Source organism: Phoca vitulina, unplaced genomic scaffold (genome assembly GCF_004348235.1).
Source record: "Phoca vitulina isolate PV1807 unplaced genomic scaffold, GSC_HSeal_1.0 scaffold69, whole genome shotgun sequence".
Lineage (NCBI taxonomy): Eukaryota > Metazoa > Chordata > Mammalia > Carnivora > Phocidae > Phoca > Phoca vitulina.
In genome coordinates, this window is record NW_022589772.1 from 5,252,303 (window position 1) to 5,323,902 (window position 71,600).

General features: G+C 44.0%; 2 protein-coding genes and 1 pseudogene across 4 annotated transcripts; 1 reads left to right on the plus strand and 2 right to left on the minus strand.

Moving 5' to 3' along the window:
• The first annotated feature begins 7,374 nt into the window (after positions 1-7,374).
• KCNE5 (potassium voltage-gated channel subfamily E regulatory subunit 5) lies at positions 7,375-7,788 on the plus strand. The gene has a single exon (XM_032392739.1). The coding sequence runs from the start codon at positions 7,375-7,377 to the stop codon at positions 7,786-7,788; it is 414 nt and encodes a 137-aa protein (XP_032248630.1).
• A 4,458-nt stretch (positions 7,789-12,246) lies between these two features.
• On the minus strand, positions 12,247-14,153 carry LOC116624665 (annotated as a pseudogene).
• A 39,687-nt stretch (positions 14,154-53,840) lies between these two features.
• NXT2 (nuclear transport factor 2 like export factor 2) lies at positions 53,841-60,054 on the minus strand. Of its 3 annotated transcripts, none has more exons than XM_032392752.1 (4): positions 59,703-60,054; positions 58,614-58,700; positions 56,864-57,008; positions 53,841-55,981 (listed from the first exon to the last, which is right to left on the minus strand). In XM_032392752.1, exons 1-4 carry the CDS (start codon positions 59,715-59,717, stop codon positions 55,800-55,802), a joined length of 429 nt encoding a protein of 142 aa, XP_032248643.1. In that variant the 5' UTR covers positions 59,718-60,054; the 3' UTR covers positions 53,841-55,799. The 3 variants fall into 3 exon arrangements, with proteins under 3 accessions (XP_032248643.1, XP_032248642.1, XP_032248644.1); XM_032392751.1 differs by lacking the exon at positions 59,703-60,054 and adding an exon at positions 59,432-59,508; XM_032392753.1 differs by lacking the exon at positions 59,703-60,054 and adding an exon at positions 59,288-59,345.
• Positions 60,055-71,600: the final 11,546 nt, after the last annotated feature.

The window sequence follows — 71,600 nt, forward strand, 5'->3', positions numbered from 1 at the left end:
TTGGCTGTACATTTAGTACTCAGCAAAACAGTGGGAAGGCTTTAAGTAATAAGCCACAAATAGGCCAGACCCTTTCAGAAGTATAAGGGTAAATGCATTTCACGGGTACAAGGCAAGGCTAAAAGTAACCACAAACCATTGAAATCCTCATACATGGTTGGTGGGAGTATGAAAAGATACAACCACTTTGGGAAACAGTTGGGCTGTGTCTTCTAAAACTATCTTCCCTGTGACCCAGCAGTATTTACCTAGGTATTTACCCAAGAAAAAGGAAAGCATATGTCCACGAAAGGATTTGTATGAAAACATTCATAGCAGCTGTCCTTTTATTTTATTTTTTTTAAGATTTCATTCCTAAGCAATCTCCACACCCAGCATGGGTGCTCAAACTCACAACCCCAAGATCAAGAGTCTCATGCTCTACTGACTGAATGGATAATCAAACTGCACTATGATCACATACAATGGAGTACTCCTCAGCAATCAGAAGGAGCAAACCACCGATGTACGCAATGACATGGATGATTCTCAAAAACATCAGGCCGAGTAGAAGAAGTCTTATTCAAAAGAATTCATGTATATGTTTGCATTTATATGAAGTTCTGTAACAGGCAAAACTAACCAATGATGGGGGGAAAAATCAGAAGAGTGGCTGCCTCTGGGGTGAAGGGAAGGGAACGTCTGGGAAGGGACAAGAGGAAGCTTTCTTGAGTGGTGAGAAGGTTCTATATCTTAGCGGGTGGTTAAGTTACATGGTTACATTTGTCAAAACTCAGCAAATGTCCAGTTATTGTTTGTGCAGGTCATCTTATGCGTATTTTACCTCAAAAAGAAAACAGTCATAAGCAAATACTGAATCCAAGATAAGGCTAGGCATGTGGAAAGGGCTTAGGAGTGAAGTGCGCTGATGAATGCAACTTCGAAAAGAAAAAAGACAATGGCTAAACAGACAGAAGGAGAGCTGGCTAGGTGACGGATAAAGCTCATGTGGGAAAACATTAGTGGTGGAATCTAGCTAGGAAGTTACAAGGTTCCCACTGTAAAATTCTTCCAGCTTTGTTGTGCGTCTGAAATTTTGCACGGTGAAGTTTTTCTTGGTGGACAAAAACATAACCACCAAGTTTGGCATCCTGCATGGAGTGAACATTTATTTACCTGACCGAGAGAGAATGAGAGAGCACAGGCAGGGGAAGCGGCAGGCAGAGGGAGAGGGAGAAGCAGGCTCCCCGCTGAGCGGGAGCCCGATGCGGGGCTTGATCCCAGGACCCCAGGATCATGACCCGAGCTGAAGACAGACGCTTAACCGACTGAGCCACCCAGGCACCCGACTTTTTTTTTTTTTTTTTCGAACGTAAAAAGGCTTCACTGGAGGAAGGCAGACCTCAAACCTAGGTAAATATTTCCTGAGCACCTACGATATGCCAGGCATTGTGCCACGCTAGTCGAGGGATACAAGGAGGAAGAATGTAGCGCCTGCCTTCGAAAGGACTGCAGGGACCATCTGACAAGCCCACATGTCCCTGTTATCCTACCCTGTGGGGATGCTAAGGAGAGTGAAATTTCATCTGGTGGGGAAATGTCTTAATTGTTCTCACCACAAGAAAGAAGTGGTAAGTATGTCATGTGGTTGAGGTGCTAGCTCACGCTAAAGCAGGAATCAATTGCTACATATAAATGTATCAAACCCACGCATTGTATACCTGAAGCTGACATAATGTTGTAAGTCAATTGTGTGGCAATAAAAAATAATAATTACAAAAGGAAAAGTGCCTGGTATTGAAGACATGTGCGTACTTACTGCTGCAAATATGATTGGAAGGCATTTTCAAACCAGAGCAGAGAGTCTCGAAGGTGATAATTTGGCGATCCAATGGGGGCCCATTCAAGAATTTTAAGCCAACGAATGACATCCTTGGAAAATCGCTGGGAGAAAGGGGGCAGCTGCAACAGATATCATTGCTTTAGAGGGGTTGGCAGGCAAAGGAGCTTTTCATGTACCTGTAATGAGCAGAGAGAACAGATGGAAGCGCCCATGGGGAGGAGGGAAGGGCAGAATGACCCAGGGCGCGAGGCGATGAGATCCTCCTCCTTCCCATCTTCTGGGAAAGAGGAAGCTGCTTAGTCTGTGCCCTTCTCTTACTTCTTTGTTCCATGAGATTGTGGCTCTGTGAGGCTAAACTGGTCTGTTCTGATTGGTAGTCTATTCTGAGTGGTCAGTGTCTAAACCCTATTGCTGTTAAATATTTGTGACATCACCCCTACCGGCCTCAGAGGGTTGCTGTAAGGTTAATGAATATAATGTATGGAATCCGCCCAGCACATGTTAAGCATTCAATCCATGAGGCTCAGAGAACCGCATCTGATGCTCCGGTTTGGGGCTTGGATAGAGAGTGACCTCAGCACAAGCCCACCAAGATGCCCCAAAGTCTCTAAAGTAGGCCCCATTCCAACCCACAAATACTGTGACCTTTATCAACCCCCCGCCCACAACCACCACCACCAAAGACCACACATATTCCTATGGAACAACTGAGAAGCCCCAGTTGGACCCAGGAAATTTCTCATCTGTTCTCTTCCCCCTTTTGAGAATGGACCTGCCGTGGGGGAGCAGGTAGGGGTAGGGCAGGTTGCCACAAGAGTGAGTTCAGACCGCCGGCGATCTTCCTTCTTCAAACAAGGTTTTGGACTCTAGTGCTTTAAAGCGTGGGTCCAGGGTCCGCATTCTCTCCAAAACAGAGCTCTGGCAAGACTTCACGCCCACTACGCATTTCACTCCAGATCCTTCCGCTCCCTGCTTTTTTGCAGCTCCCCAAGTGGCTGTGAGAGTCATGAAGCCACAGACAATTCACTAATGTGACTCGTTCACCCACGTGTCTGTAGGACCTAGCACAGCGCCCTGCCCAGCGGAACATGCGATAAATATTTGTCGAATGGCTGAACGAATGAATGATTCTTTCTCAGTCTGTACTTGGTGTTTCACGAAGCCTTCTTTCTTCCCCTTCCTCGGAGCCCATTGTGGGTCTGCCAGCCTTCTGGACTCCAACAGTGCTTACCATCTGTGCCCGTCCTTTGGCCATGAGCCAAAACCAACTCCGGTTCAATTCAACCAACTTCCATTTCCTAGAGCCCATGGCGCCTCAATTGTACTTTTAAAACAAACTTGGCATGGAACAGAACCTTTTCCAAGACTTTTTGAAAGTCCAAATACATGCTTATAAATTACTTCCCTTTGTTGACACACTTGATTACCATCCAGGAAATAAGTGAGTTCTAGATGACGATGGATAAACAGATGATTATTTGGCAGGTATGGGGACAGGTTTGGAGGGGTGGTGGAAGGGTGGGGAGGAATGAGACCCGATCCTTGTCTGATGGATTTGCAGTTTCATTAAGTGTGGTGGGGAAACGGGGTTGGCATCTCAGCCATTCAGGGCTGGCCTGGGACTGGGATTTGAAGGGATGCCCAGCAGCCCCTTGAGTGAAAAGAAAGCCAGAATCCCCCCACACACACCTGTTGTTTTTTGCTGAGGGTTGGGCCTTTTTAAATTTTATGACTAGTCTCCATTCCTGATTCCACCCCCTTCTCCACATCTCCCGCCCCCCATGCCGGTCTTCTGTAAAGGAGTGATGCGCTCTCTCTCTGGCAATTATTTCATTTAATGGAATTAGAATTAGCTTTGTATGTATTCATTGAAATATTATTTTGAATAGCAAAACCCTGCAAATAACCAGAAATCTTACAAGAGCTAACTTAAATATATAATGGTAGATCTATAGTCTAAAATACTGTGCAGACAATAAAATGATTTTTAAATTTTTTTTGAAGATTTTATTTATTTATTTGACCAAGACCCGTCGTGGGGCTCGATCTCAGACCCTGGGATCATGACCTGAGCCGAAGGCAGATGCTTAACCCACTGAGCCACCCAGGCACCCCATAAAATGATGTTATTAAAATGTAATTGACATAGGAAAAATTCACAAGATGTCAAGTGAAGAGATAGGTTGCAAAACAATGATGTGGGGGGAGGGGGTGAGTATGTGCGCCTGCATGCAGCGGGTGTGCATGCTATTGGCAATGTTTTTTCTTGGCATTTCCCCATTTTCCCAATTTTCTGTATTGAATGCTGGAGTGAGAGGTAAGGCACCACCAGGAGGGTTGCATTGTAAAGACTCTGAGAGCACAAACAGGGCTATCAAGCAAGGCTTCCTCCAATCAGCGCATTTTGAGGAAGGTGAAAGGCACAGTATATTGGAGAAGAACTCCAGGAAAAAGCTGTTTTTCAAATTCAAGGGGAGGAGATGGTGTCCACTGATGGTGAGGACCTCGGGTCCACCCAAGAAAACTGGTCTTCATTAAAGAGGCAACAGGCAGTGACTCTGGGTTTCTGAACAGGGGTGAATTGGCGGAAGTGGTGTTGGAAGAGAGTGACAGACGGTCTCCGACTTAGGGTGGCTTGACTAGCAATTCTTTGACATGGTGATAGTGCAAAAGCGATGCACATTCTTAGAAACTGTACTTCAAATTGTTTTGAATTTGGATCTTTTCCCGGGCTGGCTGTATGTGCTCTGATTTGCTCTCATAAATAACCAGTACACTCACAGCCATTCGGTTTTCAGTACAGTATTCAATAAGTTACATGGGACATTCGACACTTCATTATCAAATAGGCTTTGTCTTAGATGATTCTGCCCAACTGGAGGCTAACGGAGGAGTTTTGAGCACGTCTAAAAGAGGCTAGGCTAAGCTGGGTTGCAGGTTAGGTGTAGTAAGTCCATTTTCGATTTAATATATTTTCAACTTACGATGGGTTTATTGGGACATAACCCCATTGTTAAGTCAAGGAAGATCTGTATTCTAGCCAGAGCAGAGTGGATTGGGTTATAGGCAGGGAGATCTGCCAGGAGACTCTGCAGTTTGCATATTTGACCTGAGGTAATGAGAGCTTGGATTAAGCTTGTGGCAGCAAAACCAGAAAGGAAGGAGCGGGTGGATCTGAGAAAGAACCAGAGCTAGAGAATCAAATTTGGCTAAATATACACCAGGTGGTCCATGAAACCATGTAAGGAGACACTTTCCAAGGAAATGGACGTTAAGAGAGAAAAGCTGAGGACTGAGTCTTCAGGGATTCCAACAGTTAACGGGAGGAGGAAAGAAGAGGAGCCAGCAAAGGAGACAGAGGATGATGGGTCAGAGAGATAAGAAGAGAAACTTGAGAATGCAATGCCATGAGGGCCAAGGGTAGGACAGTTACAGGAAGGAGTGGGTGGTTGATGATATCAAATTCATCCTCGAAGTCAGAGATGCAAACTGAGCAGAGACCCTTGAATTTGGTCGGGAGGTCGCTGGTGAACTTAGCAGTTTGGCAAAATGTGCTGGATTCTAGAAGGCTCCAGGGAAGGGAGAGGTGGAGAAATGGAGGCAGCTCGTGGATACCGTCCATGTGACAAGAGTAATGTGTTAGGACTGAGAAGAACACGCTCAAACTTTATCATTCTAGTCCCGCTACTTAACTACTTGAACTTGTTTCCTCTTCTGAAAATGGGAATAATCCTTTTAGTTCATAAAGCTGTTGAAAGCACAACGGAAGTTTAAATGATGACTTTTATGCGACAGCGAAGGGGCTTCTTCCTCGCCCCCACACCCCCAAGCCCTAGAGATTTCTGGGCATGATACAACAGATAACAGAAGTGTTTTAGCCTTTCAGTCCTGTCCCTAGGTTGATACTGTTTTGAGAATTTTCTAGCTGTGTCCCCTGGCATTCATGCCAAGTCACTTTAACAGTTCTTTCTGAGCCCCTCTGAGGTGAGGACGTTGAGGAAAGGTGGTTGGGGAGGAGTCAGTGGTCAGGGCCAGGTGGAATGCCTCTGAGATCTGTGTAGAAGCTGTTAAGGCTCTCTTTGAGACCCTGGATATAGAGCCCCGGGGTGCCAACCTCACCCCAACACGCAGAAGGCTGCATTCCCTGAAGGGCGCCTGGGGCAGAGGTACCCAAAACCCCTCCTTTATTAACCCATGGCACCTGCAGCCTGAATGGCCTCTGGACCAAAGGGTCTCGAACAGGCAGCTTGATTCTCAAAGCGGGCATAAAGGCATAGCCTTTTTTTCATTCCTTCTATTCTCACTCGGCAACCAGACCTGATCAGCACGACCTCCTGTTTTTTTTCTACTCACCGTCTACAAATCAATCCTTTGAGCGCGTTTCCTTGGTGAGGCCCAGGCTGTTTGTAGTTTAACATACTGTGGTCTGATCTTTGTCTCAGTGCCTTGTTTTCCCTTAAAAGAAGATACCCTGTGGGGAAAAAAATGGCTGCCCCCCAACAAGCCGGCAGGGCCTAGACCTGTTACCAAGCCCTGGAGGGGCTCGGGGCTCTGTGCCGGAGGGCCTAACCGGATGTGGAGGTGGCAGGTGCGCGTATTCTCTAGAAGACGCACTTTTCAGATCCTGAGACATCTAGAGACTGTCGTCCAAGGGCCTTTTTAATGTCCGTGTTCCTTTTAATGGAAGAGCTTGGCTTCATTTCTGGGAAGATGGCTTGCCGGCGGGAAACAGGGTCACATCGTGGAAGGTATAGTCACGTGCTAAGATGTGTAGGCCTCTCTAAAAAATGGGATAGGAGGACAGGGCAGGGGTACTTCCAAGGAGGCCGGGGTATTGTCAGCCACCCTTCTGGGAGACCAGGGAGTCGTACTCTGCTTCAGTCACCCAATTTGTCCTGAGCATCTTCTGAATGAGATGCTCTCCTCCTCGGCGCGGGGGAAGGAAAAAGGGCTGCAAAGATAGGCGGGGGTCCTTGGCTATGGGAGCAGTTGCCATCGGACGTGGACGAGCGGCCTCGGCTGCCCCCGTTATGGTCAGGCAGCGCTGACGGAATCCCGGGGGGCAGGGCTTGCCTTGGGGGCCCAGATGCTGTGTCTGGGCCAAAGCCGGGCCTGCAGGGCAGGTGGCCAGAACTTGGAAGGAATTCTCTTCCGCAGCCCAGGGTCCAGGCTTGGCCCCAGCGAGCTGCCCTGCCAGCCTCCGCTGCCTGGGGCCTCGCGCATTCCGCGCCCCCGCCCCTCCGCGGGCCTCGCCCCCCTCCCTTGTCCCCTTCTCCTCCCCCCACCAGCTGTCCCCTTTCCCCAGAGCGCCGAGACAGCCGCCCGAGCCTGGCAAGAGGCGGCCTCGGGCCCGAGGGGGCGTGGTGGGGAAGGGGAGGAGGGCGGGGGTGAGGGGATAAGGAGGCCCGCGCGGCCCGCGCCCCCAGCCACTGCCCGCCCCGGGAGCCGGGTGCCGCCGCCGCCGCCGCCGCCGCCGCCGCTCGCCCGCTTCCCCTCGCCCCGGGGGAAAGGTCAGCAGCGTCCTGGAGCCGCCGTGCCACTCCCCGACAGCCATGAACTGCAGCGAGAGCCAGCGGCTGCGCACCCTCCTCAGCCGCCTGCTGCTCGAGCTGCACCACCGGGGCAACGCCAGCGGCCTGGGCGCCGGCCCCGGCCCGAGCATGGGCATGGGGGTCGTGCCCGACCCGTTCGTGGGCCGCGAGGCGACCAGCGCCAAGGGCGACGACGCCTATCTCTACATCCTGCTCATCATGATCTTCTACGCCTGCCTGGCCGGAGGCCTCATCCTGGCCTACACCCGCTCCCGCAAGCTCGTCGAGGCCAAGGACGAGCCGGCCCAGGCCTGCGCGGCGCACGAGTGGGCCGCCGCCGACGCCGAGACTGCCGCCGGCTCGCCGGCCCAGGGCCGCCGCCAGCTCGCCCCCGGGGCGCCGCCCGCCCCTGCCCAGGGCACCGAGGGGGTCTAGAACCGCCGCCCCGCTGGCCCCCGCGCGCGCCCGTGCGTGCCCTCCACGGCTCCCGCGTCCCTGGGCGCGGCGCCCGCCTGCTCCTTTCCTTCCCTTCCAGGCGCCGCCTCACCTGAGGCCCAGACAAGGAGAGGCCCGCCGACCTTGTCTGGCAGGCCCTGGAAGAAGCACCACCCTACCCACCCCTGGCCGGCTTCTCCCTCCTCTCCACTCCTCTCCGCTCCCCCCGACCCCCACCCCGTGCCTCCATCCCCCACCCCGCACACCCAACTGCACTAAACTGCCTCTGCTCTCTTGTCTTCAAACAGCCCTGACACCACCCTCCAGCCCCCCCGGGAACTGAATCCACCACGTCCAACACTCGGCATTGAAGTGAAGCAGCAAAGTCTATCAGAACTCTGGGCCGTCTAATGGGCAACTGCTCCAAGGGCAGCCAGGGACTGCTCGCTCTGCGGAGCCCGCGGGCTTGCTGTCACTGCCAGGCGGCCGCAGCAGCTCCAGCTTCCTGTTGCCTTAGGGGCCGAGACAAAGAAAATCAAGAGACCTCAGACACCTTTCCCCTCCCTCCCTCCCTCTTGCAGCAAGGCTAGCGGGACACTAGGACCCGTCTGTGGGCTAGAACGACTGAACCGGGACCGAAGGGGGAGGGAAGCTCCAAGGGCAGGGGGAAGACCTATGACCCCAACTGTATGGCTTTCTTGCATCCAGTTGTCATCCCAAAGGTAACTTGCCCGATTTTTAGCAGCTTTGCCGTCTTCTGGTGTGGGTAACCATTGCTGGGTGTATCATCTCAGTACCTCCAAATGTCGCCCCTCCCTGCGTGTGGATTCAGTTGTTACAGCGCTGTCTGCTTCATGTACGGTGTAGGGAACACGAGGCTCAGATGTTCCCCTCCTCTGTAACCTGGGGGAATGTCAGAGGCAGGTAATAAAGGTTGTTTAAGCAATAGCCTAAGACTCTTCTCTCAGAGATGCCAGCCTTGAGACCCAGTACTATGTAGAAAAGGAATCCTTGTTGCTTTGGGAAATGATGTTTAGATTTGAGGGTTGGGTTGTTGCGGTATTTATATCGGTATGTTCAATTCCAACACAGTAGAGGTGATTGTGGGGGAAGAAAAGGTTGATATGGCTAAATGGGTCGTTTTCCCAAGGGTTTCAAAAGTTGGAACTACTTTATTACTTTTTTTCCCCCTTTAATTCTGAAGCACCTTGAAATATCACAATGCTGAGTGAGGATTTCCCACTGAAGCAGTTTTTCGGGATACACCTTAAAAAAACCTCTCATACCTCATGGAGGGGGGTGGGAGGATGGGCTAGCCTGGTGATGGGTATTAAAGAGGGCACGTTCTGCATGGAGCACTGGGTGTTATATGCAAACAATGAATCATGGAACACTACATCAAAAACTAATGATGTGATGTATGGTGATTAACATAACATAATAATAATAAAAAAAGAATAAATGCCAGCCAGCATTTATATAGTAAAAAAACAAAACAAAACAAAACAAAACAAAAACCTCTCATACCCATCACTGTCAGCTATTATCAAAGTTAATTTTTAGAAGCCACCTTTGTAAGTCTCAAACGTGTGGCTTACTAAAAGAGAAAAGCCATCAAATAGCGTAAATCACAAGCTGGAGGGACGATGCTTCAACTGAGCAATCTTAACCAATGATGGGTAAAGCTACAGGTGCATGTTTTTTCATTTATTCTCCCTTGTCTCAAGAAGGTCATCAGAACTTGCTTGCTTCGGGCTTAAAAGCTTAGATCTGATGGGGGCTGTTTGGGCTTCATCAAACACACAGAAAAACCACCTCTTAGCATTAAGCCAACTTGCTTAAATACAGCTGATTTCTGTGACAGCAAGGCAAACATTATGGGGCACTTCCATGAGCTGATAACACGTAAACCTCATTCAAGGTGTTCGTTTTGACCTTGTAGCCCATCTGTTATTTTACTGGAGCTGTTAATAAGTTAAATGAACTTACTTTCATTCCCAGGATCCACTCCTTGAAGTTCGACTGGCCTTGCCCCATTGGCTGATCTCCAGTCTTAGTTTCAGCCTTAAGGCCGTGCAGGTGGGGGTCAGGGATTGGGCAGCAGTCCAAGACAATGACAGGAAGAGAGGGGTGCTGTGAGAGCCACCTCAGGGCCAGGTGGGGAGGCCTGAATGGGATGTGGGGGGAGGGCACAGATACCCAGCCATGCCAGGGGCATGTGGGCGGGAACAGTCCCCAGCCCTGTATGTCAAGTACAACAATGTCCCCCATTTATCTGGCATGAATGGGAACACAACGTTGTTCTGATAATGAACATAATCACTGGTTAGGTGTTGACAAATTGGTACCATTTTTTCATAGACTTTAAAAGAGCATACTGCCAAAATATATATATAGATACATATATAGATATAGATATAGATAGATAGATATAGATATAGAGCTGCTCCCAGTCAATGCCCCTAATTAACATTAATGTGCCAGCTGAGGGAAAACCAATCCCACCACAAAACTACTTCTGCTTTCAAAAACATTTTAACTTTTTAATGATGATTAGGGTACCTATGAAGAACATGTAGCAAGAGGGGCCACAGAACTCTACCAGTGAGAAAAGTGACCTGGCCGGGGGAGAGCGATTTGCTTTACTATCCAGTCGCTTTTCCCAAATACATTCAGGTTGCAACTCTGTCCCAGATAATGAAGTTTCCCAGAAGCCGGGACACTCGAATCTTTCCCAGCCAGTGGGGGTGTCAACACCATTGAAGTGGTCATATTGTGATCAGCAAAAGACAGAAGAAAGGAAAACCGGGGGCTTGGCAGTTTTGATAATGTATTCCTGAATAGCACGGGCTGACTGTCCAAATTGGGGAACCGTTAGCCTTCTCCTGAACGTGATTCTAATAAATTGGAGGGATTTCTTTTTTTTTTTTTTTTCCCAACCCATCCGGCCGTCTATTTCTCCCTTCTGTGTAAGCAGATCCTGTTTTAGGTCAGGTCAGATCTTCGCTCCATAATAATAATAATAATGAAGAAAGAGACCCATGCTTCCTTAACTGTAACTCGAGGCTTTCAACAGAGCGCAACTAGGAGATACTTGGAGCTCCAATGTCTGGAAGCGCTCATCGACAGCGCAAAAATAAACGGAAACTTTTCTTCCACTACAGACATAATTCTGTGTTGTCGATTCACTTTTCTAGAGGGCTATAAATGGGGTCTTTCATTTGTTTATAGTTACCACCTTCTCCTTTTCAATTTGCCATCTCTTTTAGAAACCAAAGATCTGCACATGATTTGTATCAACAAAGAGAAAAGGGACTGGGCTGCTTTCCAAAGGATCTTGCCCGACGGCTAAAGCAAATGCGATGGAGAGCACAGGACCAGAATCGGGAGAGCTGGGGTCCAGCCCTGGCTTTGCCAATTAGCCGGCTTTGTTTCTCAGAACGAGCTGTCTAACCTCCCGGGGGCCTGTCTCCACAGCTGTGGGGATTTGAGGATCAAGTAAGATAATGCATGGGAAAAAGCTCGAGGTACAGCAGCTATAAGAAGCATAAGGTGTTAAGTTTATATTTCCCTTTTTCCCTTCTTGGGGGAGTGCCTTTGGAGTGTTGTGTGGTGGAAGGCGGGCGGGGAGAGAGAAAATTCTCCACGCAGTAAAGTCTGCTCTTACTGCTCAGAGAAGAGGATTGTAGGGACTTGGCCACTAGCTCCCAGATTTCTGAGCCCATCTCCCCCATTCTCAGAATCTTGGATGACTAGGAGTCTGTGCGTAACTGTCTCACCATCCTACTCATCCCCTCTACCCATAGCCCCACAGTAACCTGTTTAAAAAAATACGACAATAATACCGTATTTTCAGGGTTCCACCAGGACTGGAGTCTAGACTTTGAAGACACAGGTCAGGGATTGAGGGGGGGCAGAAGAGAAGAGAATGAAGGGGAGGAATCACAGGCTTCATGAGGGAGGTAGGAGGAAGAACAATCTAGAATGTTCTGTGAAGGTAAGGGAGCGTGACTGAGGACCACCGAGGGTGAATGGATCACGTGGGTCGATGGCCAACCCCAGGTGAATTTGAATCACCTATCAAAATGGCTTCCAGGAGGGACGCCTGGGTGGCTCAGTCGGTTAAACGTCTGCCTTCGGCTCAGGTCATGATCCCAGGGTCCTGGGATCGAGTCCCACCCACATCGGGCTCCTTGCTTGGCGGGGAGCCTGCTTCTCCCTCTGCCTGCCACTCCCGCTGCTTGTACTCTCACTCTCTCTCTCTCCCTCTAGCAAATAAATAAAAAAAAAATCTTAAAAAAAAAAAAAAAGGCTTCCGGGAGGAGAAGCCGGATGAGAAGTCCCTTTTTTTCACTTAACACAACCTACAGTTGGTCCAGGAAGACCAATGATGTGATTAAAGCAACTCTTCGTTCTGTGCTGGATCTCAGGGCATAGGACATGTGGAGTACTGAGCTCTCAGAGAGGACAGCCTCTGTCTTTTGGCAATCTGTTCCTGGCCTTTGTCTTTGGCCCCTTTCTCTTGGCCAGAAGCTCGGCATATTCTGCAGCCTCTTCCTTATTTGTCTTAGTACACTGTTTCTTCACAGTAATACGCCCATGTTTGTGTTGCAGGACGCACGGGGGTACCAAGACACTGAATTTTGCACACTTTGGTCCTACTCGACCCCACCGGTCCCTCATTAGCTGTGTTCTGAGCGAGGGCAGGGTCTTGGGAAAAGCTGCGGCCTGGGCCTCTTCCTCTGAAGAGAATGCACTCAGCGCAAACAGGGGGATACCTCAGATACATTTTTTTTTAATTGTGGTAAAACATACAGAAGGTAAAATTTCCCTCAGCCATTTCCCAAAGCGTACAATTCAGTAGCATTAAGTATATTCGTGTTCTTGGGCAATGGTGCTTTTTTAAGTCAGAGAAAAAGGCACGCACCTAAATGACTTTACATAGAAGGGGTAGGGCGTACTCCTTGTTTCCTGTGACACGCCCTGTGGGGCTGTTCACGGTTTATAATAGATCACTCAGGACAATGTAAAGGTGAAACCCAAGGACAGAATCTCTACTTGTGGATTTCGGTGAAATCTGGAAAGAGTGATATCTCGAAAGTTTTGTCCTCCGAACCCTGAGGAGGACTCGGGTGGCCGCGAATGACTGGCTTGCAGTATGAATTCACTGAATTCCCACATACCTGACCCCCAAGATGTCCAGTCCTGAAAACGCGTCAGGTCCCTGAAGAAACAGGGGCCTCCCCTTGGCTCTTTGAGGATCTCAGGATGACCTAGCAGGGGTTGCATCTCCAGCAGGCCTGGAAGAGAAAGAGTGGAGACAAGGGGGCACATTAATTTCATTCCTCTTCTCACGGGACCACTCCTCTGGGGGCACGGCGGTCAGGACCAGCCCTTGGCGGAACTATGGGATTGGTATTGATCTCATGTGTTCTCTTTCTGTTCCAAGCTTCACCATCACTCCCAGTCCCAGTCTTCCAGAACGATTCCTTCCCTGCTGCCAGGGGCTAATAGCCTTACTCATTTACGTCTCATCTGCTGTTCATCCCCGTGATGACCCAAGGAATCATCTTTTTTGATGTCTGATCTTATTGAGTTGTTACTCTTGGAAAACTCTCCATTTTGACTGGACTCAGGCGCCGAGGGAGAAGCTCTCAGAGAGGACAGCCTCCATCTCTTGGCAATCTGTTCCTGGTGTTTTTCTTTGGCTTCTTTCATTCTCTTGGCCAAAAGCTTAGTATAGTCTGTGGCCTCTTCCTTATTTTGCTTGGCATGCTGTTTCTTCCGAGTAAACTGACGTTTGTGTTATAGGACATGTGGAAGACCAAAGTGCTGAGTCTTGGGCACTTTGGTCCCAGGTTGCTTACCTTCTTCGTTCAGGCGCTTTCTCACAACATACTGGTGGACATCATCTTCTTTATATTGAAGAGTTTGTGGGTTCTGCGAGATTTGGGGGCCCCCTGGCAACGAGGCACAGTAGTATCAGTGAGTCCAGGAATATCCTTCTCCTCCTCCTTTTATTTTTATAATAACCAAGTTGAGAGCACTGAGATTGGCACCCACAATGCAACCCCACACGGATTTGTGCCTTCTTCCTCCAGTCCTCCTTGGTTTGTGACGGGAATGCCCCTTACCCAGGAGCAGGTGGACACGGCCAGGGGCTAAGACCTCCTGCTTCATGGGGAAGCCTTGTTTGTCATTGCCACTGCTGATTAGGACTCTATAACCCTCCCATTTTCCACCTAGAGCGTCAGCAGCAACTTCTGCGGCCATGCGCTTCTCATCAAAGTTATGAAGTGTGCGTTCATCGTCCGCTGAATGAGTTTTCGGCAGCCGGTGGCTAGGAAAGGGATGTTCAGTTTCATCTTGAGACAGCCGACCGCCTCCAAGTTGCCACAACAAAAGAGAGCAATGCATCTTTAATAGTGGCTTTCAGACACCTGTGAGGGTGGGAGGTGTGAAGGGGGGCTTGTCCTAGGCTCCCAAACCTGAGATGGGTAAGGCTGCTCTGGTGGTACCAACCATTGTGGTAAGCTCAAGAACAGCACTTGGGCTTTTTTTTATTTGTCCCCACTACTTCTAGGGGTGTTCAGAAGATTCAACCCTCAGCCATCTAGGAGGGCACCTGCATTTCCATGTGAGTCTCCTGGGTGGAGGGTGGAATGGGGGTGGGGATGGGAGTAACTGGGACAAGCATAAGGGGAGAGAAGCCAAGGACTCTGTCTGTTGGAAGGTTAACTTAGCAAACAGGACGCTGGAGAGGAATGGTTGAGGTGAGTGAGGGAAGAAATACTAGGACGGAGTCCACAAGGACCTGGAAGGATGGAATTCCTATCATGTCCCAAGTAACTGGCACCATCCCTCAGAGGTTCGGGCTTTCCCTCTAGCAAGTCCAAGGACAGGTCAGTTCAAGAGCCCCACCTCTTCATGGTCTCCATCATCAGCTAAAGCAGAACAACCTAGTGCATGTGGCATGGGCTCTAAAGCCAGACTGCCTGGGTAATTCGAGGACCATTGCTTAACCTTCTCCAAGCCCCCTTTCCCTATCTGTAAAATGGATGTAAGAAATTGCACCTACCTCCCAGCGTTGTGGTGAAGACTGAGCAACTTAGCATAGTGCCTGGCTCATGGTCAAGGTTCAGTAATGGTCGTTTCCAATCTTTCCCCAATCCACTGCAGCCGGGAGCAGCCGGGAGCCGGGAGCAGCCCGGGAGCAATGAGACGGCTTTGTCATGGTCACAAATGACCTGCGTGTTGCCAATCTAATGCTCAATTCTCAGTCCTCATCTCTATGACTGCTCAGCCACATTTAACGCTCCTTTCTTGAAACTTTCTTTTGACTTCCACAACGCCTCAATCTCCTGGTTTTGTCTCCTTTGCCAGTCCTTTCTCTTCTTAGTCTCCTTTGCTGGTTCCTCCTGCTGTTGAATTGCCCAGGGCTCCATCGTGGCACATCTTCTCTCCTCCATCTATTCTCTCTCCCTTTGTGATGTTGACTAGTCCCAACATGCAAAATATCTTCTCTATACATAAATACCATCTTAACAGTGATCCCCAAATTTATATTTTATAAATCCCCAAAACCCCTACTCTGAGCTCCAGACCTGCCTCCTGCATATCTGACTGCCTACTTAACATCTCTACTTGGGTATCGAAACCTGTCTGAAAGTTAACATGTCCAAAGCAGAACTTTTGAGTCTTTTCCCCCTAAATTTGCTCTTCTACTTGAGAAAGAAAAAGCAGCCCTTGCCATCAGGGAACCAGTCTGACAATTACATCTAGGCATTATTGTCGGTTAGAAGCTGGCCTGGTGTTCACAGGTTGGTCACGTTACTCTCGTGTTGCACGTAATCCATCTCACAGAACACCAACATCGGATTAGTTTAATGACAAGACGTGTCTCTATGATCATGACGAAGTGAGACAAAACAAGACCACTATGTAACGTTATCTAAGTACAGACAAAAACAAGGTCATTGTGAAACTCACAAATACCATTCTCCTTTCCCAGCTAACTGCTACTTCTCTCCCTCCTTATAGCTTTAGTCTTCCTTCATTCTAGATAAGAGTTGATAAGATACCCAATCATGGAATTAGCCTCCCCTCCTAATAGCATCCAATCCAGAGCAAATGATCACTTCCTTGGCCTCTCCCCCAAATCACCTAAGAGAAGCCCTAATCCATTAATAAATGCTTTCTAACACCTCTTATTGAGACACCCATGGTTCCCCGTGGTATGACTTCTCCCTTGTTGCCATGAGTCTTAAACCCAATTTGTTCAACCACAGGTTTGTTCCTGGTGGTCTTTGGTAGGAGGGCATTGCCATATTAATCTTCCCTACTTCTTCTTCTCCTTCTCCTTCTCCTTCTTGTAAATGGTACTACCATTATTTATCCAGCTGCTTAGGCCAAAGCAGGAGTCACACTGATTCTCCATTTCCCCTTACCCTTCCACATTCAATTTAGGAGCCAAGTCCTTTCAACTGTACTTCCAAAAGGAATTCTGCATATAACCGTTTCTCATGATCTCCACTTCTACCACCCTAGTCTATTACCTCCATCATTTCTTACCTGATTTAATATAACACTTTCTAACTGTTCTTCTTGCCTTTGCCCTTCACCTCTTGCAGTTAGTTCTTCACACAATAGCCAGAGCAGTGTTAAAGTATAAAGCAGATCGTGTCCCATCTCTACCTAAGGCCCTCCATTGAATTACCCACACAATTAGAATACAATCCCAACTCCTCCCCATGGTCAACAAGACCTCTCTAAACCTCATCTCCTGGATACCCTTCCCTCTTGCTCACTAAACTCAAGTTATGCTAATCTTTTTGCTGTTCCTTGAACACATCAAGCTCACTCCTGCCTCAGAGCCTTTGCATGTGCTGTTTCTCTGCCTGGAGTATTCTTCCTCTATATCTTCTCATGGCTGTTTTCCTTCTCATCATTCAAGTCTCAGCTTAAATGCCACTTCCCCAGAGGCCCTCCTTGACCATCCTATCTACAGTTGCTCCTTTCTCCCAGCTCCCACCCTATTCTCTATCCCATTACCTTGTTTATTTTAATTTCACAGTATGAAGCACTGTACCATGTTTGTTTACTTACTGGTTTATTACCAGTCTCTCCCATTTAGGCTGTAAGTTCCATGAAGGCAGGGATTTTCTTCAGGCCAATTAAAAAATTTTAAATGTATTTTGATAATTTTGGAGGAGAATAACGAATGTTAAAAAGTGCACACATTTAAAATATACAATGTGAGGGGCGCCTGGGTGCCTCAGTCGGTTGAGCATCTGACTTTTGATTTTGGCTCAGGTTATGATTTTGGGGTCGTGAGATCAAGCCCTGCATCGGGCTCTGCACTGGGCATGGAGCCTGCTTGGTATTCTCTCTCTCCCTCTCCCTCTGACCCCCTTCCCTCCTCATGTACGCTCTCTCCAAAAAAAAATGTTTAAAATATATAATGTGATTGATTTTGACATATGTATACACCTGTGAAATCATCACCAAAATCAAGTTAATGAACAGGATATTTCCATCACCACCAAAAATTTTCCCTTGATCCTTTGTGCCTTCTTCCTGCTGGTCCAGACAACCAGTGATTTGCTTTTTGTCACTATTGCTTAATTTGCATTTTCTAGAATTTTATATAAATGTAATCATGCAGTATGCACTTCCTTTACTAAGCATACTGATTTTGACACTCATGTTGTTGCATGTATTAATAGTTTGTTTCTTCTTATTACTCAGTAATTGTGGGATGTATCAAAATTTTCTTATCTATTCACCTGCTGAAGGATATTGGGTTGTTTCCAGTTTTTTTGCAATGATGAACTAAGCTTCTATGAACATTTGTGGGCAAGTCTTTGTGTGGATATATATTGAATGCAGGGATTTTGTGGGTCTGGCCCTTTACAGCATCTCCCATGCCAGGCACTTGCTTAATATTTATACAGTATGTGGTAGTTAAATATCTTTTGAATGAGTAAGTGAGCCTTCCTTTTTAGCTCAGGTCCGTGGGCATTTCCACTATGCCTGCGCCCACCCAAGAATCCTTCACCTCCCGAACTTTTGTCCTATTCCTGCCTTTCCAATCTGCAGCCCTGGGTGACCCCTTGAAGGTGACTGTTTCCACGGTTGGCTTTTGGAGAAACCCTACTCATTGGGTTCACTGCCAATGCATGCTCTCTACCCTAAGCTGGCCCCTCTGGCTGTTCAACAATCCATTCATTCCTCGCTTGCTGACTCCCTATCACATTCCCTACAGCAGCTGCTCCAAACTTCCTGCCCTCTCCTCAAGCCCCCAGCCCTATCCCTCCCCCTCATTCTCAGGAGATGACTTCACCTCCTTCATTACTGAAAAGATTGAGGCCAAATGACAGAAGCTTCTTCAGCTTCCATCCGACCCATCTGCACACAGCCATCTCAAACTCTTCCGACGCTCAGGAAGACGTGCTCCTTCACCTTGCCAAGGTTAAGCTTTCTGCTGGTGTGCTTGATCCTAGCCCCAATTATAATGATCTTAATAATAACAACAGCCAAAGAAAATGTATTTAGCTCTCGATATGGACCACACACTGGGCTAAGCACTAAGAAAACAACTCTAATATTTATTGAAAAACTATGTCTTTAACATGTACCATTTTTTCCCCTAAGCTTAAAAACCCATTAATTCTTTTTTACAAAAGTATTGCAAACACTAAGCACTTGGCATATGTTACCTAATCCAATCCTCACAGCCAGATTGTAGCATAGTACTATTAAAAAACAACAACAACAAAAAAAAAACAGAGAAGGAGACTGGTGATCAGACAAGTTAACTACCTTCCTTTGAGTCATATAGCTAGTAAGTGGGGGAGCTAGGACTTGAACTAAGATCTAAATTCAGAACTCTTTCTTGCCTTCTTTCTTCCCCCTCTCCCTCTTGCTCTCCCTCTTGCTTTCTTTTTCCTTGAGGTTCAGAGGGTTCTCTTAATCTTACTCCTTAGTCCATGGCCTATTCACACCCTTGACCACAATATAAAGCAACTATAAGAAAAAGTGAAGTAAAGGGGAAGAGAGGCACACTAGGAAAAGACATGAAGGGTCTTTCCAGACTAAGGAGTTTGAACTTCATTCTGTGGGCGGGGATCCCTAAACTTTAAGTAAGCACTCTGTGGGGTGCTTGTTAGTAGAGTATGTCCCTAGGTCCCACCCTCAGACCTACTGGATCAGTGCCTTTGGGGGTATGCAAAAGTGGAAACATCAAAGATCACTTAGGAGTCTCTGATGGTATTCCAGTGGCCCGGACTATGGTGGTAAGCTATGGAAGTGGAGAGACACAGATAGTTTTTATTATTATTATTGTGGTAAAATACACATAAAATAAAATCTACCATTTCAACTGTTTTAAAGTGCGCCATTCAGCGGCGCCTGTGTGGCTCAGTCGGTTAAGCATCCGACTCTTGATTTCAGCTCAGGTCATGATCTCAGGGTCATGGGATCAAGCCCCAGCCAGGCTCTGAGCTGAGCATGGAGCCTGCTTGGGATTCTCTCTCTCTCTCTCTCCTTCTCCCTCTGCCCCTCCCCCCAGTGCGTGCTTGTGCTCTAAATAAATAAATAAATAAATAAATAAATAAAATAAAGTGTGCAGTTCAATGGCATTTACTCTATTCACATGCTGCTCAACCACGATCCATTTCAGAACATTTACATAGCCCAGATTATAGAATCTGAAAAGGTAGGACGGGGGTTGCTGTGTAACCAATGGGGTATCCATGGTGAGTGAAAGGGAGGGTTTGGATGGCATACTGATACTGATCAGGGTAGTGGCGATCTCCAACAGAGATGAGTAAATAACAAGTGGGATCTTGCATGGGTAGAAATGAAGGAGACATGAAGGCAATTATGGACATGGTGAGTTTCTTAGTGACCTTCAGGGCAGAAATATGATGCAACCAGTTGGAGTGGATCTGACGTGCAGGTGGAAGTTAGGGCTGGGGCGGGGGGGTGGACAACGTAACAGCAAACATTTGCATGAGGCTCACTGCTTGTCAGACACCGGACTAGTGCACTATGTACATGATCCCCAGGAGTCCTCATGTTACAGATGAGCAAACAGAGGTACAGTGTAACTCGCCAAAGTTACTAGCATGTGACAGAGAGGAGATTAGAACTCAGGCAGACCAACTTTAAGGTCAGTGCTCATCGCCATTATGCTGTGCTGCCCCTCCCAGAGGCCATTTCATCGGCAGAGGGATAATACTTGAATCCAGGAGGGTAGGGGCAAGGCCCAGGACAGAGTCTTAAGGAAAATCTACATCTATGGGGGAGGGGAAGGGCATAAGAGGAGTCCACTGGATAAGACAGAGGAGAAGAGATCAGGAGGAACCAGGAAAACGGGGAAATTGCAGAGGCCAGAGGAGAGGAGAGTTTCAAGAAGGATGGAGTGCCAGATACTGCAAATGTGTTATAACTGAAGGGTTGAGAAGAGGCCACTGGATTTGCTGGTGATTGTCACTGGTCACCTTCCAGATGGCTGGTTAGTGGGGAATAGGAAAGGGTTAGGGAGTGATTTGGTGGTAGGAATGGAAGGCAGCTAGTGTGGGCTGTTCCTGAGAGTCTTGGAAACGAATTGAAGGGGAAAGATAATTGATAAAGTTTTGGAAGGAGTCAGCGCAGCCCCTTGGATCATACAGACAGATCAGACTCCTGTCCTGCCACTTACGTGCTGAGTGACCTTGGGTAAGTGATTTAGCTTCTGGGAGCCTCAGTTTGCTCATGGCAATAATAGGGCCTACCTGTTATAACCAGGTTAGCAAGTGAGAAGATGCATGTACAATGTTCATTGATGAGCTCTTGTTATTAGTTGCTCAATAAATGCCAATGATTCTATTTCAGCGATCTTGAGTATCCAGGAAATTCTGGAAGCCAGCCTCTTCAGGGTCTTTGAGATCAGTGATGACCAGACAAGAATTGCCAACTGCTGTCAGTAGGAAGACCCTTTTGGGAGTCACCTCAGACCGGAGTCAAGTCGTGGGGGTTAAACTCAAATCCCAACAGCTTAAGCTAGATGACTCTTCAACCCATTACCTCCCATACAGTGAAATGGGTATAGCTTGTGTTCACTCTGTGAGTGACTAGGTAGAGAGCCAGAACTTTGAAGGGGGAATGACTTATCACAGACCATTCTCTGGCCTGGTTTTTCTAAGCACCTAACGGAGCAAATAAAGCTGAAAGCATCTTGGCATTAGGTGTTTAGGGAGATTTGCCCACTTGCAAGATGGGGAATTCTCTCTCTCTCTCTCCCTCCCTCCCTCTCTCTTTCAAGCTTCCATAAACTCCACACAAATATTATGTCTTCTTAAAAGTGAGAATACGATGCAATGCATGCAATGCCCAAATCCTCAATGTTACTGATTTTTTTTCTTTCAGTATTCTGAGTGTGTTTAAGGATCTTGCAAGAACCCAGAGGTCAGAAGCATCTGTTGTTCGGGTTGTTATCTCTAAGAGCTGTAGAAAAAAAAAAATCTGAAATCTGCATTGACTTCACATCATTCCTTGAAGGTTGCTTTCATGTAAAAAACTTTCTCTCCTGCCATCTTCCTCTCCTCAAACTTTGATGCCTCGTGACCCAAAGACAGACTTGTGCTTATCGGAGATCTCCTAGATGAGGATCAACAGGAGTCCATCGTGCTTATCGGAGATCTCCTAGATGAGGATCAACAGGAGTCCATCAGAGACAGGCCTTCCCCAGGGAAAATTCTGCCAGCACTCAAGGCATACAGTGGCATTCATGAAGCCCAGCTGCTGGGGCTCGCACGTAACTTCTGTGCCCACCTTACAGAGCCACTGAGAACATGTGCTGTCTGAGCAACATGTAGGCTTCTAGGAGTTTCTCCAAAAAAGCAACCGACATGTAAAGGGGATGTTACACTTCTCCTCTGCATTTCCCTCTCTACCCAACCCCCATTTTTTTTTTTATCTCCCTTGTGTTTGTTCTTCTGCTCCATTCCCTTGAGTCGTTGGAGTGACCACCCACGGTTACAACCTTTCCTGCTCTCTCATCTAGGTCAGTGTCGGAACTGATTGCCAGTTGGAAAGCCTTTCTCCCATGGCTGAAGTTGCTGCCTGTGCACATCCGGTGACACTGACTAGAGCTTTCCAAAGTGGGAGACTGGTTTCAGCAGAGAACTGGAATCTGAGCAAAATGCCTGGAAGGGGAGATGGCGGCGGGGGGGGGGGGGGGCAAGTGTTTTCTGTAGGAGATTCAGGGAAGCCTGGCACTGAGCCCTATCAGCTGATCAGAAGGGACCCCTGGCTTCGGTGAAACAAGCCCGCTCTTATCCATCTATAGAAAAGCAGCATTTCTCCTCCAAACCCAGACCCAATGCAAATACACTGACAGAGCCTATTTCTCATCATGTTCACTCCTTCAGGGAGCAGAAAGGCCCCTCTGCTGGCTGCTGGAGCCCTGTCTTCCATATGCACTGGTCCTCCTTTGGGAGAGAAGAAAGATGTTTCAGAGAGGTAGAGCCCCAGTCTCTGAACGGAATGTGAGTTCTGCCTTTGGCGCCTCTCTGAGCGATTGGGCATGGTCCTGTGACCCAAAGGCCTCCCGGCCCCTTCAGCCTGTGACTCTGGGTCACACTTAGAGTTATGCGCAAGGTTTGTACACGTCCCCATCCCTTAGCGGCTCCAGGTAGGAATTTGGCCCCCCTCCGAGAGCCCCCCACTTGTTTCTGAGAATCCCCCAAAGTGATGCCTTCCATGCCCCTGTAAACCACTCTGCCAGCTCTACTCACTGCTCTGCTCTCTCCTTTCTACTCCAGATCCCATTGTCCACTTGTGCTATTGCTGCTGAGGGTGGCCATCGGGACCATGCTGATGTCCTAGGGACCTGTGTTCGTCTGAGAGCCACTGGAGAGCGGAGCTATGGGCCGAGGCTGGACAAACCATCCTTTCATTCTCTTCCACGCTGGGTTTAGTTGGGGCCCAAAGCTAGGCCCGCTTATGCCTCGACTCTCATAAAGTCACCAGCGAATTGATCCATCAGCCGCTGAACCTCAGCGCTCATCAAGTAGCTTACAACGTCTGTGGCTTTCTGTCTGCTTTTTTCCACCAGAGGGGCTTCAACCCAGCCCAGTGGGCCAGAAGGGGACCAGGAGCCGGGCCAGTCTCCCAAGTCGGTCTCTTCTCTGCTCAGCTAAAACCCCATTTGCCCCCCCCCCCCCGCAAACAGCCTTATCTCCTCTACTGCAAGCAATCTTTTTTTCCTCTTACCTTCAGGGCAGGTTATTAGCAGCTTGGCACCGTATACAGGCATCTCAGACATTTCCACTCTAAGGCAGAGTCTTTGCTTTTACAGCTGCATAATTCGAAGAAGCAACTTGGAGGAGGACCTGGAGTCTGAGACAGGCGTTTGTGTTTGCTTCTATTTCTTAAGAAGGGAGAGGCTCGAGTCCATAGACAGGGAGCAGGTGAAGATGCAGGAGAGTGAAGGGGATAACAGCTGGAGCCAGGTCCGGGCATGAACGGCAAAGGTTGGGACCCCCTTCCCTTCCCTTGGGGACAGGAGGAGAGAGGGAGCACTAGATGGGGACCCACCTAGTTAGGGGATTTGGGAGGGGCGGGGCAGGAAGTTGAGCATTCCCACCTGATAATTTCTGTTCTGTCTGTGAAATGAGAGAGTGGGAAGGCGAGGGATGGCGACCAGAGGTTTGATAAAAGTGAAGAATGTCTGAAATTGTTGTTGTGGGGGAGGTTTGAACGGACTAATTAGGAAACCAAAAGGATCATGGGGCAGCAGTAAGGCGCAGTTGAGATCGGTAGTCATGACTGTGGAGTATGGAACCACCTGCCGAGCTGTGCATGTCTCCAGCAGGGCTTGGCAACAGGCATGGAGAAAGAAGTTCTCCCTTCTCTTAAGTGGAAATAACTAGTCCTGCCCTTTCTCGGTAATGGAAAAGGCCCTGGGCTAGGACTGAGGAGACCCGGGTTCAAATCCAGTGTTTCGTCATTATCTGTGTGACCGTGAGACCATCAATGTGCCCTTTTTACATCTCCCGTCTGATCTACCTCAAAGGGCTGTGAGGTGAAAGAAAGACCATGGGGAATGCGACAAAAGCCACACACAGAGCAGGAAAATGGCAAAACCCAAGAAAATGGAAAACACTTCCACCGTAAACGCTTTGAAAGCTACCTTGTGGGAGAGCTAAAATTAAGAGAAAACATTTGCAAGACGTATTACAAAGAGCACTCGCGGATCAAAAAAAAAAAAAAAGTAGAAAAAATGGGCAAGAAGAATGAGTAAGCAATGAACGGAACTGCAAAGAGCCATAAACACAGAAAAGATGTTCAGCCTCGCTAATACAGAAATTCAAATGGAAACAAACAATAATTGCGTATTTTTTTCACCTCTCAGATTTATGACAATTAAAACAATTAAGTGATAATGAGTGTCGGTCAAGGTGTGGGGACGCACACATTCTCATACACTGTTGGTGGGAGTGCAAACTGGCACAATATTTTTAACCAAGGAATTCCATTTCTAGCAAATGATGCGACAGGTGTACTCATACAGGTGCACGGATATATGCGTAACAATAGCCACCGCGTCAAAAAGCAAGTCACCAAAACCCTGTGCACAACTCAAATGTCCTTCAAAAGAAAATTAATTATTATATAAACATATGATGGAAGGGCGCCTGGGTGGTTCTGTCGGTTAAGCGTCTGACTCTTGATTTCGGCTCAGGTCATGATCTGGGGGTCCTAGGATTGAGCCCCACGTTGGGCCCCGTGCTGGGTGTGGAGTCTGCTAGGGATTCTCTCTCTCCCTCTGCCCCTCCCCCCACCTCCCTGCTCTCGCACGCACGTGCACATGCACTCTCTCTCTAAAAAAAAAAGGATTTTATATTAACTTTAACTTCAAAGAAAGTTTGACATTTGTACTCTTCCCAAAACACTTCAGTATGCATATTATTTACCAGATTTCAATATTTCTTTACAGTGTTTTTTCCTTTCTGTGATAAAATGTATACGCAATGAATTGCACAAATCTTAAGTGCACGATTCAACAGGTTATGACAAATGGATACACCTGTGTCACCCGAGTGTCTAGCGAGACACTGAACGTTATCATCACCCTAGAAAGTTCCCTTATGCCTATTCCAGTCAATCACCATCCCACCCCCCTTTTGTCGCTTTGAAAATATATAAATAAACTTTGACTTTTAGAATATTTTAAAATTTCCAGAAAAATTGCAAAGATAGTACAGGGTTTTTGTGTACCTGCACACCTAGTTTCCCCTGCTGATAACTTCCTATATCACGATGGTATATTTGTCCCAACTAATGAATCGACATTGACACGTTATTATTAACTGGGGTCCACATTGTATTCAGATTTCACTAGTTCTTCCACTAGTTTTTCTGTTCCAAGATGTCATCCAGGAAACCGCATTATACTTAGTTATCATATCTCTTTTGGCTCCTCCGGGCTGTGATAGTTTCTCAGGTTTTCCCGGTTTTTGATGGCTTTGACAGTTTTGAGGAGTACCCGTCAGGTATTTTATACAATGTCCTTCAATTTAGGTGTGACTGGTGTGTTTCTCATGGTTAGACTGTGGTCCTGTAACTTTTCCATATTTATAATAATCGTGTTTGGGGCGCCTGGGTGGCTCAGTCATTAAGTGTCTGCCTTCAGCTCAGGTCATGATCCCAGGGTCCTGGGATTGAGCCCCTCATCGGGCTCCCTGCTCAGTGGGAAGCCTGCTTCTCCCTCTCCCACTCGCCTTGCTTGTGTTCCCTCTCTCGCTGTGTCTCTCTCTGTCAAATAAATAAAATCTTTAAAAAAATAATAATAATCGTGCTTAACTTTCGTAGTCGTACTTAACGATACAGATTTCAAGGCAGAGTGGTGGGTGCTGATGAGGAGGAGAGAGGTGGCTGATGGTAAGTTATTAAAAAGAAGCACTTTGAGCAACTTGGAGAAAAGAAAATGAGAATGTGGAGAGCTATGGTTGCACAGAGTGGTCCAGGCTGACCATGGGTGGGCCCGTCCGTAACCTGCCTGAGAAGCGGCGGAGGACATGTGAGGGGAGAGATTCCCCAAAGGGGGCCAAGATCTTTCCATAACAAATGTCGCCTAAATCAAGAAGCTTTCCTAATCTTGAAGGATTGACTATTCAGCACCCCATCAAGTGAGAATTCCTCACCACCTTCTGGGCAGAGAGTGACTTCAAGCTGGCTAGTGAAACCAGTTCTGGGAATGCTGGGTCTATTTTAGGAACATTTGGACATATTCTGCAGCATCATATTTAGACTCTGGCAAAACACGCGAAGGTTCAAAGAAATAATCCTTGGCTTCCTCCTTACGCCCCACATTTTCGTCTCCAGAATAGTACGTTCTGAGCAGAGACAGAGAGTGCGCGGGCTGGCTGGTTAACCATTATAACACTTGGCCATCCGTGGGGGGTCGACCTGGATTTGAAAGAGCAAGTGCCCATTATGCGGGGTTAATGGGGGCAGAGAGGGATCAAGTCAGTGAAATGTGAGAGAATCAATATGTGGAATGCTTGAGGATAGCACATTCACACATTTCACAGAGGAAGGAGGCTAGGGTTACACCCAGCAACTGCAGATGCTGGATGAAACAACAACAACAACAACAACAACAACACAACCTTAAACATTTGCTATTTGCGGGCTGCCTCCAGCACCCCGAAAGGCCTCGCAAGCAGGGCTCGGTGTCCTTTCTCGTTTCTCTCTGGGTATCTGTCTGCGACTTAAGACTCCCCCCCTCTAAAACCCCTCCACTTCCCTCTGATCTGCCAAGTGACTTGGAAGATGGGGGGCTTGGGTGGGTCAGGGGTGCGTGTTTCACTCTCCCAAGTGAAGGTGTGCCCCACGGGAATGTGTGTGGGGTGCCCACAGCAGGCTGGTGGAAAATGAGCAAACAGCTGGAGACACTCCAAGGCAAGATAGAATTTTAGTTCCGGCACTGGTGGGGGCAGGAAGGTGAGATGGGGGGGGCGGGTTGGAGATGGTGGAAGGAGATGGAATCTAGGAGCCTCTGCGGCTGTTAAGGCTCAGCACCTGGTCTAAGGCTCTGCACACAACTGACACATTAATTAATGTTCTAATAATAACTAAGATATATTGAGAACTTAAATTTTCCCAGGCCCTATACACTTCGTATACACCATCATCTTAAGTCTCTCTTTTTTCTCTTTCTTTCTCTGCTTCTTCAGTACCCTGGGGAAGGGGTAATAATCTTGTCCCCGGTTTACAAATAATAAGACACTGAACCCCAGAGTGGTCAAGTAGCTTGCCCAAGGTCACAATTAGCAAGTGGCAGGGTTGGGATCAGAATGCGGGGCCTGCCTGCTCAACTTCTTCCCTTGGGCCAAACGCCTCGACCTGGATGGGCAGGGTGGCCTGGATAAGGGGGCTCAGTTCCTAGCTGATGTCTCCAGCTGCACGCTTTTCCTTCCCAGAGTCGGGCCTCCAGCCCTCCCCGGGAGTAGTCCTCGGGTCTCTAGCCCCCTGGCCTGTCCATCCACAGGGTGTGGTGAGAGGAGCCTTCCACCGACTCCCCTTCAAAGGCATAGACGCAGACCACAAGCTGGTGGTTGCCAGAGGACAGGGCGGTGGGGGCGGCGGATGGGTGAAATAGACGAAGGGGATTAAGAGGCACAAACTCCCAGTTATAAAATAAGCCACAGGGCTTTACTGTTAAGCATAGAGAATATAGGGAAGATAATTGCAATAACTTTGTATAGTGACGATGGTCTTGGTGATCATTTGGAAATATATAAAAATATCGGATCGCTACGTTGTGCTCCTGAAACTAACATAATAGTGTGTGTCAATTGTAATTCAATTTAAAAAAGGGCGGGGCGCAGCGGGCGCCGGAATGGGACGCGCCGGCTTATCGGGTCCCGCTCGCGTCCTGTTCTCTGTGATCCACCACGCTTCCTCACCTCCTCCTCCAGATTCTCACCCTCTTGTGACAAGAGGTACTTGCTGCGTCTGAGCTTAATGGCTCAGGGGGTGGGGGGCCCTTGCCTAGGCAGAAGCAGGATGGGGTGCAGACCGAGCCTCCGCCGGGGTGTCTCCCGGCAAGCCGGCTCCTGCACCGGCGGCATCCCCCCGCCTGCCTTGTTTGCTTTGCTTTCTGCAGCCCCTGCTCCCATCTGCATGTATTCAGAGGCTTGCTCTCCTCGCCTTAGGTATGGCTTCTGAAAATTTCTCCGCGAGCTCCTGTTTCTTCCCACGTTAGCTGAGCCCCCGTCACTCGAGGCCGCGGCAGGCAGCTGGCCGCAGGCGCAGGGATTAGCAGCTCCCCGGCTGCGCTGAGCTCCAGCGGCCGCTCTCCGCGCCGCGCAGCCGCATCCTCCTCTCCCACGCAGTGCTTGCCTTCTCCTCTCTTCTCTTCCCTTCCCTTCTCTTCTCTTCTCTTCTCTCTCTTCTCTTCTCTTCTCTTCTCCTCTCCTCTCCTCTCCTCTCCTCTCCTCTCCTCTCCTCTCCTCTCCTCTCCTCTTCTCTTCTCTTCTCTTCTCTTCTCTTCTCTCCTCTCCTCTTCTCTCCTCTCCCTTCCCCTCCCCTCTCCCACGCAGTGCTTGCCTTCTCCTCCTCTCCTCTCCTCTTCTCTTCTTTCTCTTCTCTTCTCTTCTTTCTCCTCTCCTCTCTTCTTCCCTTCTCTTCTCTTCTCTCCCCTCCCACGCAGTGCTTGCCTTCTTTCTCTTCTCTTCTCTTCTCTTCCATTCTCTTCTCTTCTCTTCTCTTCTCTTCTCTTCTCTTCTCTTCTCTTCTCTTCCCTTCCCTTCCCCCCTTCCCTTCCCCCTTCCCTTTCCCCCTTCCCTTTCCCTTCCTTTCCCTTTCCCCTTTTCTTTTCCCTTCCCTTCCCTTTCTTTCGTCCCAACCCTTCTTTCTTTCTGGCTGGCTTCTGTCCTGCTTTCTCTTCCTTTTTCACCTTCCTCAATTGCTTTTTGCTCTGTGCTTTTTTTTTTTTTAGATCACATGCTTCTTATCAATCAATTCAAAGATCTATTTGGAAAAAAGCTTCTCCTTCCTGTGTAATTTTTGGAGTACAACCAGTGTTAATAGTTTGTTGTCCATTCACACTTTTCTCCATGAGTATACTAACATGTGTGCTCTCTCTCTCTTTCTCACACACACACACAAATTTAGTTAAAGTTTTTTTTTTTTTTTTAAAGATTTTATTTGGCAGAGAGAGACAGCGAGAGAGGGAACACGAGCAGGGGGAGTGGGAGAGGGAGAAGCAGGCTTCCCACGGAGCAGGGAGCCCGAAGCAGGGCTCAATCCCAGGACCCTGGGATCATGACCTGAGCCGAAGGCAGACGCTCAACGACTCAGCCACCCAGGCACCCCTTAGTCTAAGTTTTGATGCGGGCTTTCTTCAGATTTGAGGACGTCACCTAAACTGCAGATTGTTCTTGGTTATTTGCAAACTTCTGGCTTGCCACATATCCCTTTCATAAATATATCAGGATAGCCACGGTATCGCAATCTTGTGACAGACGTGAAGCATTTTGGTTTGAGACACAAAGGCACATATTTGCTGTATAAATATTCCATTATAGCTTGTTATGCAAACACATTTCATGAACTGCATTGAGTAGAATTCAGAGGAAGATTTGGGACTAGTATCTGTAATGAGTGTGGACGGATCCTCCCTGAGTTCTACCCAATACAGGTATATATGCATATGGTATATGGCCCCCTCCCCCACCTAATTTAGAATAAAAATACCATCATACTATGCACAGTAATCTACCTCGTAAAAAAACACAGTACATCATGAACAACTTCCCTGGCCAACAGATCCAGAGCTATAATTTATGCTTTATTCCAGAATCTCAGTATTCCAGCCTTGGCCGTCCCGTAACTTACTCAACTTTTACCCTTCTGATGGACCTTTAGATTGTTTTCCTCTATTTATTTCGCCACTGCCAACAGTAGTGAACATCCCCTGGCAGAAGTCTCTGCTCACTAGTAAAAATAACATCTTAGGATACATTTCTAGAAGAGAACTTGCCAGATCAAAGGTTTGTACTTATATTTTTGGTAGTTACTACCAGACGACCTTCCAAAATGGTTGTAGCCACTCAGTCTTCTACTTAGAGGTGGGTGTAAAAGAACTGCTGTTTCCCCAGATTCTTGCCAGGACTGAATATTATCAATATATGTTAAATGGTGCCAGTCTGAAGGGTAAAAAAAAAAGGTCCTGTCCCATCACTTCGAATATTTTATATATCCTTGACAACCTATGAGGATGGAAATGTCTCAGATGCTTATTATCTGTATTTTCACTCTTCTATGATTTGCCTCATCGCGACTTTTGCCATAGTCTTTGGGTTGGTGTCTTTTTCATAGAAAATTTTATGAATTCTCTCCAGTATGGGGCTACTCATGGGTTTTACTTAATTGTAACTATTTTCTCTCAGTGGGATCTTTACGGAGTCTTTTGCTCCACAGAAAGTTTTAAATTGCCTTGTCCTTTATGTCAGCCTTGTTAAGTTTCAAATTATGATTTGTCATTTTATGGCTTCTGAGTTTCTTAGCTTGCTGACAAAGGCCTCTCCCACTCTGGTTCTAGAAATAATTCGTTTTCTTTGTTTTCTAAGGTTTTTTTTTTTTCCGTATGAAAATGTAAATCTTTAATCCATCTGGAATTTATGGTATGTGTGGCAACAAGGTAATGGTCTAACAATTTGTTCCCAGTTATCTAGCCAAAAGGACATTCTTTCTCCGTGAAAAACAACGTCTGCTTTATCTTATACGGAGTTCTAGCCTTGCAGGCCTGAGGCAACTCAGGGACAGCCCCACGCAGGGGGAGTTCCACACAAGGACCACAACAGACACAACATTTCTCATTTATCTTCACTCTTTTGTTTCAGCCCTGGGAGAGACGGGAGGCGGCTCTCAAGCAGGCCTGGAGCATCATAGACCTGATGTACTTCGCTTAACAGTATTCCTCATAGTATGCATTGGATTTTGCTAAACAGTCTGTCAGATCGAGGTGGTTTGTTTCTAAGTTTCTTTTTCAAAGGTTTTATTATTATCCATGCCCGCAGGGTTGTATCACATACTTCTTAGTTCCCGTTTGATAGTTAGATAACATTCATCTCCTTTAATTTGTGGATGCAATGAATTATGTGGATAGATGGCTTAATTTAACCGTGTTTGCATTCCGCGAATATACCCTGCTTCATCAGAATTATGTTTTTAATACTATGCTGGAAGCTATTTGCTGATATTTTATGAAAACATTTTTGCATCTATATTCATAAGTAAAAGCGGTCTATAGTTTTTTTTCTTTGTTGCATTCTTTCATCACATTTGTAAAAGCTTATGTGTAGAATATATTCGGGTTGCTTTATAGAAGTCTAGGACAGTTTGAGTGACACAAATTCTTCTGTTTTGTGTTTTTTTTTTTTGAAGGATAAATAAACTCAGCAATTTCCTATGTTTTTTTTTTCCTGTGGTTACTGGTCTGTTCATGTTTCCTACCACGACTTGTGTTCACTATGATATTCTATGTCCCGCTAGAAATGTGTTCGTTTTCTTTACATTTTCAACATTGTTGACAACGTTGCTTATAATTTTGTCTTATAGTTACTTCAGTGTTTTACTTAAGTGGTAGTTATACCTCAGTTTTCATTCCTGATAGTATACATTTTAATCTTTTTTAAAAACAATAGGCTGCTGAAGGAAGCGGTTTATTTTATAAATCTGTTGATTTTGGTCTTATTTATCCATTCAGTGTCTGTGTTTGTGAGGGGGTGCAGAGGAGGGCGTTCTTTGGTGGTGGTAGTTTCTATTTCTTTAATTTTGGCTTCTATCATTATTAATTCTCTCTACTTTAAGTTCATGTTTTTTCTCTATTTTTTTTTTTTTAGAGAGAGAGCACAGGAGCAGGGGTGGGGGAGGAGCAAAGGGAGAAGGAGAGAGAGAATCTTCAGACAGACTCCTGGCTGAGTGTGGAGCCTGACGTGGGGCTCCATCCCACAACCCATGAGATCATGACCTGAGCCGAAACCAAGGGTCAGACGCCACCCAGGTGCCTCTTCACTCTTCCTTTAACAATAAAACTCTTTGAGGCCATACATTTTGCTTACAGTTTCTCTCGCTACATCTTATAGATTTTCTTTTATGAAATGTTCTTCTTTGATTAATTTCCAGATAATTTGTAACTTCAGTGTTGATCTCCTGTTTGATCTAGTAACTGTTCAGAAGAGTTTTTCTTCCTTTCCAAATATTAAATTTTGGGGAGTTATCTTTTTTGTTAATTTTGTGTTTTATTTTGTTTTATAGGCTAGAAAATGTGGCCTATAAAGTTTTCCCTTTTGGAATTTATTGGACTTTCTTTGTGACCAAGTGCATGACTGATTTTTAGAAATGGTATATGGATATATGTTAGGAATGTGTATTCTCTGTTAAAGGTCAATTTTATATTAAATTGAACTTGTCAATTACATTATTTAGATTCTTTATATCCTTGGTTAATTTTTGTGTTTTATTTGTTAAATATTTAGAGATAAATAACTTCTCCCATTAAAATTATAGTTTTTTATTAAGTTATCCTTGTGTTTGTGTTTTTAGTTTTTTCCTTATGTATTCACTGCTGTATTGTTTACTGCATATGATTTATGACTTATAAATTCTCTGCGAATGTGCCTTTTACCATTACAAGAACTTATCCTTGTTCTGTTTAATTCTCTTGGCCTTGAATTTCACTTTAATATTGTTTTATTGCCTGCACTTGTCTGAGACAGTCTTTCTGTAGCTTTATTGTCAATCTTTATTTTTTTCAAGAGTATTCATTAGAAATACCATATAGTTGTTTTTTTTCTAAAACCCAAACTGAAAGAGTCCTTTTTATTTATTTCTTTATTTGGAGGAAAGCATAATTCAACCCATCCTCACTTACTTTGATAACAAATGTATTTGATCTTGTTACTTCCCTCATGTTTTGTTCGTCATACTTGTTTCTCTTTTACTTGTTTCCTTACTTTTACTAGATGTATCAAGCTGTAAAACATTTTTTTATTTGCCCTCTTCCTCTCCCCGAGGAATTTAGAAGTTTTATAAATATAGCTCTATTTTTGCTAGTGGTTACATTACTATTTTTAACAATCATATTTAGGTTATGTTTCTCTTAGATATGTCAACATTAAATATGAGCATGTTTCTTCATTCTGCCACACATTTTACAAAGATCAATGGCTATTGCAAGGTGAATTGATTAGAGAGGACTCAACAGAAGGGGGAGAGACCAATTACACAGTAATTACTCTAGTTCAGATAAGAAGATTTCCCTTTGAGTTTATCTATCTATCTATCTATCTATCTATCTATCTATCTATCTACCATCTATCTGTCATCTATCTTTTGTTTGTACTCCTAACACACACTATATAGTCAACTGTCACATTATTATCATCTTTTTAGATTTAGCTGTAAATATTATAACCACTGTTTCTTGGGCCCTAGATCTTTATGTATCTTGAAATCTTTGTTTTGATTTCATTTTAATTTGATTAGAGTTGTTTCTTCCATAATTTTTTGAGTCCGTGAGTGTCTGAAAATGTCTTTTGTCCAGGCAGACTAATGATATCTTGGATGAATATAAAATTATTGAATGAGGGGCGCCTGGGTGGTGCAACCTGTTAAGCATTGGACTCTTGGTGTGGGCTCAGTGTGGAGCCTGCTTGAGTTTCTGTCTCCCTCTGCACACCCCCCACCGGCTCTCTCTCTCTTTCTCTCTCAAATGAATAAATAAATCTTTAAAAGAATCAATTTTTTGAATGATAGTTCTGTCAGTTGTATATAGATATTATTCCATCATTTTCCTCCTCTTACTGCGGAAGATGGGAACGCTGATTCTGGTCTGCTTCTTTCCTTAGTAAACACAAAATAAAATGCAAAATCAAATGAAAAAAAAAACTCTCTTTTTTGTCTGAAGGTTTGTATGATTTTTTTCCTTTATCTCTGGAATTTATAAATGCAGGGAAATTTTCTTCAATCATTTCCCTAATTGTCAGGCTTACACCTGTTCATTTTTTCTCCTTTCTGAACTCTTATTTTATTTGTATGTCAGGTTGCCAGGTTAGATCTTTATCTCTTATCTTTTCAGTCATAATTTCAATTTCCCTGTGCTTTTGCTCTAATATTGTGGGTTATTTCTCTAGTTCATCCCCTGGAAAACTAATTTTGTTTTCAGCAGTGACCATGTCTCTACTGAAGTTTTGAATTTGGCGATCATTTTATTTTGAGCTCCAGTAACTCTTATGTCTTCTAATTAAATCGAATATATGTGAATTGTATTTATCATTAAATTTGTGATACAATCCCACTAAGTTATGAAGACTGAAAAAAAATGGAGTGATATTTAGAGAGAGGAACAGAATTGAAAAAGGTAATGATTATTAAACACAAATTGTAGGTACAAAAGAACATACAGAGGGAGAATGCATTGTGAGCAGGAAAAAAGAAGTTCTATGCCATAATCTGGAAGTCAAGAAGGAGGTGGAACTGATATCTGTTTCAACCTTGAACCTTTAAATCAATATTGTCACCCGCATGCTTCTGCCGTCCTGTAAAGTGAGCCATGAATGATCACCATTGTTCCCAGCAGATATTCCAATGCTCTGCCTGCTCCAGGATATTCCTTCATTTTTTTCTGACCTGTGATTACTTCCAACATGTAACAACCCAATTAAAAAATCAACATCTTGATGCCGAGCGATGTTGAGCACTTTTTCATGTGTCTGTTGGCCATTTGGATGTTTTCTTTGGAAAAATGTCTGTTCATGTCTTCTACCCATTTCTTGATTGGATCATTTGTTCTTTGGGTGTTGAGTTTGATAAGTTCTTTATAGATTTTGGATACTAGCCCTTTATCTGATATGTCATTTGCAAATATCTTCTCCCATTCCGTCGGTTGTCTTTTGGTTTTGTTGACTGTTTCTTTTGCTGTGCAAAAGCTTTTTATCTTGATGAGGTCCCAATAGTTCATTTTTGCCTTTGCTTCCCTTACCTTTGGTGATGTTTCTAGGAAGACGTTGCTGCGGCTGAGGTCAAAGAGGTTGTTGCCTGTGTTCTCCTTTAGGATTTTGATGGACTCCTGTCTCACATTTAGGTTTTTCAACCATTTTGAGTCTATTTTTGTGTGTGGTGTAAGAAAATGGTCCAGTTTCATTCTTCTGCATGTGGCTGTCCAATTTTCCCAACACCATTTGTTGAAGAGATTGTCTTCTTGCCATTGGACATTCTTTCCTGCTTTGTCGAAGATTAGTTGACCATAGAGTTGAAGGTCCATTTCTGGGCTCTCTATTCTGTTCCATTGATCTATGTGTCTGTTTTTGTGCCAGCACCATATCGTCTTGATGATGACAGCTTTGTAATAGAGCTTGAAGTCCGGAATTGTGATGCCACCAGCTTTGCTTTTCTTTTTCAACATTCCTCTGGCTATTCGGGGTCTTTTCTGGTTCCATACAAATTTTAGGATTATTTGTTCCATTTCTTTGAAAAAGGTTGATGGTATTTTGATAGGGATTGCATTAAATGTGTAGATCGCTCTAGGTAGCATTGACATCTTCACAATATTTGTTCTTCCAATCCATGATCAGGGAACGTTTTTCCATTTCTTTGTGTCTTCCTCAATTTCTTTCATGAGTATTTTATGGTTTTCTGAGTACAGATCCTTTGCCTCTTTGGTTAGATTTTTTCCTAGGTATCTTATGGTTTTGGGTGCAATTGTAAATGGGATTAACTCCTTAATTTCTCTTTCTTCTGTCTTGTTGTTGGTGTATAGGAATGCCACTGATTTCTGTGCTTTGATTTTATATCCTGCCACTTTACTGAATTCCTGTATGAGTTCTTGCAGTTTTGGGGTGGAGTCTTTTGGGTTTTCCACATAAAGTATCATATCATCTGCAAAGAGTGAGAGTTTGACTTCTACTTTAAAGATTCGGATGCCTTTTATTTCTTTTTGTTGTCTGATTGCAGTGGCTAGGACTTCTAATACTATGTTGAATAGCAGTGGAGATAATGGACATCCCTGCCGTGTTCCTGACCTTAGGGGGAAAGCTCTCAGTTTTTCCCCATTGAGAATGATATTTGCTGTGGGTTTTTCATAGATGGCTTTTATGATATTGAGGTATGTACCCTCTATCCCTATACTCTGAAGAGTTTTGATCAAGAAAGGATGCTGTACTTTGTCAAATGCTTTTTCTGCATCTATTGAGAGGATAATATGGTTCTTCTTCTTTCTTTTATTAATGTAACAATGTCCACAATAGCCAAACTATGGAAAGAGCCAAGATGTCCATCGACAGAGAATGGATAAAGAAGATGTGGTATATATATACAATGGAATATTATGCAGCCATCAAAAGGAATGAAATCTTCCCATTTGCAATGACGTGGATGGAGCTGGAGGGTATTATGCTGAGTGAAATAAGTCAATCAGAGAAAGACATATATCATATGATCTCACTAATATGAGGAATCTTAATCTCAGGAAACAAACTGAGGGTTGTTGGAGTGGTAGGGGGTGGGAGGGATGAGGTGGCTGGGTGATAGACATTGGGGGGGGGTACGTCCTATGGTGAGCGCTGTGAATTGTGTAAGACTGTTGAATCACAGACCTGTACCCCTGAAACAAATAATACATTATATGTTAAAAAAAAAAAAAAAAAGAAGAAGAAGAAGATAGTAGGAAGGGAGAAATGAAGGGGGGGAATCGGTGGGGGAGACGAACCATGAGAGACTATGGACTCTGAGAAACAAACTGAGGGTTCTAGAGGGGAGCAGGTGGGGGGATGGGTTAGCCTGGTGATGGGTATTAAGGAGGGCACGTATTGAATGGAGCACTGGGTGTTATACACAAACAATGAATCATGGAACACTACATCAAAAACTAATGATGTAATGTATGGTGATTAACATAACATAATAAAATAAAAAAAATAAAACATAAAAAAATCAACATCTTATTTATAACCCTACTCTTGTCCTTGGAACTGAATGTTTGCACCTTTTCTCACTAGTTCTTGATCTTTTTTTCCCTTTCAAGACTTGGGCTTGGACTGGACCTGCTACTCTCCTTCACTTCCTGATTTGGGCAGCCTGGAAAAGTGTACCTGCCTTTGTGGCCCTTGGAACCCAACCTCAGACTCTGATCTGCTAGCTAGTATCTGAGCCAGTCTACCCTATGAGTGCGGGGAATTCAGACAGGCTGTGCACGATGGGTCTCTAAAGACAGATAGGAGGGACGCCTGGGTGGCTCAGTTGGTTAAGCAGCTGCCTTCGGCTCAGGTCCTGATCCCAGGGTCCTGGGATTGAACCCCTCGTTGGGATCCCCGCTCAGCGGGGAGCATGCTTCTCCTTTGCCCTCTGCCCCTCCTCCCCACTCCCTCTCGTATTCTCTTTCTCTCTCAAAGAATAAATAAAATCTTTAAAAAATAAAGACAGATAGGATATGAGAGGAGCAGAAAGAGCGAAGAGCTCACCATGAGGATGAGAGAAGTGCGTGTGTGTGTATGGGGTGCTATCAGTGAGTAGCCAGGTTTACTGGAATGGCAGGTTTAATGTAGAGGCAATGTCCAAAAAGTTCCTCTGATGGAGAAGGAGTGGGAGGTAGAGGATGAACTAAGGGGCTAAAAAAAGATATTGAGATCAAGAGTCAGGGATTGGAGATCCAGGGAGATACAAAGCAGCTGATTAAGAGAAATGGGGAATAATCTAGGGAGATTGCTTGCCATACTCACGGCTAACATTTAGGCACCTGCTACAATATGGCACCTACAACAGGGGCATGCTCACTGGATGAGGGATGGGTGGGTGGGAAGAAAAAGGCCAGACTGTGCTTGGTCTCAAAAACCAGGCTAAGCAATTTAGATTTGAAGCAGTGAATAAGAAGTTATCAGTAGACTTTTAAGCAGGGAGTTAATACGCTGCTAACAGTGTTATTGTGAACAAGATGTCTGATGTTTTGGAAGGGTTTGAAGGAGCAGAGACAGGGAACGATCTCAAAGATCATTTAGGAGGTTCACATGGGAGCTGGTGAGAATTTAGACTTGGGTGGTGCCAAGGAATAGAGAGTGACATATCCAGAAGACATTGTGAAGAAACATTCAGTAGGATGTTTGGATAGATTGGATGAGAAGGGAGAAGGAGCTATCAAAGGCAAACATGAGCTTTTTTAGTTTGGAGAGGCTACAGTGGAGAATGGGGAAGGTTGGCGATGTTGAATTTGAAACAATGACTAGATACTCACTTGGTAGGAAACACTGTTTGATGTTAGTTTGTAGGTATTTGGTCGTGGAGGGCTTAGAGGTCAAGCTACATCAACATAGAAATGATCATTGGATGATGGGTGAAGGGAGAAGAATGGAGAAGAAGGAATGTAGGGGTAGATGGCTGAGCATTGGGCATACATTCGCATTTTGGGAAAGGGAAGAGGAAAAAGAGACATCAAAGGAGCAACAAAAGATAGGAGGAACTGCAGAAACTCAAGGATAAGGTATTAAAGCAAAAGGAGGTGGGCTAATGTGCTCAATTATTACAGGGGTGTGTGGAGGTGGATGGTCTGCCAAGAAGTTGATAACTTTTTAAGGCTTGGGATTTGGCTAGAGCAACGATTCTCAAACTCGAGCTTTCATCAGAATCCCCTGGAGGGTTTGCTGGGTCTCAACCCAGAGTTTCTGATTCAGTAAGGTCTGGGGTAGGGTGAAAATAATATGCATTTTACCCAGTTTCCAGGTGGTGCTGATGCTGCTGGCATGGGAACCATACTTTGAGAATTACTGGGCTGAAAGAGTGGTTCTTGCCTTTTTGTTTGTTCATTTCTGTCCCAGCACATCTGAGTGCTATGACACACTTTTGCTCATAGCAACGGCTCCCAAAGGCAGGGATTCTCAACGGTTGGGGACCAAGATATCTGGTTTTAAAAAGCACTCCTCCCACCCTCAGATAATTCTGAACACCCTGTACTCAGGGAGAATGACTGAGCTGATACATCACATCAATAATTTTCAAAAATTAAATTTTAAAAATCATCAGAACTGTACCAAAACAGATGATCTTTTTCTTTGATGATGCAGAGGGCACTTAGGGGTCTAGCATGCATGCAGATGCAGCTGCATGGGGGTGATGGTCCCTTCTATTGTCTGACCCTCAGAGTGAGTCTCTAGCTACCACTGATGGGGGGGAGGGGAATAGGGGAATCGGACCTTACTGTCTCTCCGGCTGGATCGCCATCCACAGGTGGTTAATCCTTGAAGCCCTGTCGCCCACAGTAGTTTGCAGGTAGGCATTCCTTGCTACCCCATAGTCCACAAGAGGGTGCTGTTCATATACATGGAGGGATATTTCCCTTTTTGGTTCCCTGTTCTGCTGCCACATTTGCCTTTCTCTAAAGTTTACCATATACCTTGGACCCTAAAGAAGGTTTAAGCAGTTCTCAGAGTTCAGGTGACTGATCCAAAGCCACATCAAGTTGAGGGTAAGGGTATGCATTGTGCCCTTGGCCTAGTTGCCTCATTCACGTAAAAAGGCACAAGCCCTTACTGCTTTGGTCCTTGGGGGCATCGCATGTAGAACCTCCCCAGGTCTTTTGACAATGACTGTCCTTCTCTGATTTGCCCCCTTCTTTATCCCTTTCTCAAGTCCTCTCCCCTTTCCCCTTTTCTTCCCCCATGTCCCTGCTTCTCCTTTTCTGAGAACATGTCCCTCCCCTCCCTACAGAAGTGATCATGTTCCATGTCTTTTGTTGCCTCCAGTTTTTGCTGAATGTCAATGACTTTCCTCCCCCTGCCCAATGTCTGCTGCATCGGCAGAGGGGAAGGGTGAGCTCAAGTCTTTCTATCAGATTTCATTTTTTAAAAATGTTCACATGCTAGTTCAACAAGTGAAGTGGCATAAAAGTATATGAAGAAAAATACTGACTTCTTTGTCCACCCCCATTACTAATCACACCCCTTAAAGTAACCAGTGCTAACAGCTTGGTGTGTATCATTTCACATCTTTCTCTACATTCTTACAAGTGTGTATGTGGGCATGTATCTGTTTTCCCCATGGTAGATAAAATATTTAAATGATATTATAACCAATGTATTACTCTGCAATTTGCCCCTCCAAACAATATGTCAATTTATTGTCTTTTGATCCTGTGAGTGATGGGGTTGAATGAACTCTGATGTGTGTGGGGGAAGCCTTCCACTTTATTTTGTTTTTTAATATTTATTCATTTATTTTGGGGAGAGAGAGAGACAATGAGAGAGGAAGGGGAGGGGCAAAGGAGAAGGAGAAAAGGAATCTCCAGCAGACTCTCTGCTGCGCGCGGAGCCTGACAAGGGGCTCGATCTCAGGACCCTGAGATCATGACCTGAGCCAAAATCAGGAACCAGACACTTCACCGACTGAGCCACCCAGGCGCCCCAGCCTTTCACTTTAGACTGTAGATTCTACAAGGATTAATTTTCTTTTCAACTCCCTCTCCTCCAATGGGGTTTGTTAGAAAGATTCATATTTCTTAACATAACTTATTTCTTGTGAGCCAATAATTGTGGCCTCATAGCGCATTCACCTGACCTTTCCCTTCTAGCTGCCTAATGGGCAGGTGATAGTTACAATATATCACCTTGACAGCTGCTTCCCCCCATTCCTGGCTTCCCCCAGGCTGGACTTTATATGTTGGCAGTCATTCTTGTTGTTCCCTACCACATACTGTGTGCCCTTCCAACGCCTCGCTATCTTAGACAGACTCAGGATGCCCAGTTTCCGCAACTGGACCCAATCTCCGGTCCTTGACTCCTGGCACCGCACCTGTATATCAAGTGCTTTATTTGTCTTGCTAGGTTATTCTGGGCCACCTTATCCTTTGGCTCAATCGCATATCTGTTAAACCTGTTTCCTTCTTCACCCTGCCCCCTACCCCGTAGCTGAGGTCAGTGGACAGCTGGGGCTTCTGCGCAAATATCAGTAAAGGGTGAGTAAAGCTGGTGGAGTCCTTCCTGGTGTCATTTGTGGGCATTGCCAGGAAAGCCACATGCTGGCTGCATTGCCCCTTTTGCTCAGGGTACAACATCTCCACACGTTTAATAAAGTTATGTAACTGTGAGGTCCATTTTCCACTGACCCAGATTGGCGTACTTTCATTTTGGATCCAATTCTAACCCCCCCCCCCACACACACACTCCAAAGACAGGTATAGATTCTTCCCCTCCACCCCATTAGGTGCCCCAAGGTCCCCTTAAGTCTTAAAGTGGTCCTGGTAGGTAGGCCCCTTATGGAGGAGTTTTGCTGTGTTAGACCGAAAATTCGCAGCACACTCTCCTGAATAACTTCACCAGTTTGGGGACCTGGCATTCAGGCTTCTGTTTCTTCTCTGCCTTCTTCTGTTTCTGGCACCTGCCCACTTTATCTTTCCAAATTCTCTCTCTCTCTCTTCTCTTTCTTCCCCCACCACCCACTCTAATCCTCAATGGTCAGGTGTGGAAGCTTCTCCGATGAGCCAATTGATTCCTTCAAATAAGAACTTGAATAACAGAAAAGCTGGTAATTGCCCACTCTCACCACCTTCCACTAGGGCAATAGTCCTGGTGATACCGCCCCTTCTAGGGAGCAATTGAGAAATCGATAAGGATGCTTTTGGTTGTCACAGTGATTGGGGGACATTATTAACATTCAGCAGATGGGGGCTGATAGTCAACCTTAGTAATGCTCAGAATCTTCCCACACAACAAAAAATTGTCCCATAAGACTTTCAAATGCTCTGCTGGATAGTCATGTGGGTACACAATCTGATTATTTGAGTCCAGAACCTAATTCTATGTTAAGCACACACAGAAAAGAACTTTTGGAAGGTTTTGATATGTATTGAATTTTCCAAGAATGTAACTACCACATACAATGAGAGAAAATTGTGCTATGTTTTGTTTGAAACTTTAATCAAGTCAAAAAATGGGCAGAAGACATGAAAAGACACTTCTCTGAAGAAGACATACAAATGGCTAACAGACACATGAAAAAATGTTCATCATCATTAGCCATCAGGGAAATTCAAATCAAAACCACACTGAGATACCACCTTACACCAGTTAGAATGGCAAATATGGACAGGGAAAGAAAAAACAAATGTTGGAGAGGTTGTGGAGAAAGGGGAACCCTCTTACACTGTTGGTGGGAATGCAAGTTGGTACAGCCACTTTGGAAAACGGTGTGGAGGTTCCTCAAAAATTTAAAAATAGAGCTACCCTATGACCCAGCAATTGCACTCCTGGGTACTGACCCCAAAGACACAGATGTAGTGAAAAGAAGGGCCATATGCACCCCAATGTTCATAGCAGAAATGTCCGCAATAGCCAAACTGTGGAAAGAGCCGAGATGCCCTTCAACAGATGAATGGATAAAGAAGATGTGGTCCATATATACAATGGAATATTACTCAGCCATCAGAAAGGATGAATACCCGACTTTTACATCAACATGGATGGGACTGGAGGAGATTATGCTAAGTGAAATAAGTCAAGCAGAGAAAGTCAATTATCATATGGTTTCACTTATTTGTGGAACATAAGGGATAGCATGGAGGACATTAGGAGAAGGAAGGGCAAAATGAAGGGGGGGGAATTGGAAGGAGAGACGAACCATGAGAGACTATGGACTCTGAGAAACAAACAGGGTTCAAGAGGGGAGGCAGGTGGGGGGATTGGTTAGCCCGGTGATGGGTATTAAGGAGGGCACGTACTGCATGGAGCACTGGGTGTTATACGAAAACAATGGATCGTGAATCACCACATCAAAAACTAATGATGTATTGTATGGTGACTAATATAACATAATAAAATTAAAAAAATTAAAAAAAAAAACTTTACCAAGAATTGTTTACCATTTTGGAAAACCACAACACTGATCAGTCATGGTATTTCAGTTGATCATACCACAAACCTTTATCAGTCTGCATTTGTGCCTGTTGTGGTCATGGTTGCCTCAACAAAAAAGTGCAAACTACTGAATGCTTCAGTATTTCTCTAGTGAAATCATAACCAATTATGTGCATATTGAAATATGAATTATTGTATTCCTCACACTTAATTTTTCTTTGTCTCTTTAAACGTATTATTTGATACATAAAGCTATAAACTGAACACATATATTCAAATTCATAATAATATAATAACCACTCAACTCAAGAAATAGAACATTATTAATAATTTATACTTGTCTACGCCACCCTGCTCTCTTCCTAAATCCAGGGATAATCAGTATCCTGAATTTTGTGTTTTTCATTCTTTGCTTTAAAAATAGTTTTATTATGTATTTATGCATGCCTAAAGAAGATTTCTTAAGGTATATAAAGGCTATCCTACTGCATATAGTCTTTTCTTGGACTTTCTTTTGTCCAGACCATAATGATACTAAGATCCATCCATGCTGTTTAGTGTAACTGTATTTCATTCATTCCTACTGCTTCATGATATCCCGTTATATATTTATCCATTTCCTTGTTGGTAAACATTTGGGTTGCCACCAAATATTTGCTATTATCAACAGTACTTGTATGAACATTTCTATTTTTGACTCCTGATACACATGTGCAAGAGAGCAGACCAAGGAGTGGAAATGCTGGATTGTAGAGTATGCAAATACAAAATAATGCCACTTGTTTCCCAAAGTGTCTGGCCCCATTGACGATCACACAGGAAATGTGTAAGAATTCTCATGGATCCACATCCTCTGCCCCAGTTGGTAGTATCAGACATCTTAATTTTTGCTATGGGCTTAAGGTAGTTTCACTGTGGTCTTAATTTGCATTGTCTTGATTACTAATGAAGTTTAGCCTCTTTTCATAGGTTTACCAACCATTTGTGTTTCTTCTGTCAAATGACTGTTGGTGGCCTTAGCCCATTTTTACATGTGTTTTATTTTTATTTATTTATTTATTGCTAGTGTAATGAACTTACAGTGTTATGTTAGTTTCAGGGATACACTATAGTGATTCAACAACTCTATATATTTATTTATTTTTAAGATTTTATTCATTTATTTAGAGAGAGGGAAAGAGAGCACAAGCAGAGGGAAGAGGCAGAGGGAGACGGAGAAGCAGGCTTCCCACTGAGCAGGGAGCCCGATGTGGGCCTTGATCCCAGGACCCTGGGACCATGACCTGAGCCGAAGGCAGACGCTTAACCGACTGAGCCACCCAGGTGCCCCAACAACTCTATATATTTCTAATTTGTAGAAATTCTTTGCATTTCTGGTTAGGAATCCTTTTTTGGTTGTATATATTGCAGATACCTCTAAATTTGTTGTTTACGTTTTCATTTTTTTTATCGTCTCTTTGGACAAATAGAAGTTCTCAGTGTTAATGTCATCTGTTTCGTCATTTTTTTTTTTTTTATGGTTAGTGGGTTTTTTTGTGTGTTTTGTTCAAGAAATCCATTACTACCCCTTACCCTTGTGGTAAGCATAGCATAATGTCTAGAGTTGTCAAATGTCCATGTTGTACACGTGAAACTAGTGGAACATTGTGTGTTGGCTATACTTCAATAAAACAAAGAAAGAAAAAGAAATCCATTACTACCTTAAAGTCATAGAGATATTCCGTTATGTTTTAAAAGTTTAGCTTTTCACATCTAAGTCTTTAATCCACCTGGGCATTATTGTGTGTATGGTGTATAACAAGGATCTAGTTTCTTTTTTGGCATATAACCACTTGATCTAGACCAGTTTTTAAATAATCACTCCTTCCTCAATAATCTACAGTGCTACCTCTCTCATATATCACAGTTCCATACATGTCTTGGTTTATTTCTGAGCCCTCATTTACTTCTGTTGGCAGGTTGGTCAATTCCTGCATCGGGAGCATACTGTCTTAATTACTATAGCTTTATAATAAGTCTTAATATCTGTTCAGGCAAATCTCCCCACCTTACTATTCTTCTCTAGGAGTAATCTTGTCTATTCTTGGGACTTTGTTGTCCCATATACATTTTAGAATCAGTTGCCAAATTCAGTGAAAAATCCTGTTGGAATTTTGATTGGAATTCCATTGAATCTAGAAATAAATTTGGGAAGAATAGGTATTTTTGTGATTATTGAGTGTGCCTATTTATGAGCATGGTACTTGGTTTCATTTATTTAAAGCTTCTTTAATGTCTTTTTAAAAAGCGGTATAATTTTCTTGATTAGGTCTTGCATTCTACGTATATTTTTCATTGCTGCTGTGTCTGGGTTTTTTTAATCACTGAATTTTCTAGCTCTTTGTTGCTAATGTAGAGATACAAATGATTTTTGAATATTGTTCTTTTAGCAGATTACCTTGCTAAATCTCTTATAATTTATAATTTGTAGATTTTAAGGGTTGTTTTAACGAAGATGATTATATTATCTGCAAATAATGATGCCTTAGTTTCTTCTTTTCTAATTCATACCCTGTTGATTTATTTTTCTTACTTTTAGTTTTCTGACTTAATCCTCCAGTACAATAATGAATAGAAGCAGTGATGGTAGGCATCCATGTCTTGTTTCTGATTTTAACAAAATGTTTCCAATATTTTTGTATCAAAAATTATATTTATTGTTGGTCTTTTTTATCAACTGCTGTTTTATCAACTTCTTTTTTATCAACTGCTGAGCTCAGTTTGCTAATATTTTTGCTTATAATGTTTTTATGTATATCCATGAGTAAGAATGGCTTATATTGTCCTTCTCGTACAGTGTTTATTCAGTTTTGATATCAAGGTTATACTGACCTCAGAATGAGTTGGGGACGATTCTCCCTTTTTCTATTATCTGGAAGACTTTATGTGAAGTTAGAATAGCCTGTTCCCTGAAAGTTTGGCATAATTAACATTTAAAGTCATGTAGTCCTGTTGTCTGGCTTGTATCTATATTACATATACATATTACCCTCCTCCATTTAATAATGAAAATCCAGGTTATACATGAGGCCTGAAGTTCTCTAGTAGTTCTTAGCTCTAAATGTCAAACAAAAACTCCCTTCCTTCCTTCCTTCCTTCTCTCCTTCCCTCCCTCCCTTGCTCCATGTCTCTTTGTCTTTCCTTCTTTCTGACATGGTCTCTTCTCTTAGGGACTTTCAAGTACAATGGGAGATGCAGATTCTTTGTCCTGTTCATTCCTTTCATTCTTCCCCATCCTCACCCCTAGTGCGGTGAGGGTTTTCTAGAATACTAATCCATCAAAGTTATGCTGTGAGACAGTCTGAATGTTTGGGACTGAAGACTGTTTCATAGGAATTTTTCCTCAGAAGGATGTGAGAATCAAAAGCAAATTGGACTTGCTCTCTCAAATTACATGGACAACTACAAAATGAAACTTGTTAGCCCAAGCATGAGAGACAGAATTGGGATAAAGTCAGAGTTGGGGGAAGAGAAGGAGAGAAAGAGGGAAAAGAACTTCTGGGAACCCTGTGAGGCATACTAGGACCAAACACACCATCCTCTGGATCCCAAACAAGGTTTTGATTAGATGTTTGGTGGTGGTCTGGCGTGAGGGTTAGGGGCTGACACCTGGGGGGCTACTGTGTGGGACTGTTGAGGTGTCGGGGGTAACCAGCATTGACTGATTCAAACCCTACTATGCAAAAGTCAGTAATGGTTCTCCATGGCAGCAGAACCATTAACCAAATGGTGCTGAGAATCCAAGCAATCCAGGTAGGACGCTAGGAACATCTTTCCATAGCATTTTCCATCCAAAGAAGAGACTGACATTTCCCCAGCACTAGGGCTCCTGGAGCCTTGTTTCATCCAGAATCTGGGACTCCATGTTACTCTGTAGGTTTAGAAAGGTGATCGCAGGAGGAAAGATACTGCAGATTTCATGGAACTGGTACCTAGGGTGAATGGTGTATAGCACTACTCTTTCCATCCCTTTTTTAACCAACATTGGAGTCAGGCTCCATTGGTTGTTAGTAAATGTCTAACAGCTGGCTTTCTGAGAGGTGGGGAAGAGCTCTGGTTTTTAGCATTCTCCAATTTCTATGGTGTAAAAACTCACAACCGTGGTTGATTTCAAGCTACCGAAGTGACATCACTGAACATGGGGTAAGGAGGCCATGTGGATAAGCAGCTCTCATAAACCAGAGTGGGCTTATCCCTGGATGTAGCTCTTTTCACACCGGGCCCTGGGCTGACTTGGGACAAGCAATGGGATCTATAGTACATTGTCCTCCCCAATGAGGGTGGGCATCATCTAATCAGTTGAAGGCCTACATAGAACAAAAAGCCTGAGTAAGAGGGGACTCCTCCTGCCTGACTGTTTGAGCTGGACCTTGGTCTTTTCCAGCATTTGATCCTGAACTGAAACATCAGCTCTTCTTGGGTCTTAAGCTTGTTGGCTTTCAGAGTGGAACTTACATCATCAGCTCTCTTGGGTCTCCAGCTTGCTGATGGGAGATCTTGGAACTTCTCGGCCTCTGAGCCAATTCCTTATAATCTCTCTCTCTCCACTTCTCCCTCTCTGTCGTTTGACCTCTCCCTCTTCCTCTTCAGCTCCTGCTTAGAATTAGGTGGGAAGGCACTGGGGGTTTTGAGCAGAGGAGTGGCATGATCGGACTTGTGTTTTTTAAAGGACCACTCTTGCTGTTGTGTTGGGAATTGGTGGGATGGGACCAGGAAGATGAGGTAGGAGGCTTGGACAACAATCCTGGTATAGACCAGGATGGTATTGGTGGAGGTAGTGAGAAGTGGTCAGACTCTGTGGGGTGTGAGAGACAGGGAGGAGTTGAGGATGACTTCAGGGTTTTGGCCTGCATGTTGGAAGAATGGAGTTGCCATTTACAGAGATGGGACATGGTGTAGGTATGGCAGGTTGGACGATAAGATCAGGACTTTAGTTTACACATGTTAACTCCCTCTCATCTTAAATGATTTTGTTGTCCATACTTTAATTCTACATTTAAGAAGATTTTCCAAATTAGGATTTTGATTTGGGGCATGCTAAATGAAGTTAGAGTTGTCCGTTAGACGTGGGAATTGGCAGTTGGTTTTAAGTACAACGTTGGAGGTCACGACTAGAGGTGCAAGTTTAGTAGTTACCAACTTATCTAACACTTAAAGAAACCCAAACTGAGACACAATATTGATTTCTCACTAATGAGTTGGGCAAATTTTAAAAAATTAATAATGTCCAATGTAGCAGAAAATGGTGAAATACACTATTGTTCAGTCAGCCCGGAGTCCAGATCCCTGTTCAAAGACTGACCATGTGATGATGGTGAGGAAAATAATTATAATATTTTTTACTGACTTCTCACTGTGTGTCAGGTACCATGCTAAGCGCTTTATGTCTTATCTCTAAGTTAATTTTTGCTACCCAGAGTCATTTCTGTTTTCTAGGCATTCATTCATGTAGCAGTTACTTTGGGGCCCTTATTTTGTGCTAAGTCTGCCTAGGAAATCCACAGAAACTGGACTCACTTACTCTGGACCAATAGTTTGGAATCTCTTTAGCACTACAGTTTCCTTTGAGATGCTGGTGAAGGCTATAGCCTCTGCTCTAGATAAATATACTCATTTCCTTGGGAGATCCCAGACTTCCCTCCTGAAGCTCCAGGAGGTCTGTGGACCCCAGGCCAGGTCCGGAATCTCTGTTCTGGGACAATTGTGCGAGGACACACAAGGCAAGAGTGGGAGGTGGGATGGGACAGAAGGTCAGGGCGTACAGAAATCTATGGCAGGCCAGTTTGTGTTTGGAAAGTACGGGTTAAGTGCAGATTTTGCTGCCAGGATGCTGAGATGCCAGGATGCTGGGGTCCCTTGGTGAATACTAACAGTGCTATCTGGGCCATACTCCCATTCCCCAGCATTCCCTTCCCCTTCCTCCATCTTTTGCCCCTGCTTGCCAGCCCTGGACAGCCTAAGTGTCTCTCCATCCCCTCTTCGACTCCAATCCTCGGAGGGCCAAATGCAGTCAGCCAGGACTCCAACCTTCTGCCCAAGTAGCTGGGAAGCCTCTCCCATAGCCTGTGTATGGGGCTTTGCAATGAGTCCTTGTCTCTTTTTTTTTTTTTCCTCCTTGCCCATGGAAGATTCCGTGGCCATGGTCAAGCAGGCTACTAGGGTACCTGCCTGAGAAGCCACCAGACACTCACTCTCAATATTGATCAGTGCTTCGGTTCGGCAAAGGATGGGCAGCAGAGACCCCCTGGGTCAGTTTGGATTCTCTAGTAAGTAGATACTGGGATGGAGTTAGGAGCGAATGGTTGATTGGGGATGGGCACCTGCGAAGGACAGAGAGGGAAGAAGCAGGATTGGGCAGGGAAGTCTCCAGATGTTGATATATATCCAATACTCGTGAGAGGACAGAAGGGCAGAAGCAGAGCTGGGCAGGGAGTCGATAATGGATCTGAAAGTTGTGGCCAAGCCAGGAGACAGCTACAGAGCAAAGAGAGCCCTTTAGAGAAGTCCCGCAAGGGACCGAAATGGCCAAACTTTAGCATCCTTCCTGTGTTCAGTCACTGGCTAGAGGCTGCCCCAAAAGAGCATGGCCTCGGCTCAGATGCTGCAGCCCATCCTGCAGGCACTGCAGCTGGGGACTGTCGGCTGTCCTCGCAGCTGAAAGGTTCAGTTCTTTCCAGAAGGGTGAATTGAACAGTGTCCCTAAGTTGCCACAATCTTTAACCATCTCTAAGCACCAAGAAAATGCCCAGCATGGCTGCACCACGGCAGATCAGCGCTAATGCAAGGTATCACCTGGTGACACTCCCAAGACGGGGTTTGCAACTCCGGGGGGCAGCGGGGGGGGGACTCCCTGCCTTACAAGGACCGGGGTGAGGGTGGCTCCTGCCCTGCGCTATTGTATTTTTCCCTCCAGACAGGAGCCCCAGACCCACCCTCACTTGTGACTGATGTACTGAATACGCTTCTCCATGTTGACCCTCAGCTCTAGGAGCCTTCCAGCCAGGGAGGAAGGGAGTAAGATGCCCACAAAGACAGACGCCGTGTGGGTGCATATATATACACACAGGGCATATGGGGGGCGGCTAAGTCTCCCGCAGGCTTGGCTCTAAGAATGGAGGACACAGCCGTTCCCGGATTCACTACCGTTCGTGAAGTGCCTGTAATTCTATCATAAGGGTTAAGAATCATACCGGCCTGCCTTTGGATCTTGCTTCTGCCACTGAGTAGCCTTGGACAAGTGACTCTCTCTCAGAGCCTCAATTGCCGAATTTTCAAAATGGTCATGCCACGAGCACCAGTTTCCCAAGGCCAAACGAGATAATAATGCACGCGAGGTGCTCAGCATTGCTCACATTAGCTCACACCGACAGACACTACGTTCTAGAGTTTTCCCAGGCTGCTGCCAAAGGGGCTCTGCAGTAATGAGTTTCTCACTATAAGGGAAGCCAAAAGAATGCATCATCGGTAAGATATTTGGGAAGTTATATGCTGGGCTCATTGATAGCTGACAATAAATAGTATGTAGAAGTCGGCCTTCTGCAAGGTAGAGTTTGAGGGGCACCAAACTCCTCCCATCGCTCACACACAAAACATGTCCAAAGGGCCAAGATTAGCGGCCATGTCTTTGAGTTCTAGTATTGTTCGAGCTGCTTCCAGACAAAGTGCAACAATCCCAAGACACAGAAGCCAATCACTTCCATAGTGAGCTTATGAGTTAACAAACTGAACTTGAAAACGGACGGCGGGGCCCGAGGGGATGACTCTTAGGACACAGGAGATCCAGATGTGATGGGAAGGGGGATTTGAGGAGAGGGCAGGATAGTCCAGAGTCTGCAACTGTGGGGACCTTTGGAAGCAAAACAAAGTAGGGCCCCAGAAAGATGGGAGGAAGGGGCACAGATGTAGGAGGCTCCCAGTTCCTAGTTTTGCCACTGGTCTCTGAGAGATGTGAGTGTATTTACGTTTTTAGCTGCAGTTATTATAAGGTGGAAGGGCTTCCTTAACCACCACGACTTCCCTCCCAGAGTGATTATAAATCCTCTGTCCAAGGGAGCCTCTATTTTCTGGTTTCTCTCTCCCACTTCCTCCCCTTTTCTTTCCAGTTGTTTGGAAAGCAACATTTCCCCAATTGCCCCCACCCCCACCCTGCCAGCTAATTTCGCTTCTGGTCCCTTCTCCCAGGCTTGCCTTTTCCCTCTCTCTCCAGCAGCATCCAAAGCCAATGAATTATTAGCCTCTGAGGTGGGGCCCAGACCACTGGGAATCTGGGGTGCCACCGACAGACAAATAAGCTTATTAGAGGAATCAGCCCCAGAGGCTCTTTCAGGAACAGTACAAAAGGATAGGGGAATAAAGTGCATGTTGCCCAGCTCAGGAGGTTCAGGGCTCTAAGGGGGCTGGTGGCGCCCGCCACTCGTGTTGCAGACTCCTCTCCCCGATTTCCTGCCCTTGTGGAAGAGATCTGGAATCGGTAATGTTCCAGGCCATTTTTTTTTCTTCCCATGACAGAAAGACCTCTCAGAAAGACATTTGCGGATTGCTATTCTTGCTTCCCTTGAAGGGCCTACATCTCTTTTGTAGAGTAGAACAGTCCTCTCTCTCTGTATTGCTCTAATCTGAGCCTCGCTGTGGAGCCGAAGTCTCGCACAGGCAGTGACAAGTTGTGGTCGTGGACGGCAGTCTCTTGTCACCTGATTTTACCCTCAAAGAACCAGAATCTGGGGAGAGGCCAAAGCCAATGGCCAAGCCAAAGACACCTAGCCATTGTCTTGTGCAGCGTTCTCACATCTGTTGTCTTATTCGAGCCTCACAACCACCTGGTGGGCCAGACGGGCAAGTCTCCACTCCACAGCCGAAGCCAGAGAAGCCCAGAGTAAGTGAATCACCAAAGGTCACAAAATCGGCCTTAGAATACAGGTCTCCTTTGGGTCTGGGACCAGGACTGACTCCATCGAGACCACCACAGCCTATGTTAAACCCGGGGGCTGATGCGCCATGTCTGGAATGTCCACGAGGAAAGGGAAAAAATGCACACACAGGATTGACTTAAAATAGACCAAAATACAGTTTATGCAGTATTAGACCATGTTCATCAGAGGGTTTCTGCCAGAATGCCTTCTCAATGCTCTTCTTGGACACCTGAAATCGGGCACCTCCTCCCCATTTCCAGCCTTCATTGCCACACAGGCCTCTCGGATTCTGTCGGGAGACTAAACGGCTGCTTTCTTAGCTCTGAACTTTGGGTGCAAGATAAGGAATGGGAGGAAAACAGTGCTGCCTTTCATGGCTTTCTGCAAATATGGCACGCAAATACGAGAGGAGGAAGTTTTTGATCATTTCTAAGTCACGGTGACATGGCTGACACATAGCACCACTTTTCGGAAGCTGCCCGACCCCACCCCCCCACTAGAAAGCGATACTGAAAATTACATGCTTGTTCCTTTGTTTTCCAAACTGCTGCTACAGTCCATTAAGAAGTTGGAAAAATCTATACAGCAGGCTGTGATCAGAATTTTCAAAAAAAAAAAAGTAGTACAATGAGATAGAAAGTACCAGAAACAACTTGCAAGTAGTATGCATGAGGTTTATTTTGGACATAACATTTCGTTTGTCACATGCATGCATCTGTGCGCTGGATTGTGGTATTTTGTACTTATTATATGTTAGAGCAAAGCCTTTGAAAGCCACTGATCTAGAAGATCATACACCTCAATCTGAGACGCAGGCTGTATCCTAAGACCCTTCATTGGATATGTTATTCCAACAATATGTTTCCTCTTTTTAGTGCTTCTCTAGGAAGAAAGACTGACTTACATAGCCCACACAGGGTCACTGAGAACTCTTTTGTACAGAAAGCTGCATTTGGCAAAGAAGGGCAAATGTTTATTAATAGAATACAGCAGTTTTGTAGCCAGGTGTTTTGAAGAAATATTTTCATTGTATGGAGCCAACTGTTAAATCCAAAAGCCAACGATGCCCTACCATTTCCCCCTAGATAGATCTTTATCCTTTATACCATGCGTATCCTTTCTGTACCCTGTATTAAATAACACAAATTAGCAAGTGAAGTCCCCTTCTACTGAATTTCCTGCCTCACTAGTTTCAAGCAAGTCAATCCAGCAATATTCCAGAATAAGAGATCTCAGGATATCTTCTTGCCTTTTTTGGACTGCTTGCTCCTTTTCCATACACCACATGTACCGTTTAACCTCACCGGGATTATCTTTTAGACACATCGTATATTACTGGGTAATTTCCAAAAACCAGGCACACATTAAGACTCCAGTTCACCAAGGCTCATGCATGTTTAAATAAGGTCCATGGCTCTTCCAGCCATACAGAGCTAGTCATACAAATACCTTGACAGAATTTGAATCTTGAGTTGACGAGCCTCCTAGGCTTACAGCCTTTGCCTCCCACTACACCTACAAATTTAGACCTAAGTAGACTCCTAACCATTTTTATCTAGGCAACTCATTACTGTACTTCATCAATCTCGTCTAAGATGCCACTGATTGTGTGGCTCGCCAGTATTTTTGGTACTACTGAGAAAAGGGGGGGGAAAGCCAATTCAACTACGATTTGGCATCAATTTAGGATCCATGCCAATTTCAGGGATATTAAATTGTGAAAAATAAGTGCATCTGTGAAGAGATGGAAAATGGTAGTTGGTTTCAAGGGCTGTTGCCTCTTCTCACTCCTCTCCAAGTGCCTGGTGACATATTTTTAAGGTAGAATTGAAATAAATGGGACCCTTCTTTCTGGAAACCAACTGTCTTTTGGCTTAACTGCCTGCTGAATCCAGCATTTTGGCTAAAGTTTCTCAAGGTTAAAATTTCCAATATCTCACCGGAAACCTCACTGCTCCCTCAAACAGGTGATCTCACGAGTGTGAATTTTTGATAGGAAAAGAACAAGGTGGGCTAGAGAAAAGACAAAATCCAGGTTGTCAACCACTGTTTTCAACATTCTATCGTGTGTTTTTTAATTTGAAAAACTTCCTCTTGTAAAGAAACTACCTCGAGCCTTAAAAAAAAAAAAAAAAAATCAAAAGACCTTAAAACAAGCTTGAGAAAACTTGTCACAAGGCAAATTTTATTTTATTTTTTCAAGTTACAAAAATATCATGTCAAAAATACAGTCTTAGTCCATACAAGAGTAGTTCCAGCCATTTAAAAGTTCTACAGAGTTTGGAAAAAGCAAGGTATATAGAAGTCTTAAAACATACAATATAACCGCTCAATTCAGTTATTGCTAGTTATGTGCAGCTTTTACTTGAGACCGTTCTCTACAAGGGACAGGCCAGTGTCCGGGTGCTGCCTGGTGCTGCTCAAGGTGTAGGATGAGACGGCCAATCCAAAGTTGGAATGAGCTCGCTCGGAGTAGACTAGAACGCGGAAGTTTTGATCAGTACTACAAGAGAGTGCGGGCTACATTTCGGTTCCACCCCATTCTCCCATATTTAATTCTATTCTGTTAACACATCAGAAGTAAAATGTGTCGTTTGGGGCAAGAGTAAATGAATTGCTGGTTTTCAGAATAAGTGATGAGAAACCATAACTTTGAGGTGCGATGGAGAAACGAAGCTGGCACATTTATCTTAAAAACACTGAAACAATAAACACAAGAATGGAGAAAAATTTAAAGTTTAACAAAAACCAAAGCTAGCTTTTTCTCTTTAGATTTTGAGATGGAACAGGAATCAAGTTGTTCCTTTGAAGCCTAGGAGCTTATGAAAATCTGCTGTCCCCTATTTTCTCTTTTAAAAGACCAAGAGCTAGCCACATGACAAGAACATGCTTTAAAACAGTTCTATTTGCTCAGCAGAAGAACGAATCATCAAATTAAATAATTTTAAGTTCAAATAAGAAAAGAAAAGAAAGAAAGAAAATGCAGTTGACGGTGTAAAACACAGAGAACAAATCACTTAACTTTGGGGGATGGGTAATACATAGGAGACTTTTGGCCTGAAGTTCACATGGAAGACTTAGAAGCTAAGAGTGTCCCGAAGAGATAGCAATGGCTTTGTTTCCCACTTTCCTGTCAGACCCTGCAGGGTCAGCATTATTACTGACATCTTACCCCCAGAAGTTGTTGAATAAATTTGAGACATAGATTGGTGAAAAGTATGAGGTGCACGGGAAAAACCTTTCAAAAGCATTCTTTGAACAAAAGTGACACTCAGGACCATTTGGCAAGGATAATTTATGACTTAAATCCTAAAAATAGGCTACATTTTTAGGAGGTAGAAAACAAGTACCAAAAATTTACCATTTGGCCACCCTCCTTAACTTTTGGCCCACCTTGGATCCTCTCCACTTCTCACTCCCCATTCTCCCATTAAAGCTATTACTGCCACTACCATTCGTTACCTAAAGTTACAAACTTGGAGCTGCCAAGAAAAATCTTAAGTAGTTTTGCTTTTAAACCACTGAGTATATCTAATACTCAAGTATTAACTCGGAACAATTTTAGTAGATTCATTCACTCCATAAGAAAACATGCCTACATGAAACAATTACTTAATGCGAAAAAAGACTACTGAACATCTCTACATGCTAATGTGTCAGAGCGGCTATGCAAACCTAAATTAGTAATGTTTTCACTGAACTGATTTGGATAAGCCTTATATTAAAACTTCATTACCAGCATTTACTGAAAATAGGGATGTGTCTTACTAAAAAATTAAGCTACAACAACCAAAAAAACTCCACTTCCTCCCAGAGAGTTCTGCTGTGCTGATATCCCATAGATAGTATTAGAAAAGGGTTTCATTTTTGCAATAGGCTGGGCTCACAGTGCGTATGTTAATACAGAGACCATGTGTACAATATTACCACAAGAATGTCATTAGTGAAATGTATATAAGGCATGTAAAAAACTAGCATTAAAGCTGTTAAGGGCAACGATCCAAACGGGCAGCTGCTAGAAAAGGTGCTGCTAGGAATAAAAAAGTATTAAAGAAAACAAGAGTTTCAGCACGTATCAGTTTATAGTGCCTCCACAATAAAATGAACTACTTCACATAAATTTATGTTGCTGGAACTAATGGACCAAACAAGAATGGACTTCTGCCCCCTTTTAACTACTAGCCCAATCTTGGAAACGGAAGCAATCACTTGCGATCTTCCACACGGTGTTGTTAGGAGTCGACTGGGCAGTCAGCAGGAAGTTCTGGTTGAAGTAGTGCTGTTTGTTTCCATCAAACTTCACAGTTCCACTGGTCACAACAAGAACTGTGGTCTGGGCCTGAGTAGCTTGCTCTTTACCCACATAAAAAAAAGAGAAGAGGTCAGAGTTTCTATCTCTAAAGCAGCAGATTTTCAGGCTTAAACGACATTGCTTCTAACTTAACACACAAAAAAAAGTTTCATAAACTTTCTTTAGCTTGAGCATGCATACCCAAAGGCAGAAAACTGAATTATCATTTCAAAGCATATTAAAATTATTTTCAGTCCAGAAGGAGTTTGGGGACTCTAAAGTTTCAAAATGAAGAGCTTATATCTAACACAGGACCATTTGGTTTCCGTATTTATTAATATTTCATTGGGCTTCTAAAAGAGCTTTTTCTTACTCTGCCTTAAGTTATTGTTCTTTTCAAAAACTATGAAAGAGGGAAAAAAATCACCCTAAACTACTACTTCTGACGCTTAGGACCCCACCTAGAGGTCAATCGTACATATCGCATCAATCTACCTTGAATCAAATTCCTTCTTGCCAAATCATTTTTTCCCCATAACAGAATAAATTTCTTCTGTGAAATTTTAGGAGGTTGTAAGATAGTAACATTAACCAGAAATTGTTATAATTTTTCTCTGGAAACATTTCAAGGCACAAAAGGCAGCTGTTTATTCAGGGACAATAGATAATTAGTCCTCTCCCATCAACCAAAAGCACATTGAACCTCAATTTCTCACTCATTTTTAATAAACCATAATCATATTATCCAACAAAACCTACTAGTGGTCCTCTGGAATTAGACGCATCTAAAAGAAGACCAAAACTTTGATCTGACTGAATTTTTCGTTTTTAACTTGTTCAAAAAAATAATTATTTCTATCGCTACAAGTTGCTTGTTGCTTTTGGCGGTCAAGCTCAGTGCTCACTAAAGGAAAACAAAAGAAGTTGAAAGAATGTGATCTTACCATGCACTGGTTGGCAATCTAACATATTGACCTGGAACTCACTAGAAGGCAACATCTCAAAAAAATTATTTAGGGCTTCCAGCCCTGTAACAACATTTCCATTCCATATTAAAGTGGCCTTGTCCAGATACAGCCTGGTTAGTGCCTTAAAGAGAAAAAAAAAAGAAAAAAAAAGGTAAAGATTTTTGTTTCTGGGGAAGCATTTTATAGAAATGGATCAAAGGGTTACAGGTGGCATATAAACACTTCCATAGTTCCACCTCCATCTCCTTGCCCCCTCCCGCTGGAAGATAATGTGAGCAAGGAAGGTCTGCCTCTTAATCTTGGCTTTAACAGAGATGATTTTACTTCAGCCACAAAAACACTTTGCATCCAAACTGGAAGAGGGTTTTGAAGTTTTGCTTTCTGTTTGTTAAAATGAATTAAATGATTATGAGTTTCATGCACATGCAGCCCCAAACCAGGTTTAGTCTCCCTCCAGTTTTTAATTCTGAGAATTAAAGTTGTCAATCGGGTCCTACCCGGACACTCCAACTCTAGTGCTTACGTACACGTGAATCATCGAATGTTTGAACCATTTAATGTCATATGTGTTAGGAAGAATTTCTTTTACTACTACTCAAACACAGTATTTTGTTCAAAAGAATCACAAGTACTTGCTAGTGCAGAGTCTTTGCTAAGTCACGTAAGTTAAGGCCCCATATAAGGCAGAATTCAACAGTTAACCCCTTAGGCACAGGAGTTAGTCACAGGAGGTTAGCATGTCACAGGACAGATTATTTGCTTAATCCTAAAATTTCACTTGGATGAAAAGACCAGCCCCTTATCTTGACTCTGGTAATAAAACTATGTTGCTTTTTTTTTTTTTTTTGCTACTTTATTTTTGAAAGCAGCAAGACACAATAAACATCCATTGTCAGGTCCCTTGTCAAACATCAGTACCAGAAACTTCTTTTATCTTCTGCCTTAAAAAAAACAGAAATTTTGTGAGATCAACTTCTGTACCTGCAGCATAAAGCAAGCTCTCTAACGCAGTCCTATGCCGATAAGAGACCTAGGCAAGACTCCAGCACAGACTGAAACAACTACTTAGAAGATACGACTCACGGATACATCACAACAAAAAAGCTGATGACAAGAGAACTTGCTCTGTTGAAAACTAAAAGTATCCAAGCCATGTGCATCCTATTTGTGAGTGCTAACTACAGCTGTGAGCTTTAATCAGAAATTACTAATATAGGAAATTAAACGAGCAAATCAAGGAACGTTCCCTATAATGTCAGACTCCTTCACTAGCACTAATGCTTTTTTTAAGCATACTGGCTGAATGATGGGATTAAAAAAGATAACATTTATTTATTTATTTATTTATTTATTTATTTATTTATTTATTTATTTATTTTAAAAAAAGATAACATATTTAAGTAAACATACGTCAAGCCCCATGTCAAAGTGCAGTAAGTTACTTGCCATTTACCACCCTATAAATAAAATGAGGTTAAGAGAGGTTAGCAATTTGCCCAAGGTCACAGAGCTAGGTAAATGCAAAGCTGACAGGATCCCAGAGCCCGCACTTCCATAATATCATACCCATCCTTCTCTAAACAATGCACTTTTAAAGAACAAGTCCACAATGATCACTTATGCAAGTCGGATGAATGGCTGGCTAAGAAAAAACGAAACAAAACAAAACAAAAAAACAAACAAACCCTGGTACTTAACAAAGAGTAGTAGAGTCTATAACACTCACCCGTCTTCTTTTGTCCATTGTCTCATAGTAAATATTGACAAATTCCTCAGCAGCTCTACATGCCTGATCTACATAAGTCTTAAAATCCTACGAGAAAAAATTTAGACGTGTACATTACCCACCCCTCCAACTCCTAACAAACACAAACCCACCAACAAAAACTGAGCATTTATTTCAATCACTTTGTAGCTCCATACACAGTCCATATTCTTCTATATAAATTTGGACATTATAAAGTTCAGGGCTCAAGAGTTTCCAGTTTTTACATTTCCCCCCATTTTAAAGTACGTGTATTTAGGACACACTCATCCCTCTTCAGTGAATTTTTTCTCATTTCAAAGGGGAATTGATAATCTTTGCTTGGTAACTGGTGCTGTAAGTACTGTAGCCTTCCAATATTTTACAAAACATTCACCTTAATAAAAATGATGTGGTCTGAACCTTTAAAAAGGCGGGGGATGGAGCACTGAATCAGAAGTTATGACCAGGAGTTGCTCCGTGGGGAAAATTATAATAAGACTACGAAATAAAGGCCAATGAAATACTTGAAAAACTACATACTTAGGAAACTTGCCCACATTACGTAAAAAATTCACCGGCGTTTGCAAAGAATTGCAGAACCGAAGACGAGAAATGCTGTTGGGGTTTTCTCCTGCGGAATGATTAATAAGTACCTTTTCCCCGGCCATTCACTGAACCCAGCCTATTATTTGAATTAAGAACCCGTTTCATTTCTCTGTCAGGTGACCGAAAGTTATTTGTAGAGGGAAATAAGGGAGAATAAAATAAAAGATCGCAAGCCATAAACAGAAGCCAACATTGCCGCCTCTCGCCAGTTCCCATCTCGGGGTCCTTTCCAGCATCCGAAAGCGACTGCACAGACGCCGGGAGTTGGGGTGGCGGTGGGGGGATAGGTGGGCTACGGACCAAGAGGGGCTACAGAGCGCGAGTCCCGCCCCCGGAGCCCAGCGGGCCCGGCCCTGATTCGCCACTGGACCACGTGACCACCAGCCAGCCCGCCCCAGCGCCCCTCCCCTCAGCTGCCCGAGCCGCGGCGCCCCGGCACCCTGCCGCGGCCCCGGCACTCACCACAGACGTGGCCATGAGCGAGCCCGAAGCAGTCTGTTCTGGCAGTGGCGGCGTCACTACCTCCTCACGTGTCGGGTGCCCTCGGCTGCTGCAGGACCAAATATTTAGGAAGACAGCTAAACCCGCCAAACGCCGAATTCCCTACCCGCCCATTCTCTCCCGGAAGTAGCTCGGTCCGTTGTTAAAAGCACCCCGATGTTCCAACCTTAAGTACACTTCCCTTCAGTTCCGACCGTACCCTCCCATCTGCCTCCTGTATTCATTTGTTAGCTATTTATCTACTGCGTTGGGAAGAAAAAAAATCCTCGGCTTTCGTAAACTAGATACTCTAACCAAAAGTATCCATTTTCCCAGGGACACGGGACAAGCAAAGATCATCCAAACGGCCCAATAGGGGGGCTTCTTTGCTCCAGGAGGCGGGGCCAAGGCTAGCCGAAGACCAATGAGAGACGCGAGGAAAGACCTACTAGATCTGTAGCCTATAGGAAAAAGGGGTGGAGTTTGGCGAAGTATGCAACCACACTGCGCATGACTGGTGGAGAACGGTTTAAAGTTCTGGAACATTCTGGAAGAATCTAGCCTCACTGAACTGAATCCCAACGGTCTCAGTAACAGATTTGGTTATCTGCTATTCATAAGTAAAGGCTTATCAAGTTCCTTCATTCTAGCATGCACATGCGGTTTTTGTCTCAGACTTCAAATGAAGATTAGTATACATTACCATTCACCACCCTCTCCAACCTACTCTAACAGCAGCTAAAATTTTATTGCGTGGTAACCACGAGCAAAGTACTTTTTCTAAGCATTTCAATCCATATTCACTTATTACTTCAATAACACCATGAGATAATCATCTCCGGTTTATAGCTAAGGCAAAATGTGATTAAGTAACCTGTTCAGGGTCATAAACTAGTCAGGGTTCAAGCCCAAGCGATTTAACTACCACTACAACCTGATTTCACTCTCTAGCATCCTTTAATAACCGTTCACCTCAAAGGCACCAACACATTCTGGGTGGTCAAATCAATTAGCCATCTCTATAGTCTTACCGCGAATAACTGGTATGTGGCTCCTCATCAGCACAGTCCCTTCTTCGATGGTGTCTTCCTGAGTCTCCGCCATGAGACCAGTCTCTCCTGAACTTGCTCATACTTCAACGATATTTTTCCCCCTCAGCTCTCCGCCGCCGTTCAGACCACCTTCAACTGCAAACCTATCCGCTTCCTTCCTTTGCTCCCCTCTTACTGGCGTCACTTCCGGGGGCTGTCTCTTATTTAAAACATCCCTCCTCCCACGTGACTTCAACTGTTACCCGTATGCTAATGAATCTTCATACACATCTCCAGCCCCACCCACCTCCAGTTCCACATATGGAATTTTGCTATATATGAACACCAGAATGTGCTACGGTCTTCTCAAACTCATAGAGTCCAGAATTTAAACTCATTATTTCCTCTGCATGTCCAATCTTCTGTATCCTTTCAGTTATCTATGCTCGAATTCTTGGAATCTTTATTTTTAGCACCCCCCCATCATCGTAATTCATTTGTTCATTCAAAAAATAATGAACTCTTAGTATGGACTACCACATTATGCAAGGTTCTGGATATAGAGTGGTAAATAAAATAGACATGATTCATATCCTCATAAAGTTCACAGTGTAATGGGAGTGCTAGACAACAAACAAAATATTAATGAACTACAGAGGAATTCCAAGTAACTTGCTCAATTCTGCTCATTTTTTTAAGCAACTTCTCTCTTCCCTCCCTCCCCTCTCCTCCGATCCTCTCCTCTCCCCCACCCCACCCCTCCTTTCCCCCATCCCCCCCTTCTTCTCCCCCCTCCCTTCCACTTCCCTCCCCTCCCTTCCCCCATCCCTTCTGCTCTGCTCTGCTCCCCCTCCCTTCTGCTACCCTCCCCTCCCCTTCTCCCCCCCTTCTGCTCTCCTCCCCTCCCCCTCTCTCCCTTCCACTCCCTTCCCCTCCCCTTCTCCCCCTTCCCTTCTGCTCCCCACCCCCTCTCCCCTTCCCCCTCTCCCTTTCTCTCTGCTCTCTCCCCCTCCCTTCTGCTCCCCTCCCCTCCTCTCCACTCTCCCCTCCCCTTCCTTTCTGCTCCCTTCCCCCGCTTCCCCCTCCCCTCCCCTCCCTCCCACTCTGCTTCCTTCCCCTCCCCTCCACCCTCTCCCTTCCACTCTGCTCCCTTCCCCTCCCCTCCCCCTTCCTTCTACTTCCCTCCCCCCTTTCCCCTCCCCTCTCTCCCTTCCATTCCACTCCCTTCCCCTCCCCTCTCCCTCCCCCTCCGCTCCACTCCCCCTCTCCCTTCTGCTCCACTCCCCTCCCCTCCCGTCCCCCTCCCCTCTCCTCTCCTCTCTTTCTCTCCTCTATACCCAAATGTTATCACTCTTATTTTTCCAAAATTTTCCTAATCTTTAAAGGTTTGGTTTTGCTCTCAATTTGCCTTTCCAGACTTCTCTCCCATTATTCACCAACATTGGCAAAGTTAACTACTACGGTTTGCCAAAAATGACTCATGTTTACTGCTTTATAGGTGATTGTATTTCTTTTTCTTTTTTCTTTTTTTTTTTTAAAGATTTTATTTATTTATTTGAGAGAGAGAGAGAGAGCACAAGAGGGGGGAGCGGGAGAGGGAGAAGCAGACTCCCCGCCGAGCAGGGAGCCTGATGCGGGACTCGATCCCGGGACTCCAGGATCATGACCTGAGCCGAAGGCAGTTGCCCAACCAACTGAGCCACCCAGGCGCCCTAGGTGATTGTATTTCTTAATTGAAAGTTCAGAATATGTCTCTGGTGTTTATTATAATTTCATTCAATCCTCAGGACCCCTGGAGAGAGACACATTATTACCTAGATTTTGAAGAATTTAAACTGCAGTTCAAAGAGGTTAAGTAAGTTGGCTAAAATGACACAGCTAGTGGAGCTGGGATTTCAACCCACAGCTGGCTGGTCCCAAAGTCTTTGCTCTTAGACACTCTGCTAGCCATGCGTGGGCTTCAACCTTGCTTATTTTGAAGTGTTTATTCCCTACATTTCTACCTGCCGCGAAGGCTGTGACCTGTCCTATGGCCGTGATGAGTGGCTTTTGGTGCGGGGCAATAGTGCTGGGGACTACAGGAGTGTTGAGAGTACTGAAAGGGGGACAGCCGAGCTAGACGTGGAGGGAAGACTGAGTTTTGCACTGAATGTTTGCACAGAACTTTGTGCACTTTTATTGTTGTGCTACAAGGGTGGGAGGCTGGGAAAACAACATTGGAAACAATGTTGGGCTCTGGTTGGTCAGAACAGTGAATTTAAACCATATGAAAACTATGTTTGCGGGGACAAATGGGAACCAGGCGAACCAGACACGGATTTGCTCTTTGCTAGATAACTGCACAGGTATAAAAAGTGGGGAGATTGAGTAGGAAGAGGTGTGAAAGGGCTTTTCTTGGAACACAGAAGGGCATCCTCGTTAAGCACATTGTCGTTGGCACCAGCACCGGGTTCAAATCCTGGCCATGCCGCTGAGTAGCTCTGTGACCTTGGCCAAACTACCTAACCATTCCATGCCTCGGTCTCCTAATTTGTAAAATAGAAATAATAATATTAATGCATGTTTTGTAACATTGTTGTTATGGGCATGCAGTCCCTGCTTGAGGAATGTTATTTTCCCCTACCCGTGGCAGAGATTATGCAGCCAGCTATTTGAGAGTATGAAGCAGAGACATATTAGGTAGCTTTGGTGTATTGCAAGGCATCAGTATAGTTCAGGAGAGGCTAGGCTTGGGTGCTCTGTAGGAGCAATAAATTGGGTTGATTTGGACTGCTGGTGGCTGTGCTGTGCGGCCATTTTCCCTGGTCAAGCATAGACCTAATGGAATTAAAGCTGTTTGGAGTTACTACCATCCCTATCTGAATCTTCACCTTGCTCTGGATTTGAGATGGACTAGTCTAGAACAATCAGGGAAGTGATCCGAGCAGTCAGCCCCTTCCTCTTAGGTCTCTGATTGGCGATCAGCCTGTACACATTAAGTCTCAGCCTGTTCACATTAAGTCTCATGCCCTACCAACTAAGTTAGCTAGGCACCTTTGGCCGGTTCGCATCAGATAACGCTTCTAAAAACAGTTTTATTGAGATGTAATTCACATACCCTACAATTTACCCATTTAATGTGTGCAGGTCAGTGGTTTTTAGTATATTCACAGAGTCATGCAAGCATTGCCATGAAATTTTAGACCATTTTCAATGCCCTGAAAAGAACCCCTTTCCTTCCCATTAGCGGTTCCCATTCCTCTTGCCCCCCACTTCCTGGCACCACCAATATACTTCCTGCTTCTATGGATTTGCTTATTCTGGACATTTCATATGAATGGAATCATACAATATGTATCTTGACATAATGTTTTCAAAGCTCATCCATGTTGTAGCATGTATCCATACTCCCATTCCTTTAATTGCAGAGTAGTATTCCGTTGTATGGATGTACCACATTTTATTTATCCATTCAATCCATTAGTGGGCATTTAGGTGGTTTCCATTTTTTGGATATTATAAATAATGCTTCTATAAACATTTGTGTAAGTTTTTGTGCGGTTATATGTTTTTAGTTCTCTTGGGGAGATATCTAGGGGTGGAATTGCTGGGTCATATGGTAACTTATGTGTTAAAAAATAAAATTCAAGAGTAAATTTTGAAGATCTTATTGGTTTTATTCAACAATTCATGAATTGGGCAATATCCAATCTAGCAGATAGAAAGGAGCTCTGAGTTGCTGTGCAAAATGAAAGACTTTCATAGGCAGAAGGGAGAAGGAACAAGGAAGTTCTATGAGGCAAAAAAGTAGATTGGTTATGGCAAGGTTACTTTCCTTTAAGGGATGGCAGGGGTCTATCAGTCACATCACCTAGCTAGTGCTGATCAGGTGACTCCTGATTGACTGGTTTGAGATTCCATTTCCGGGAGAGCCAAAACTGTAATTAAGTTAAGTCTTGTTTGATGATATGGGGCTTAGCACAAGCAACTCTATTTTGAGGGGGTGGCTTTTGTCTTGTTTTTAGCCTGTTTAATGTTTTAGGGACCTGCCAGACTGTTTCCCACAGTGGCTGCACCATTTTACATTCCCACCAGCAATGCATCAGGATTGTAATTTCTTCACATCCTCACCAATACTTGTCATTGTCTATCTTTTTTATTATAGCCATCTGAGGGGGTGTGAAGTGATATCTCAGTGTGGGTTTGATTTGTATCTCCCTGATGCCTCATGATCTCGAACATCTTTTCATGAGCTTATTGACCATTTGTTTATCTTTCTTGGAGAAATGTCTCTTCAAATCCTTCACATATTTAAAAATTCAGCTTGTCTTTTCATTATTGTGTTTTAATTATTCTTTACATTTTCCAGATACAAGTCCCCGATCAGATATATGATTTGCAAATATTTTGTCTCATTCTGGGGGTTGTCTTTTCACTACCATAGAGCTGTGGAGGGGGCTATAGGAACAGGTGAGTAGGTGAGTAGGTGAGTAGGTCCAGTTACATCACCAGAAACGCTGATGTCCTTATGGGTGTTCAGTAGTCTTTCTTGAATACATGCTCCTCAGATTTTTGCAAGTGTTTGCTTAATTTCTAGGAGTTCTGGACAAGTTAATTTTGACAATGTTTGTTGGTGTTTTCACTCTGCCATTTCAGAAGGTCCGCCTAGATAGCACTTTGGTATATCTTCTGAAAGACTCCGTTACTGGATGCCTTTTATTATTGATATATTTGCCGGGTTTTGAGGGACTAACTTTATGTGCTTTTCATATATTGAACATTCACTTCAGACCACTGGCATGGAGTAAAAACTTAGGCAAAATAGGTGGTTAAAAGAGAATGACCAAATGAGATTTTCTCCTTTTAGCTTGCTTTTATCCCCATTCTGAATCCATTCTGAAGGGAGTGAAGGTGTGAGCTAATTTCTTCTTTCTTTAAGATTTTATTTATTTATTTGAGAGAGAGAGAGAGAGCATGTGCAAGCAGGTGGAGGGGCAGAGTGGGAGGGAGAGGGACAAGCAGGCTCCACGCTGAACCTGAAGCCTGATGTGGGGCTTGATCCACTGACCCTGAGATTATGACCCTAGCTGAAACCAAGAGCTGGAGGCTTAACCAACTGAGCCACCCAGGCGCCCCCCACCTTTCAAAAAATTTTATTTTAAAATTTTTATTATTTTTTTATGAACTTGTTTCTTATAAAGGGAACTTTTTCTTCCCGTCAGGAAAGAAGTGAGAGAATAATCCATTTTCACCTCATTATTTTTCAATTGCCTCCTCTATGGGGTATTCACAAGTCTTATCTTCAGGGGAGAACAATTCTTTCATCTCTCTGCTGGAAACATCTTTTTTTTAAGTAATTATTTCTAGAAGCAAAACGTACAATAAGGTTTTTGTATTGGTTGAGCTCTCAGGTTTGAGGAAATTGCACCAAGAACCTGGCTCACCCACTCTGCAAATTTCTTAAACAAATGTGAATTATCATTGTCAAGACATCACAACATAAGGTTCAGACACGGGCATACATTTAATTTATAAGATGAGGAATTAAAATCTGAACATTTCCTTATCTTACTTGACTCTGAGAAGTCACCTTTATACTAAACACCTATTTCTTTCTCCATCTTCTCCCTCCTATCTAGTTCCAACCTTCTTCCTGCTCCCACGAACTCAATTAACACAAAACCAAAAATAAGCAAAATAAAAAGTGCTCCCTCCAGAAGAAAGAAAGGAAGAAAGAAAGAAAGAAAGAAAGAAAAAGAAAGAAAGAAAGAAAGAAAGAAAGAAAGAAAGAAAGAAAGAAAGAAAGAAAGAAAGAAAGAAAGAAAGAAAATATTAGGGGCTTCATGTAGTCACTTAATTTTTTTTTACCTTTAAGTATATGTTTGCCTGAAATTAACATAGATCTACAACAATTTTTTGTTATTATTTTCTTGCCATAACTTTTACCCCATCATTTTACTTTCCATCTTTTGAGTCCTTAGGTTGAGATGTGTCTTTTGTAAATTGCATGTAGCTGGATTTTTTTTTTTTTTTGCCTGATACCTGTTTTTTTAATGATCTATAATTTACCTAATGTTCATAAAGTTTAAGTGTATTGCTTGATGGATTTCACAAAAGTATATGCCCATATAACCAGTAACTGCATCACAACAGAGACTATTTCCAGTGCTCAGTGGGGTCCTTCCTATCCTCTCCGTCAGTACTCCCCAAAGGTAACCACCATAATGACCTTTATGATCATAGCGAGTTTGTGTCAGTTATTGAACTTAATGCAAATGGATTCATAGAGTATGTACTCTTTAACATCTGGCTTCTTTCACTCCACGGTAGTGTGAAAGTCATCCGTGTTTTTGCTTTGGAGCACTGGCTTAGGCATTCTTAAACATTCTTTATTTTTAATAGCCTCAAACCGGAAACAACACAAATGTCAATCAATGGGATAATGGACAAATAAAGTGATCTTAGGTAAAAGAGTTCACTATTTCATCCTTAAGTATGATGCTAGCTTTAAAAACAACATCCCTTACTAGATTGGAGAAGTTCCTTTCTATTCCTAGTTTGATGTGTATTTTTTTTAAAATCATGAACAGGTGTCAAATTTTAATCAAATGTCCTTTTTGCATCTGTTGGCAGTTTTCTCCTTTATTCAGCCAATATGATAAATTACATTGGATGACTTTCAAATATTTAACCAAAATTCCATTACCGGGATAAACCTCACTTAGTCATGATTCATTTTGTACATTGCTGGATTCATTTGTTCATATTTTGTTTAGGATTTTTCACCTATGTTCAGGACAGAGATTGGCCTGAAATTTTCCTTTCTTGCATCCTTGTTAGGTTTTGGTATCAGGGCCCTGCTGGCCTCTTTAAAAATAACTGCATCTCTTTCTTTTTTACTGTTTGCATTGTATATATGCCCACCCTTTTTGCTTTCAACTTTTCTGTATCTTTTTATTTAATCTGAGTTGTAAGCAGTATGTAGTTGGGTTTTGTTTTCTATAAACGAAAAAGTAGCCTGATAGTCTTTGTATTTTAATGAAGGTGCTCAATTCATTTACATTTTAAGTAATCATTGAATACAGTTGGGTTTCTAGCTACCTTCTTGCTGCTTGTTCATCTGTCTAATCCTTTATTTTTCCATTCTTGCCTTCTTTTTGTTATTCAAGTATTATTTTAAAAGATTTTATTTATTCATTTGAGAGAGAGAGAGAGAGAAAGCACACAAGCAGGGGGAGTGGGAGAGGGAGAAGCAGGCTTCCCGCTGAGCAGGGAGCCCAACGTGGGGCTCCATCCCAGGACCCGGAGATCATGACCTGAGCCGAAGGCAGATGCAAAACCGACTGAGCTACCCAGGCGCCCCTCAAGAATTTTTATTACCCCATTTTTATTCTCTATAACTTTTTAGTTATTCATTCTTTTATGATTCCTTTTGTGGTGATCCCACAGATTATTATATGCATCCTTGACTTATTCCAGTTCATCTTAAATTCATATTTTTACCACTTCCCCAAACATGTAAGAACCGTATGACAGTTTCACTCCATTTGCTGACCTCAACAGTTTCACTCCATTTGCTGACCTCTCATCTTTTGTGCTATTGTTAGATATTGTATTTCTATGTATGTTTACAATTGTTTGGGAGTTAAATTTTATGTTATCTGTATTATACCACAATAAAAAAACCCCCTACAGGACATTATTATCATTGCTTTAAACAGTTAGTGATCTTTCTTCCTTCCTGCAGTATGCTTCCATCTGTGATCATTTGCTATCAGCCTCAAGTGTCCCCTTTCATATGTCTTACAGTGCATATCTGTCAGCAAAACCAAAGCAAAACAAACAAAACTCCTTTTATTTCAAAATCCTTTCTTTCAATTGAGGTGAAATTCACATAACATGAAATTAACTATTTAAAAGTGAACAGTAGGGGCGCCTGGGTGGCTCAGTCCTTGGGCGTCTGCCTTTGGCTCAGGTCATGATCCCAGGGTCCTGGGATCGAGCCCCGCATCGGGCTCCCTGCTCAGTGGGAAGCCTGCTTCTCCCTCTGCCGTGTTCCCTCTCTCGCTGTGTCTCTCTCTGTCAAATAAATAAATAAAATCTTAAAAAAATAATAAAAGTGAACAGTATGGTGACTATAGTTAACAATACCATATTATATACTTGAAAGTTGCTATGAGAGTAGACCTTTATTGTTCTCTGTTTTTCAGTCTAGCTAAAGGTTTGCCAATTTCATTAATCTTTTCAAGGAACCAACTTTTGATTTTATTAATTCTCCATATTAATTTTTCTATTCTCTTTCATTTATCTACACTCTAATTTTTATAATTTCCTTTATTCTGCTGGCGGTAGGTTTAATTTGCTCTTCTTTTTCTAATTCCTTAAGTGGTAAAGTTATGATTTTGATTTCATATGTTTCTTCTTTTTTAATGTAGGTGTTTAGTGCTATAAATTTTCCTCTTAGCACTACTTCTGCTGTATCCCATGAGAATTGGTATGTTTTGTTTTCATTTTCATTTGTCTTAAGATATTTTATAACTCCCCTTGTGATTTCTTCTTTGATCCGTTGGTTGTTTAAGAGTGTGTTGTTTAATTTCTACATATATGTGAATCTTTCAGTTTTCTTTCTGTTAGTGGTTTTGAGCTTTATTATGTTATGGTTGATGTCGTGAAATATACCTTTTTATATTTTGTATCCATTAACATAGTTTTATAATTATAGTTAGTTTTTATAGCTTTATCGTTTTTTAAAGATTTTATTTATTTATTTGACAGAGAGAGAGAGAATACAAGCAGGGGGAGCAGCAGGTAGAGGGAGAGGGAGAAGCAGGCTCCTGCTGAGCAAGGAGCCCGATGTGGGGCTCGATCCCAGAACCCCAGGATCATGACTTGAGCCAAAGGCAGACACTTAACTGACTGAGCCACCCAGGCACCCATATTTACCATTCTCTGAATGTATTAGATCAAAGGGGAGGAAATGTAAGATTAGTTGAGGCAAATATATTGACCGAAGTGCACTCTCCCAGGATTCAAGATTGAATGTGATGGGACTCACATACTGGGGATGGGCACTAGTTGTCCACTAATCAAACCTTGGTCTCAATGTTGCAAAATTTGGCCATGTAACTGAGTTCTGGCCAATGGAATATGAGCAAAAGTGATATGGGCCATTTTCCATAAAAAGCTTCCCCCATTTGATCCTACCAGCTGAATGCAGACAGTTCAACTTGCTATAACAAAATGACTTAAGTGACTTAACTAAGTGACTTAAACACCAGAAATTTATTTCTCATGGCTCTGGAGCTGGGAAGTCGAACATCAAAGTGCTGACTAATTCACTTCCTGGTGGGGACTCTCTTCCTGGTCTGCAGATGATGCCTTTTTGCTGTATTCTCACGTGGTGGAGAGCGAAATCATCTCTCTCAGGCCTCTTGTTATAAGGGCACTGATCCCATTCATGAGTGATCCACTCTCATGACCTAATTACCTCCCAGAGGCCCCACCTCCAAATACCATCACACTGGGGATTAGGGCTTCACCACATACATTTTGAGGAGACAGAAATATTCAATGCATAGCAACTCCTAAGACCTAGAGGAGAGCAGAGCCAAAGAATGCAGGGAGACTGGGTCCCTGAGTAACTGTGGAACATAATCCTCCTGCTGAATCACTTTGGATTGGACATGAATGAGAAATACACATTTTTTCAAGCCACTAAGATTTGGGAGTTTGCTTATTACTTACCCAGATTAGGACATTGGCCAACCAAGGAATTTATCTGGAAGGCACCAGGTTAGCTCACAGAAGGAAAATCTAAACAGCCAGGTCTCAGAAACAAGACATCTTCTGGGATCTAGATAGAGGGAACTAATGAGCCCAATGCGGGGCTCCATCCCAGGACCCTGAGATCATGACCTGAGCCGAAGGCAGACGCTTAACTAACTGAACCACCCAGGCGCCCCTGGCTTCTCATTTGTTACCCTGTGCAACAGAACGGGCAATTTCCTGGAGGGCACAACCTATGCTGAGTGTCAGGTTCACTTTTCTGTGTTTCTCCTCTCTCTAGATCTTGGCCACCCAAATTCCAGCTGGCCTCACAGACCTTAAACTCCACTTTTCGTCCTGCTAGTCCTGTGATATCACGGAAAGCTCTGGTGGCTTCTCTGCCTTTTGGGAGCCACTTTCTACAGTGTCTGGTGCAAGAATTGGCAGGCATTCTAAGGGGAAAAAAGCAACATGGGGGAAGTTAGGCTTACTCAGGTGAGTTTCCCTTCTGCCTGGGATTTCACCTCTGAAGTCCTAGCTCTCTGATGTCTTAAAAAAATACTTTTTCATATCTTACCTAATTTTTCTAGTTGTTCTCAGAATAGTGTTGGTCTGCTACAAGTTAGTCCATTTTTTTTTTTTAAATAGTCTCTACACCCAACATGGGGCTTGACTTACAACCCCAAGGTCAAGAGTCACATGCTCTGCGAACTGAGCCAGCCAGTGGCCCCCAAGTTATCCCAGCTTGCAGCAGAAGTCTCTTGGGCACTACGGTATATTTTACGGAAGTATAGGTGATATACAATATATTAGTTTCAGGTGTACAGCATAGACACTACTCTACATTATGAATGCCCACCACAATAAGTGTAGTTACCAACTATCACCATACTCAGAGTTCAGTGCAGGAAACAGAAAGCACTCTAAACAGTTTAAGAAGTCAGTGATGCCCTTCACCTCTTTATTTATAAAATGGAATTATACAACCTGTCTCATTAAATAGATCATACATTATGGCATGCTGTCAGGGTGGTACTTCTGCAGGCTTCTGCTTCAGGGCAATCTGTAATAGTCCAGAGTGTGGATGTCCTGTAATGAATTTAGC

Excerpts from the sequence above, each read along its gene's own strand:
- KCNE5 (XM_032392739.1), top strand. The coding sequence starts at position 7,375 with ATGAACTGCAGCGAGAGCCAGCGGCTGCGCACCCTCCTCAGCCGCCTG.
- NXT2 (XM_032392751.1), bottom strand. The coding sequence starts at position 59,476 with ATGCTGGAAAGGACCCCGAGATGGGAACTGGCGAGAGGCGGCAAT. Across the intron at positions 58,701-59,431 it reads AACTGGCGAGAGGCGGCAAT|GATTTTAAGACTTATGTAGA; the intron begins GTTGGCTTCTGT and ends TTTTTCTCGTAG. Across the intron at positions 55,982-56,863 it reads AGATTGCCAACCAGTGCATG|AGCAAGCTACTCAGGCCCAG; the intron begins GTAAGATCACAT and ends ATGTGGGTAAAG.